General features: G+C 31.7%; 5 protein-coding genes across 7 annotated transcripts; 2 read left to right on the top strand and 3 right to left on the bottom strand.

Annotated features, from left to right (window-relative positions):
- The first annotated feature begins 2969 nt into the window (after positions 1–2969).
- Positions 2970–8219, top strand: LOC109806971 (bifunctional protein FolD 2). The gene is made up of 5 exons (XM_020369502.3): positions 2970–4223; positions 4343–4662; positions 5128–5364; positions 5435–5602; positions 7807–8219. The coding sequence occupies exons 1-5, from the start codon at positions 4052–4054 to the stop codon at positions 7984–7986; spliced, it is 1077 nt and encodes a 358-aa protein (XP_020225091.2). The 5' UTR covers positions 2970–4051; the 3' UTR covers positions 7987–8219.
- A 7917-nt stretch (positions 8220–16136) lies between these two features.
- LOC109806795 (G-type lectin S-receptor-like serine/threonine-protein kinase At4g27290) lies at positions 16137–20162 on the top strand. Of its 3 annotated transcripts, none has more exons than XM_029273317.2 (7): positions 16140–17561; positions 17977–18093; positions 18548–18714; positions 18819–19029; positions 19142–19379; positions 19456–19606; positions 19681–20162. In XM_029273317.2, the coding sequence occupies exons 1-7, from the start codon at positions 16232–16234 to the stop codon at positions 19987–19989; spliced, it is 2523 nt and encodes an 840-aa protein (XP_029129150.2). In that variant the 5' UTR covers positions 16140–16231; the 3' UTR covers positions 19990–20162. The 3 variants fall into 3 exon arrangements, with proteins under 3 accessions (XP_029129151.2, XP_029129150.2, XP_020224883.3); XM_020369294.3 differs by having other exon boundaries at positions 16143–17570; XM_029273318.2 differs by lacking the exon at positions 19456–19606 and having other exon boundaries at positions 16137–17570; positions 19681–19819.
- Positions 20163–27156: 6994 nt separating this feature from the next.
- On the bottom strand, positions 27157–30566 carry LOC109809693 (uncharacterized). The gene is made up of 2 exons (XM_020373068.3): positions 30296–30566; positions 27157–28280 (listed from the first exon to the last, which is right to left on the bottom strand). Exons 1-2 carry the CDS (start codon positions 30414–30416, stop codon positions 27289–27291), a joined length of 1113 nt encoding a protein of 370 aa, XP_020228657.2. The 5' UTR covers positions 30417–30566; the 3' UTR covers positions 27157–27288.
- Positions 30567–32428: 1862 nt separating this feature from the next.
- On the bottom strand, positions 32429–34743 carry LOC109808486 (large ribosomal subunit protein uL5). Its single transcript, XM_020371510.3, has 5 exons — positions 34603–34743; positions 34415–34522; positions 34261–34303; positions 33977–34172; positions 32429–32782 (listed from the first exon to the last, which is right to left on the bottom strand). Exons 1-5 carry the CDS (start codon positions 34603–34605, stop codon positions 32584–32586), a joined length of 549 nt encoding a protein of 182 aa, XP_020227099.1. The 5' UTR covers positions 34606–34743; the 3' UTR covers positions 32429–32583.
- Positions 34744–45009: 10266 nt separating this feature from the next.
- On the bottom strand, positions 45010–52952 carry LOC109808010 (histone acetyltransferase of the MYST family 1). The gene is made up of 9 exons (XM_029273377.2): positions 52570–52952; positions 51510–51598; positions 50969–51031; positions 49877–50086; positions 49135–49203; positions 48218–48379; positions 47697–47790; positions 45911–46053; positions 45010–45465 (listed from the first exon to the last, which is right to left on the bottom strand). Exons 1-9 carry the CDS (start codon positions 52838–52840, stop codon positions 45262–45264), a joined length of 1305 nt encoding a protein of 434 aa, XP_029129210.1. The 5' UTR covers positions 52841–52952; the 3' UTR covers positions 45010–45261.
- Positions 52953–72089: the final 19137 nt, after the last annotated feature.

Here is a 72089-nt window from a genome sequence, read left to right as displayed (position 1 = left end):
ATCCTGCAGAAAAGTGCATATTCAAGGTGGTTCTAACTGTTCTCACCGGTCTGAGGCCCCCAAGGTGCCCCCATTATAGGGACCCAATTCCTCTCGTCGTAAGCCGATGGAAAGCTCCAACGCACTGTCGGACTCGAGTTCATGGTTATCACCTTGAGTGATGCTTTCCGACAACGGTCTACGGGCACCTATAGACCCATTCGACAACCGGCCGTACTAACATCCACTCCCTATGGCTTACCACTCATGCCCCCGGGTATAGAGGGAACTGTTGTGTGCAAAGGTTTGTGTGCAATTTATATTTCAAACAATTGCAGAAACTAAACATACAACAGTTTATTAAAGCCATATAAATAAAGCATGTTATCATACAAACAAGGGGTAATAAAGTAATTTTAACTATTATTTGTTAAAAATAATCTGTCACTAAATGGGACTGACTCTCGAGGCTTCCCCAGTGGAGTCGCCATCTGTCGCCACCGGCCCGAAACGGGCTTTCGGCATTCGCGAAGGATGGTTGGACTCTTTTATTTGTTTAAAAATATGGATTGCTAGAATGACTTATTCTCAAACTGAGACCTTGTCAAACGAGCAATTTTATTAAAAGGCTCACCAATCCATGTTAATCCCAAGCGGGACCCTCCATGGATTAGCGGTTTTCATAAAAAGGAAGGGTTCATGGAGTCGCCACCAATGTTTTACTCAAAACATTGGAAAAAGAAGTTTAAGGCAATCGATTCAAAAATCGACTTCGGCCATGACAACCAGAGTCGGGTAAGGGAGTCGGTTACGCGTGGGGAAGGTGTTAGCACCCCACAGCGCCCCTTTCGGGTTCCCTATGACAGATTATTTCTAAAAATAATAGTGCGAAATTACTAAATTACCCCTATTTATTCTAAACAATTATAACTTAACTATCTACATGATGACAGTTAAATATACACACAGAAAGCAGTAAAAGGAAGGTTTTAAGAAGAAACCTTTGAAGCGTGCTTTTATATTCAAGTAAAACTGGGAAGCTTTTTGGCGTTCCCTCGCTCTACAAGCCCACTTGCTCCCTCCTAGAAAATTTTAACTATGGAAATCCGGAGGATTTCCCTTCGACTCAGTTCGAGACTCAAGCAAAAAGCTCAGAACTCGAGAACTTTTCGGATCAACTCTCCGAGTGATTTCTAGGCAGAGCACTGCTCAAAAAAACCCAGAATACTCAAGAAGAGGGTTAAAACTCAGTGTAAAAGTGTAGAATGACGTCCAAATGACGTCTTATTTATAGGGAACAGGCGCAATACGGGCCCTGGAGTCAATACGGCCCGTATTGAGTTTTTGAACTACAATACGGCCGTATTGAATTCAGTACGGCCGTATTGAAGTTCAAGAAACCTCAATACAGCCGTATTGAGTTCAGTGCGGCCGTATTGAAGTTCAAGAAACCTCAATACGGCCGTATTGAGTTCAGTGCGGCCGTATTGTAGTTCAAAATGTTCAATACGGCCGTACTGAACTTTTGGGAGGCCGTATTGGGCTTCATTCCCTCCACTTCCTTATTTTGAGCTATTACAAGACCTCTAGACCTACAGAGAATCCTCCTAGGGCCTTCCATGAGTCCTTCTGGCTGACTTTCCTTCAGTCCTCAAGAGTCTTCAAGCTTTATTTCCGACCCGGACAATTTTAGGGGTCTACACTACTACGACACACTTCACAACTCTAGGTGACTTCACCTTTAAAACCCTTTTCACCTTCCCATGCTCAAGGCTATGGGGCATGTATACTAAAAGACCATCAGGGTCACTGAAGACCATCATAAATAGGTAAACTAAGATGCGTTAACACATCCTCCAACTACTGCCACCCCAATCACTTAAGATAGGATAGCCATAAGCCTCAATTTTTGGTTATTGCCACCCTTGGCACTTAGGACAAGGATAGCGATAAGCCTCGATCATACTCTTGAAGTTGCAGTTGACAAGCATCGACCTCGACTATATGCATAACCAGTTGTTATATGTATATGCCTCAGCTTTGGGCATAGACCTCAACCATATGTGTAAGCTTCGACCAGAGCCAACAAACTTAGCCATAAGTACTAACACCTCGGCCATACTCTTCAAGTTACACTTGCGTAACCCTCGAGCTCAACTATGTGCATAATCATTAGCTAGACTATATGCAGGGGTGGATGTTTGTGGTATAATGCGAGGGCCATGGCTACCCCAGAAAAAAATGTGAATAAATTTTTTTTATATATTTTATTATTTTATTTTCTTATATTTTAAGTTAATTAAAATAAAAATGAAATAATAAAAAAGATGCTAATATAATTATAATTATGAAAACAAGCTTCCAGACATATTAAAATTATAATTACAGTTTTTAATATAAAATTCTTTTATAAATTAAATTTTTTTTATATTAATTAGCAAAAAAAAAAAAAAAACTCTTCCAATTCCATTGAATCAGAATTGCAACAGACGAACAATTATACTTTTGCAATTTGTGATTATGTCCATTGCATCTAGACTTTACTCTAAGTAAGCAAACGCTAGTGTGCTAGCCCCTTGAAAGCAAAAGTGAGGAAATTAACCACGTCTCCTTCATTTTGCAGTCGCTTATCCACGTAAGTTGTAACTACGTTTATTTTTTAATCTTACATTCTGAAATTCGGGCATTTCCACCAGGCCACCACGAGTCCATTGTCCATGATAGTCAGTCAGTCATGAATCGACAATTCAACAGTTTGCCAGTTCCGTAGCTCAACAATTCGATAGTTTTGCAGTTCAGCAGTTTCGTAGTTCAATAATTCTACACTTGAGAGATCCATTTATTTATTTTGATGAATTATTTTGCTGCTTCTTTGTGTTACTCTTAGAGTCTTAGTTGTAGACTTGTAATGGTTACTAGTCAAGCTTTTTTTAAACTTTTCTCTATTTATAAATTACTTTTTTAAAAAACTTTTTTCTATTTAATTTATATTTTAATTTTTTATTATCAATTAGCTAGTTTAAATTTATTAATTTTAAAAATATATTTACATATAACTTGGCCTCCTTATAAAAATTAAGCTAACTCCGCCCCTGACTATATGTATAAACCATAACTATATGTACACGCCTCGACTTTGGGCATAAGCCTCAACCATATGTGTAAGCTTCGGCCACAGGCAGCGACCTCGACCATAGGTACTAACACCTCGACCATACTTTTCAAGTTAAACTTGACAACCCTCGACCTCGACTACATGCATAACTCGTGGTTATATGTACATGCCTTGACTTTGGGCACATGCCTCAACCATATGTACAAGCTTCGGTCACAGGTAACAACCTTGGCCATAGGTGCTAACACCCATTTTATCCTTGGTAATAAGGGTGTGTATGTAAAATCCACCTAATTGATATTATGATCACATAACCTTGTGCAGATGAGAGGGTTACTAGATGATATAGAGTAAAAGGTACATTACCTAATTGCTAATTTGATAGACTAGGTCCATTAATCCCAAGATCCATAATGATTAGTATAAATAGTAATACATCTCAAAGTAAAAAATGCTATTCATACTTACATTTATAATTATATCATATACTTGAACATTCGAGTTTCTTGTACAAACATTCTTCCCATTCGAATTGGCGTTCGACATATAAGAAAACTGACTAAAAAAGTTAGAAAAAGTGAAAAATAAAGTGATAATCAGTATCCTACATAAGGAAGAAAAAAAAACTTTCTAAATTTAGTAGTGTAGAGGAGAATCTAGAATTTATCCCTGACAAAATTTTACATTTGATAGTTTTCAAATTTATATACTATAAATAAATTCAAAAATCATTTTGTTGTAATTAGGTGGCGTGGCAAAACACTGAACAGGTGAGGATGCGGTGAAAGAAATCCGATATCAAAATTCGGAACTATCTGTTTTCAGGGTTTTGATTTCAAAGTGAAACTATCAAAACAAAAGTTTCATCAAACAAGGTTGTAATTGTCCCACCAAAATCCACCTTCATAGAGTTAGTGTCTTCAATCTCCATTTTCACATTCACAAATCAACACAACCATGATGAGAGGCACTATTGGAGTGGTGGCATGGCATGGAACAACACTTAGAAAAACATTGCGTTCTTTTTCTGCTCCATCTTCTTCCGCTTTTCTTGGCCCCAACCTCCCTGATGTTTGGGTTGCTAGAGACCACACATCCCTTCCTAGCCATTTCCCAGAAACTCTCCAATGTAAGTTCTATGATGTTAAATTTAAGTCATATGATCCATTGGAGCCTCTACTTTGGCCCTTTAAGTTAATAGGTTTTGTTTTGTTCCTTTTTTATTGTTGTGTTTTGTGATGGTTTTAGGGGAAAATGGCCACAATGCTGTGATTCTTGATGGCAAATCAATTGCTAAACAGATAAAGCTCAAAGTAGCTGATGAGATAAGAAGGATGAAGAGTGGCATTGGGAAGTTTCCTAGACTGGCTGTGGTTTTGGTGGGTGATAGGAGGGACTCTCACACTTTCATTCAAGTTAAGTTGAAGGCTTGTGATCAAGTTGGCATTGAAACAGTGGTTGTCCAGTTGCCAAAAAAGTGTACCGAAAGTGAACTGCTTGATGTTGTTTCCAGTTATAATGATAAAACTGATGTACATGGCACTATTCTGCAACTTCCTCTTCCTCAGGTAATTTATTCACCATTTTGACTGCTTAATGATTCTTGTTTTCATAATATAAGTTTTAGGATAAGGGTATAATGTCTTCTGAGCTCATAGAGGACTTAAATTTTGGGTTTGTTCGGAGAAATTTCTTCGAAAGCACTTCTAGAAGAGAAAAATATGAAGGAAAAATAAAATGAACTTGCAACATGTCTGATGTGAGACTTTGTGTTGCTTCACTTGACCAACCCCTTGAGGTTGCTTAATAATTAATGCTTATTATTGAACATGCTTATGAACATTTTAATTGATCTAAAATCTAAGTTCATTGAGTAAGATAAATATGGTTCTCATGGATTCATTTCAGTTGAGCTATAAAAGGTTTAATCTGAAAGTCTTGGTATAAGATTTTTGGCAGTATTTGGTGATTTAGTTCTGTGAGGTGGATATTGTGATAGTAATGCCTTAGTTATTCTATAACATTTGATGCAGCATTTGGACGAGGAAAAAATTATCAATGTTGTGAGTCCTGAAAAGGATGTGGATGGCTTTCATCCCTCAAATATTGGAAATCTTGCAATAAGAGGAAGAAAACCATTCTTTGTTCCTTGTGCCCCCAAAGGTTGCATTGAGTTGTTACTTAAGCATGGTGTGGAAATCAAGGGGAAAAGAGCGGTGATAATTGGAAGAAGTAAAATTGCGGGGTTACCCACTTCCTTGCTATTGCAGGTAACATAAATGTTGTTGCTGAGCGGAATGTCTCAATTGCTAAGTGGTTGATTTATCATCTTTTGAGTAGAGGCACCACGCAACGGTCAGCATGTTACATGCATACACCAAGAACCCAGAACAAATAACTTGTGAAGTAGATATTGTGGTAGCAGATGTTGGAATTCCCAACATAGTTCGTGGCAATTGGCTAAAGAAAGGAGTTGTGGTGATTGACATGGGAGCAAATCAAGTTAAGGTAATGACTTCTTTCTTCAGTATTTTAGGTGTGCTATAATTTGAGGTGCAAGAAATTTTTATCTTGTTATTTCAAGAACTTGGATTCTTTTTACAGATGAATTCTCAAGTTTAAAAGGCACAAGATATAATATGGAATTAGACAAGAAACTAGTACGTTAGCTATTGAGAGAAAGATAGTATAAATTCAACATAGTAGAAAAACAAATCACTGATACTAAAAGCTAGCCCCATTGAAATTATCCAGCATATGCTATACCAAATGTCCATTCTAGACCCTCCAAAATTGTTTCAAGTTGGATTTTTATAACTGCATAAGTGAATATCTTTTCACAGGATCTATAAGTTGGTCCTATAATCATTTTGCCAAATGGTTGTTCACCTTTTAAAATTTCAGAACTTTATTGTGTGCTCTAATAATTAGAAAGCAAGAAGACTGCTGACATAGTTTTAAGATTTTTTGAGGTAGGATGTTCCCATGTTTGTGATATTCTTTTTATGGGATGGGTAGATTTCATTAGAATATCATTTACTCTTTTCACTTCAATTCTTTTTTGAAAGGTTAAAGGAAGGATGATTCCTATAGCAATCCCCATATTCTTTGGAATCATGGTGCTCATGTTTGAAATTGAACTAATTTCACAAAACACAGTTTCTCAGTATGTTTATGAGTTTATTTGGATCCAAATTAGAAGCACTTATGAAAGTTTTTCTAATTTAAATAAAAAGTATTTTCCAGTAGAGAAACTCTCAAAAACACTTTTAAATTTGTATCCAAATAGATTTTATGTCAAGATTTTGTTACTGGCGGTAGTGAAGAAAACTGGATACCAAGCCCTGTTGATAGTTAAAAACTTTTTATTGACAGCCTCTTTCAAAACTATCTAGAATAACATTCCGATAATTGATTAACAAAGGCCCTGCTGACTATTATAGTATGATTGTATTTTTATATCATCCTAAACAAAGAGAAATTAATTAACATTTAGGTGTTTTTATGGTCTGAAAAACTTGGTAGAAAACATAATTTATGACAATTAGAAAATAAGATATGTCCTTGTGCAAGTTGTGCTCAAAGATGCACTAGTTCTCACTTTATTGCATGTGGTAGTTGTTGCTTTGTTTAAGCTTTCAGCAGTGCTATTTTGGTGCATTGGAACAATAAGTTGATTCTGGATTCTGGGATGATAGTGGAATGAAGTGATAGGATTTATAAGCAAAAGAGAAAAGCCTAGGAACAGAATCAGGTTAAAATTAAAAATGTTTTAAGAAGCATCCCAAAGTTATTTTTGCCAAATGAAGTGTTCAAAGAGAAATTATCAGGGGCATTTAAAGAAACCCATTAGGTTAACAGGCATTATACATGACATGCATAAACATGATAAGCTATGATGCCATAGTATGATGTGTGGCAGAATATTTCAAACTACTCATCCATAGCTTCATTAACATAAAAATCTATATTTCTTCACTTGATTTAACGATTGAACATTTAACTGACCTTTTAAACTAAACCAATACTTTGATTCAAATTCATTGCCAAATTGATTCATAACAAGTGGTATACACTGGTGTTTCGTTGATATTAGTTCCCTTCTAATATCTGTTGTTGATTGTTATAGGGCCTATTTGGATACAAATTTAGAATTTTTTTTGAGAACATCTCTATATAAAATAAAGTATTTTTTCCGGTAGAAAAATTCTCAAAAAAAACTTTTAAAGTTGTATCCTAGCAGCTTTATAGTTAGATACCCATCTCCCTTATCATGCTTGGCAATGCTTGAGTTTAAAGAAAGTGAATGTATGTAGGTAAAACAAAATGTTACAGTATTACTGAAAAGATACTTTAGTGTTTGTATCTCCTACCCATAGAAATAGAAGCTTTTCTATGAAAACAAAGACATAAAGAGGCACTCAACTGGTGCCAGGAGGAACCTCATTTCATATGCACTTAGTTTCAAAACACAATAAAAGAAAAAGGAAACAAGAAGCTGAAAGTGTATGTTAGCAAGTAAGACAGAAGGGGTTGCTCCTTTCAACAGCTAAGAACTTGTTATCTCAATACATTTAGAGTCTCTTTGGATACAAACTTAAAAATACTTCTGAGAGTTTCTAAACGTGAAAATACTTTTTATTTTCAGTAGAGAAACTTTTTAAAAACACTTTTAATTTGTATATAAACAAACTCTTAAATACAATTTGCAGGATCCCAGTGGCCATGGCTTTTGTGTCTCAGGAGATGTTTGCTTTGAAGAGGCAGTTAAGGTGGCATCAGCCATTACCCCAGTTCCTGGGGGCATGGGACCGGTTACAATATCAATGCTCCTCTCCAACACCCTTGATTCTGCTAAACGAGCATTTGGAATGATTAGAAATTTTGAATAGATGATTTTTTTTTCTCCAAAGTTGTATATTGGATCTTCCATCTATATGTGCATATGAAACAGGTTTGCAATTTGTCATTATATTAAAGTGAAAATGAATCAATATCATCCCAATGCTTTTCTGGAACATCCACATTTTCTTTTCTAGGGTTACTTTCTATATGTGTAAAGTAGACAAATAAAAGGAATTCTGCCTTATGTTTATTGAATGAAAATATCAGAAATATATACAAGAGAGGGTATCCATAATTACGTTATCTTATCCCTATAATTATTTATCCCTATAATTATGCTATTCTGTTTTTATAATGATGCAAAGCTATCCCTGTAAATCAGCTATTCTAATATGGATAATTCTAGTAATATTTTCTCTCAATAATCTCGGGATATGATTTATTTTCTAACACTCCCCCTCAAGTTGGAGAGTGAATATCAAGAACTCCCAACTTGCGCTTCATGGTAGAGAAAGCTTCTTTTCCCAGTGGTTTGGTGAACACATCCGCAAGTTGTTCAGTTGAAGGTACATATTTAGTTGTGACTGAACCATCTTGAATCTTATCACGAATAAAGTGGCAATCCATCTCTATGTGTCTAGTTCTTTCATGAAATACCGGGTTGGCTGCAATGTGTAAGGCTGCTTTATTGTCACAATACAACAATGCCGGTTCAGGATGCAATATCCGTAAATCCTTCAACAGTGATCGTAACCAAGTCAACTCACAACAAGTACCAGCTAATGCTCTATATTCAGCTTCTGCTGAGGATAGAGAAACCGTCTTCTGCCTCTTTGTTCGCCAAGAGATGAGAGAAGATCCCAAAAAAACACAATAACCCGTAGTTGACTTTCGGGATACTGGGCAACCTCCCCAATCTGAATCACAAAAAGCACGCAAAGACAAATCATTTTGTGAAGGGAAAAATAGACCTTGACCTGGGTTATTCTTTAAGTATCGTAGCACACGCATTGCAGCTTTCAAATGAGACTTACATGGAGCGTGCATGAATCTGCTTAGTACGTGTACTGCATAGGTAATATCTGGACGGGTAATTGTCAAATAAATTAAGCGACCAACAAATCGTCTATATATTGACGGGTCCTTTAATAATTCCCCTTCATCAGAAAGCTTTATATTTTGTTCCATGGGAAAATCCACGGGCTTAGCTCCAAGATACCCACCATCTTTGACAATTTCCAAAGTGTATTTCCTTTGTGATATGAAAATACCTTTCTTAGAACGAGAGACCTCAATACCCAGAAAAAATTTAAGATCACCCAAATCTTTTATCCGAAAACGATTGTGCAGGAATTGTTTAAGACTGGATATTGCAATAGGGTCATTACCAGTTATGAGAATATCATCGACATAGATCAACAAAGCTGTAAATGACTTGCCTTTCATACATGTAAACAGTGAGTAATCAGCCTTTGATTGAATAAAGCTAGCAGCTTGAATAGCTGCAGAGAATTTGGCAAACCATTGACGATAGGCTTGTTTTAATCCATATAAGGACTTGTTGAGGCGACACACAAGATTCTCCCCTTGTCGCTGAAGACCAAGAGGAAGGGACATATAGATTTCTTCGGAAAGATCACCATGAAGAAAAGCATTATGGATATCAAGCTGATGAAGAGACCAATGTTGAGCAGCAGCCAAAGTTAATAAACAGCGTACTGTAACCATTTTAGCAGTAGGTGAAAAAGTGTCATGATAATCAATACCTTCCAGTTGTGTATATCCCTTAGCAACGAGACGCGCCTTATATCGTTCAAGAGAACCATCAGATTTGCGCTTGATTTTATATACCCAACGACAACCAATAGCCTGCTTACCAGGAGGAAGAGTTGTGATAGACCAAGTATTATTGGCCTCCAAGGCAGCCAACTCAAATTTCATTGCCTCTTGCCAATGAGTGTGAGAAACAGCTTGATCATAACATGTAGGTTCAATATAATTAGTAATAGTGGCAATAAAAGAACGATGTTGAGGTGTGTAACGATCATAAGAGATAAAATTGGAGAGAGGATATCGTGTACCTTTATTTGGAAAAGATGATGAGGATGACAATGGGTCGGGAGACACTACCTGATTGCAAATATAATCTCGCAAAGCTACAAGAGGAGCATGAGATCGTTGAGAACGACGTAAGAGAACCATGGGTGGAGAAGTAATGGGAGGCACAAATATGTTTTCTGTAGGTGCTGGTTGAGTGGATGAAGGAGTCTCAGAAGAAGGATTATCTTGGACAACATTAGGTATGACAGGGTGTATGGTGGTTGGGAAAGTGTCAATGGATTCATACGGAAAAATATCCTCATGGAAGACAACATCACGACTAGTGAAGACTTGGTGAGTGTCAAGATCATATAACTTGAAAGCTTTTTGACCAAGAGGATAACCAAGAAAAACACATCTTTGGGCACGGGGAGCAAACTTATGAGAAACATGAACATTTGTAGCATAAGCAAGACATCCAAAAACTCTAATGTGTGAATAAGAAGGAATTTTACTATATAGGCGCTCAAAAGGTGTCTGGCGTGAAAGAAGAGGTGTGGGAAACCTGTTAATTATATGGACAGCAGTGGAGACACATTCTGCCCAAAACTGTAAGGGAAGATGAGCTTGAAAATGAAGAGCTCGTGCTGACGCAAGAATATGTATATGTTTGCGCTCGACAACCCCGTTTTGTTGTGGTGTGTAAGTGCATGAATGTTGATAAGTGGTACCTTGTGTAAAAAAATCTCGCATAGAAAAAAATTCCCTTCCATTGTCAACCCGAATATTGGCTATATTGGTATTAAATTGGGTTTTGAAGAAAGAGAAAAAATTGGTAAGAAGGTGTTGGGTTTCACTTTTATGATGCATGAAAAAAATCCAAGTAAAGCGAGAAAAGTCATCCACAACAGTCAAAAAGTATCTAGCACCAGAAAGAGAAGGAATTTTATATGGTCCCCAAATATCACAATGAAGTAATTCAAAGGGCTTAATTGAAGAAATTGAACTAGATGGAAAAGGAAGTCGTGTTTGTTTTGCAAGAGCACAAACATCACAAGTTTTATTTGACTCTAAAGAGAAATTTAATAAAGTTTTAGCCATGAAATCTAATCTAGATGGAGATAGATGTCCTAGTCGTCGATGCCACAAGGTAGTAGAGTTGTTGGAAGAAGGAGATGACTTGGTGACATGGGCTGCTATTGATTGAATAGGAGTTTGTGACTTATTTGATGTCATTGCAACCAAGTAATAGAGTCCACCTCGTTGTTTACCCAAACCAATTGTCATCCTCGTCATCAAATCCTGCAAAATACACCCAGAAGGAAAGAAAGTTACTGAACAGTTTAAATCTCTTGTGACTCGACTTACTGACATCAAATCTACTTTGCAAGATGGCACTCCAAGTACGTTTTTTAAATAAACAATTGGACTTAAAGGTAAAGTCCCAGTAGAGATAATTGGGGCCTGGTCGCCATTCGGCATAATAACTGGTGGTAAAGAAGTGTTTTCTTTACTGTTGACAAGCAAGGTTGGTGAAGAAATAATGTGATCGGTGGCCCCACTATCAATTATAAGTTTGGGTGGTGACAAACCTGAAGAAACATTGGCGGTGTTGGCCTTAGAATTAGCTGACTGAGATGATTCATTACCCTGTATAATAGACAGCATTTGTTGAAGTTGTAATTCAGTTAATCCAGTCATTGCAGACTGCAGCTGTTGCATCATTGGAGTCGCTGTGACATTATTAGTTGAAGGTTGACTACTCCCATTGTGATTAGAATAAGTATTCTTGGTTGCTCCATGCTTTGGGTGTTCAGGAGGATAACCATGTAACTTCCAGCATGTTTCTTTTGTATGATGATCTCTGTCACAATGAGAACAATGCAACGGCTTCCGATTAGATGGACGAGAAAAAGGGCCTTGTTTGCGTCGAACAGCAAGGGCTATTGATTCATTTTTTTGAACAACCATGGCTGAAGCTTCTATTGTGTCACGTGTGGTGCCCAAATGTCGTTGTTTTTCTTCTTGAATGATGGAAGAATAAGCTTGTGTAACATCAGGTAATGGATTCATTAAAAGGAGTTGGCCACGAATAGCACTATAAGAGTCGTTCAACCCCATAAGAAACTGCATCAATTTGTGCCTTTTATTATCTGCTCCACAAGTGCAGATTGCATTACTATAGGAGCCTAACTCATCCCATAATTTTTTTAACTTCGTGTAATAGGCTGCGACTGTCATTTGATCTTGAGCCAAGCAAGCAATGTCTCTCTCAATCTGAAAAATTCGTGGTGCATGACTTTAAGAGAAACGATTTTGAAGATCTTCCCAAACTTCATGAGCAGTGTCATAGAAAATAACACTGTCTACAATATCGGGTGTTAAAGAATTGAAGATCCAAGATAACACCATGTCGTTGCATTTTTTCCATGCAGTAATTATAAAGTTGAAATTCACTCTATATTTTTTCTTCTTCTAATTCCTTTAATTGTTTGAAATACATCATTAATACCCTTTAATTGTCAGTGGAATTTGCCTTTTATTTAATTGTTGCTTGTTTTATTTATGTGATATTTGGGCATGAATTGATGCAATTAGATGCTTCAGAACATGGCACTGACACATATATAGAATTTCATTTATTCTTCAGTTTAGCTGTCAGCATTATTCCTCGGCAAGGGGTGAAAATGAAAATAAAATAATTTTTATTTCTATTGATTAGATGTAAGGTCTATATCTTAAGAATTTACTCATGAATTTAACATTAGTATATAATAATTTTAAAAAATATATAAATGAAATGATATATTATTATTATTATAAGATTTATATATTTAATTATTTTATAATGTTAATAAACATAACTAATTAAAAAAATTAAAAAAAATTCGGACTATGTTATTTTTAATAAACAGATGATTTGAAAAATATAGCAATTTAATTTTTCAAATTTATGTTAGTGCCATTAATTAGTGCAATGAATTTAATGACCATGGTTTGGCAAAAACCGGATGGCCGGTCAACTCGGTCATTATCAAGGTCGGTTGAATCGAAAAATCATTTTGTGATGAATTGATAAAAATCGGTAGAATCAATCTTATTAAAAAAATAATTTTTATATCTTTATTTTTATAATTTATATTATATTAATTTGATATATTTTATTAAAATTAAAACTTAAATAACATATTATCTTGTATTTAGTTTAGAATTTTACATATACATTAAATATTAAGAATTTGATTTTTTAATGTTATAAAATTATGATAATATATTTATTTGATTTTTTTATTAATATTATATTAATATCAATTTGATTATAATTTAATTACGATTAAACTATCAAATCATGAATCAAAATATGATGGGTCTAATTTTAAAAATATTTACAAACTCTTTATTAAAAAAAACCCGTAGATACTCTATTTGTTTTTTAGGTTATTATATAAAATTTGTAATTGAAAATGACTAAACTAATTATTTTTTAATTTCATATAATTGTGATATTAAATTGTGACTTTTATTCTAGAAAGACTTGTAAATTAAAAATGGAACTTAATTGAAGTCCGTATTTTAGTTTGATGCTGAATTCCAAACGAGAGAGACATATCATTTGTTTAAGAAAATGTTTAGTAAACACGAAAGCGCGGCAAATGTCCACATCATAAGATAACAATATGTCAAATGTAATGAAATTTCAACTCGACCAACACCCAAGACTTTAATAAATACATTATCAATTAATTAGGTATCATTCTAATAATAACTTATTTATTTTTTTATTATAAAATTTAATAATTATCATGAACAATCATTTGTGATTAAATTATATTGTAAAATTTAAATCTTGGGGCCAGCTATCCCACCCTTTGAGGTGCCTCCAACGTAGCCAGGAGATTAGTCACTGCTATCGGCGGTAGATACTCCAGGAACGAACAAAAAAAAAATTATATTGTAAAATTATTTTATAATATTATTAATGTATTACTCATCTTTTCATCTACAAAACTAAATATAAGTAAATTAAGTTACTTTTGTCTCATTTTTCTTTTTGAGACAAATAATTAACGAATGATGTTATACCGTATAGATCGCGATGCCGCGATGTTCGGATAAGAATTGAAGAAAGTGCCTATGTGACCAAGTCAAGTCAATATGGAAATAACGATTATAGTGTTAAATTGTAATTTTAGTCACTTTATAATATTAAAAAATTATAGTTTTGTCCTTTTATTTTTAATTCTATAATATTAATTTTTTAATTTTATAAAATTCATAATTTTGATATTTTATTTGAATTTACATTAATTAAGATTTGACATCAGTAAATAATATGATAATTAATATTTAAATTAAATTACACCTTTAATTCTCATTTTAATCTTATAAAATTATAAAATAAGATGAAAAAAATGATAATTAAAAATATAAATTAATCTAAATATTATTAAATGTTAATCATCTTGTTATATATCTAATATTAAGTTACGTCTAACGTTATAATTTTAGCAAAGCTTAAATATGTTTTTAGTCCCTCAAATTTAAAATAAATTTGATTTTGATCCCTCAAATTTAAAATTGTTATTTTTAATTCCTGTAATTTTAAAAAATCTTGTTTTAGTCTTTATATTTAAATTTTGTTAAAATTTATTAAATATTATTGCATAAAATCTACTTATTGATATTTTTATTAGTAAAAATATTACGTTAAATCTAGTTGATATTGTATAACTGTCTTAATTTGTTACTTTCAAATATGTTATTGGTGATTTAAGAGATTAAAATAAATTTTTTTTTTAAATTATAAAGACTAAAAATAACAATTTTAAATTTAAGGAAGTAAAGATAAACTTATCTTAAATTTAAGTGACTAAAAACATATTTAAGCCTTTTAGTAACCAAGTGAATATTGAATGAAAAAACTAAAATACTTGAGTTTATAAAGTTGAGAGACTAAGATATTATACAATTAAAAATTGAGAAATCAAAACTACAAATTTAATATCATAAGAAGACCAAAAACTACATTTAAGTCTATATATACTTAAATAATATAAAAATACATAAATACTTGCATTCAAATTTTTCTTATATAAAATCATAATAAAATACATGTTAAATTGACTAATAGTACATGTCCCTGTAAAGGAATTAATTTGGACAGCAAAGTGAAAACGAATGCACCACAACTCAAAGGTAATTATAAAACAACAGACCAATTGAATATCAACATATCAACAAAGATGACTTGAAATTTGTTCTTAAGTCTTAACTGACAAATAAATAACTAGAAAATGTGCTGTACGTGGGACCGCTATTGAAAGAGACTTATCAAGACCAAAAACATATAATTCCTTTACAATTTCTTATTTTTAATGAAGAACTATAATACCTTTAGGCGTGAAACAATAAATATAGACTTTTATATATATATATATATATATATATATATATATATATATATATATATATTAATGAAGTATACAAATATTTATTAGTTTTCACGATTAGTCAAAAACTTGGTTAATTATTCAAATATTTTGTTTAAGACAAAATATGATCTCTTATGTATATATAAAACATTTTAAAATACAAACATTTACTATATTAAAATAAACATATTTTATTACATTAAAAAATAACATGATGTTAATAAATTAAAAAAGATATACTATATTTTTATTCAATTTACTTATATATTATTTATTATAAAATGTTATATAAATAACTTTGAGAATTGTTCATCCTAAACTAGAAAGACCAAAACTACAACCAAATTTAAAAAAAAAATTATTTAGAAATCAAAAACATATTTTATTCTTTTTAAGAATATAATATATATAAAAAATTAATAATAAAAATAATAAAAATTTATAATCATATTAAAATTATATATATATATATATATATGAGAATTTTATTTTATTTTTTTAAAAAAAATCATCTCATAACTATATAATTTATTAATTTTTGGGCTTCTCTTAGTCATCAATTCGATGTCAATGCATCTTTGAATGACGCCTAAAATCAACTATGATATTTTCTATCAAATTAATTATTGTTGGAACAAAATGATATATTTAATTATGATTCTATGTTGAAACTAAGAATCGAACCTCAATTCTTAATTAAAGCATGCAAACAAAATATTTTTTTAACTTAATTTTTGATAACTTTGTTCTGATTCATTTACATTACCTACATATATATTGTGTGGTTATATTATATGCATGCAGTAGCAATTAACACAAAATGGGCACTCATCCTTTCATGCTTGCTATCACTATTTCCAACCTACTAATGTTGTTCTCTCAACTTTCTACAGCAACAACTGATAGCATCACCCAGTCACAGCCACTTCACGATGATGGCACCACCTTGGTTTCCAACGATGGAACCTTCGAGTTAGGGTTCTTCAGCCCCGGTAGTTCCACAAACCGCTACATAGGAGTTTGGTACAAAATCATCTCCGTTAAAACCATTGTTTGGGTTGCCAACCGTGACAACCCTGTCAAAGACAACAACAACACCATGCTAACCATAACCAAAGAGGGAAACCTCGTACTTCTCAACAACAGCAACAACCAAACTCTTTGGTCAACAAACATCACATTTTTCACCTCTCAGCCTTTGTTGAGTCCCATGGTTCAACTCTTGGACAATGGAAACTTGGTACTTAAAGAAGGAAACAACAACAACAACAACAAAGAAGAAGAAGAAGAAAGTTTTTTGTGGCAAAGCTTTGATCACCCTTGTGACACACTCTTGCCAGGAATGAAGCTAGGATGGGACTTGAAAACAGGTAATAACCGGAAACTAACTGCATGGAAGAGTTGGGATGACCCTTCTTCAGGAAACTTCACTTGGGGTATGCTCCTTAGTAGCAACCCTGAATTGGTACTGTGGAAAGGTTCAATAGAGTACCACAGAAGTGGGCCTTGGAATGGGCCTGGGTTTAGTGGCCAGCCTGTGTTGAGACTCACTCCAATTGTTGACATCAAATTTGTCAATGATTCAAACGAGGTCTATTACTCTTACACCCTTAGGAACAAGTCCGTGATATCAATAACTTACTTGAACCAAACCCTTTCTCATCGCGAACGCATCACGTGGATTCCAGAGAACAAAACTTGGAGGGTTTACGAGTCTGTTCCTAGAGATGATTGTGATCCTTATAACCCTTGTGGCCCAAATGGAAATTGTATGGTGAATGAGACACCGATTTGCCAGTGTTTAGAAGGGTTCCAACCAAAAATTCACCAGAATTGGAACACGTTTGATTGGACAGAAGGATGTGTGCGAAGTGAACCTTGGAGTTGTGGGGTGGAGAATCAAGATGGTTTTCGTAGATTTGCTTCGATGAAAGTGCCTGATACTAGAAACTCTTGGGTCTATGAAAATATGACACTTGAGGATTGTAAGGCCAAATGCTTGGAAAATTGTTCTTGCATGGCTTATTCAAACTTGGACATAAGGGAAGGTGGCAGTGGTTGTTCCATTTGGTTTGGTAATCTTATTGATTTGAAATTGGTTCAAGCAAGCCAACAAGATCTATATATTCGAATGGCTGTTCCAGAGACAAGTAATTCAAGTATATGCCTTCTTTTCTTCTATGTTCTAATTAACTTTATTTAAGATTTATTTGAATATACTTTTTTTTTAAGTACTATTTTAAGAGAGAGAAAAAACATAGAAAGGAAAATGAAAATGGACTTTTTCTTTAAATTAAAACTGATTTATGTATAAGTTATAAATAAAATTTTGAAAAAAGTTAACATGAGAAGATTTCTACAAATCAATTATATATATAAACTAATTTTATCAATTATATATATAAACTAATTTTATCTTATGAAAAACTTTATTCCTTTTTATGTTTCTACTGAAAATGTTTTTGGGTAGTTTCAAAAACTCGCTCTTAATTATATTTTTTTTGTTGAGGGTGTCCCTACTCACTTCCTTCTACTTTACTAATGTATGAAATTTGACAAGTGCAGCTTCAAAGGGAAACACAAAAAAGAAGGCTTTAGTAATCACCATCCCACTTGTATCTGTCGCTATTATGCTATTTGTTGTCTTCCTTTGTATTTACAAAAGCAGAAGAAAGCATAAAGGTAAGTTTCTCAACCAAACATGCATGTTTTTTTTTAATGCTACAATTTTCCTAAAATTTGTTTCATGAACAACCTAGCTACATGCCACATGAAACACAAATGTAAAGCTAAACTTTTCGAGCCAAGTTAATTTTTATAATATCATTATTTGGCGTCATGGAAGGGAATTAAGTGTATAATGTTGTTTCTTTTAAATGGATGTGCATAAGTTAATTCTAGAAATTATCTTTTTTAGCTATTCATGAGTGGATGTTCATGAGTTTATTTTAAGTTATGAGAGAATTTTTATTAATTTTACCTCATTTATTTATATTTTTTTAATTTAATTTTTTTTTTATGAAACTAGCTTGTTGAAAAATTAATATGGACTGACTTTATGAATATAATTCTTTAAATCAAAGTTTTGATTTCTCTATATGTTAATGATATTTATCTTTTTTGTATACATATATAGGAATGCAAGATGAAACAGAGAATATCATACCAACCGAAAAGAAAGATGAAGATGAAAATCAAGATTTTGAGCTTCCTTTCTTTGATTTTACTACAATATTTAATGCTACCAATGGTTTCTCAATGGACAACAAGCTTGGAGAAGGTGGTTTTGGACCTGTATATAAGGTATATACATGAAATGATTGTGTTAGTAAGACAAATTAAACTAACAAATTAAGCTAATGCATAAACTTTATTATTTAATAAATTATCTTGGCTATAAAATTTAGGGTATGCTACTAGATGGACGAGAGATTGCCATCAAAAGGCTTTCAAAGAGTTCTAGACAAGGGATGACAGAATTTAAGAATGAAGTTATATTGTGTGCCAAACTTCAACATCGAAATCTTGTTAAGGTCCTTGGTTGTTGCGTTCAAGAGGAGGAGAAAATGTTATTGTATGAATACATGCCCAACAAAAGTCTTGACTCATTTATTTTTGGTGGGTATCTCTACAAAAGTTTTTGTTTTTTAATTATATAGTAAAAGTTTGATTTTCTTTATATTTTATTTTTGGAAAAAATACTAATCAATAAAATGAATATCGTTAACAGATTCAACTCAAAGTAAACTTTTGGATTGGTCTAAGCGCTTCCACATTATATGTGCAATTGCTCGTGGACTTCTTTATCTACATCAAGATTCAAGATTGAGGATCATACATAGAGATCTCAAAGCAAGTAACATTTTGTTAGACAATGATATGAATCCAAAAATTTCTGATTTTGGCTTGGCAAGACTTTGTGGAGATGATCAAATCGAAGGAAATACAAGTAAAGTAGTTGGGACATAGTAAGTATACTTTACTTCATCAAAGTTATTATGAAAAAAATGAACTTCAAATTAACATTTTTGTGGTTATTTTCAGTGGTTACATGGCTCCGGAATATGCCATTGATGGGTTATTCTCCGTAAAATCTGATGTATTTAGCTTTGGAATATTATTACTAGAGATTGTAAGCGGAAAAAAAAATAGAGGGCTTACATACACAAAAGATACTTATAATCTTATTGGGCATGTGAGTAACAAAAATAATTTCATATATACTCTTTTAATGAAATATATATAACAATATGTTTTTAATTATCACAGGCATGGAGATTATGGAAAGAAGGCAATCCAATAGAATTGATTGATGATTGTTTGGGAGACTCGTATGTTATACCAGAAGCCTTACGTTGCATACAAATTAGTCTTTTATGTCTACAATATCATCCAAATGATAGACCTAACATGGCATCTGTGATCGTTATGTTGACCAATGAAACAGATTTAGCTCAACCAAAGGAGCCTGGTTTCTTAATAGAAAGATTGGTCCCTGGTGAAGTAGAATCGTCTATTACAAAGCAAATCTCTTCTTCAGTTAATGAAGTATCTATTTCTCTATTGGATGCTAGATAATTTTTATTTTATTTCTTATGCTTTATATGAATCTAATATAAATACATTTTTTAATCTTTATCCTAGTGATGTACATTGTTGTTATAAGTTTGATATTGAGTATAATAGGATGTTCATTGTGGTATTTAAGTCATTAGATTCCTTGTATAATGGACTAACTTTTTTTGTTGATTTTTTCTCCGTGTTAATTCATACATTTAGCGTTGTTGTCCAACAAAATCATTAATTAATAAGGAAGATATAGTCCATTAGAATATTTATATATGTGAATAACAAATTTGCAATAACTTTTAGATGCTCTAAATTTTAAGCTCAAACCATCACCCCACCATCACAAATTTTATTACAAAAGTTTTTGAGAAGATAAAAACGTGAATGCCTTAACACTATTAACATCCTTTGTAAGCCAATTATCTTAAATGCAAAGATTTTGAATTCATAGCCGCTCCCTCAATAAAATGTGACCGGTAGTTGCAACCACATTTTTAATTAAAAAGTTGCTTTATATTTTTTTTTGAAAAGTCAAAAGAAATATTATAAGAATTTGGTGGAGAAAAGATAAACATTAAAAGGGGTTGAATAGTGTGTATAAAAAACTTGCACTTTTTACATAGTGAAATAGTAATGCTAGTCAAATGGGTGTAGAGAGAAGTTAGACAAAATACTAGGTATTTTTATACTGATTTGTTTCAACTACCGAGATTATGCTCAATTCTTAATTTAACCAGATTGAATTCTACTATCTTTTAACAAAGATATAAGTATTCTTTCATCAAGCCACTTTTGGTTCAACCCTAAGTATTATTTGACTTGCCTCTTTGAGCAACTACCTAAGTATTCTTTTCACAACAAGCTCCTCCAAACTTAACAACCAAGTATCCTTTTTAACCAATTAGTCTCTCCAACCTCAACCAAGTATTATGTTTCATAAATGCCTTTTTGGACTCAATCTTATAACAATGGTTATGAAGTTTACAAGAATTTTGTGTTCGTCTCACCTATAGACAATATACAACTAGTACAGAACACTAAGTTTTTTACAAAAAAATGAAGTTTATACAAAAGTATGATTTACAAAGTGTGTTTCTATACAGGCTGATTGACCAATTTAGGGAACTTTCCCAAACTATTTACGTAAATGGGGCTGTTTTCAAACTATGTACACTTTTGGGGCATTTTTTAACGATGTCGCTATGGGCCATAGCGACACCAGTGACACGTGAATTTTTTTAACTCCAAATAAGCTATGAAAGCCATATTTACAATGTCGCTACAGCCTATGACGACACAAAACGGCTTCAATGAAGTCGCTATAGCCTACAGCGCCACATTTTTAATATAAAATAAAAAATTTTAAAAAAATATATGTAAATAGTTTAAAAAAAACGAAAAAAGAGGTCGTTATAGCCTATAGCGACACAATGGCGCTATAGGCCATAACGCCACTTATTTAAATATTAAAATACTTAAAATTAAAAAATAAAAAATAAAAATATATATATATATATATATATATATAAAATAAAGAAATTACATAGAAGATAAATATAAAAATATAAATTTATATTAAATTCATAATATAAATTAAAATTTGAAAAAAAATAAATTAAGTTAATAATTAAAAAAACATTCAAATGAAAAAAAATATTTAAATACATAAAAAGGAAGAAAAAAAATGTATAAAATAAAGAAATTACTGAAAAGATAAGTTTATAAATATAAATTTAAATGAAATTCATAATAAAAATTAAAATTTGAAAAAAAGAAATTAAGTTAATAATTTAAATAAAAAAATGTAAAAAATAGTGGCGCTATGGCCTATAGCGACACAATGTCGCTATAGGGCATAGCACCACTTTTATAAATATTTAAATAGATAAAAAGGAAAAAAAATATATGTATAAAATAAAGAAGTTACAGAAATAATAAATTTATAAATATAAATTTATATGAAACTGATAATATAAATTAAAATTTGAAAAAAAGAAATTAAGTTAATAATTTAAAAAAATAATTTACCGAAATTAAATAAATTTTTGTAAAACAATTTACTGGAATGTTGAGTATATAATAATTTTTAACAGATATATTTTATTTAAAAATTGTGTATAGTGTATAATAAAAAATGAAAAAAAAATAAATTTTTTCTAGGGATAGAATTTATTTATATAAATAAAAATAATAAAAAAAACATAAAAAAATGAATTAAAAAATAATTTTAAAAAAACTAGTACAATAAATCTGGAAAAAAGAAAAGAAAAGAAAACAAAAAAAAGGCTGATGTCGCTATGGGCCATAGCGACATTGTGTCGATATGGCCATAGCGACATCAGCCTTTTTTTTTTTAGTTTTTCGTTTTTTTTTTACCTAAAGTCGTTATGAACTATAGCGACAAAAAGACGATATGGCCCATAGCAACATCAGCCTTTTTTTTTTGTTTTTTGTTTTTTTCTTTTTTTGTGTTTTTCTACTTTTTTTCCCTTCACTTTTTTGTGTGTGTGTTTTTTATTTATATTTCTTTCCTCGGTTTTATTTTTTCATGTGCTTTTTTTAAATAATTATTTTTGTGAGTTTTTTTATTTTTTCTCCTTCAGTTAATTAAAATACATTTGTAAAAGGAAAAAATAAAAGAAAAAATGTCAAATATCAAATTAACTGAACGAACAAAATAAAAAAAATGCATAAAAAATAACAATAAAATATAATTTTTCAAAATAATATATAAAATAAATCTGGAAAAATTTTAAAAAAATAAAAATAAAAAAAAGGAAGTCATTATGGCCCATTGCGACTTTGTGTCGCTGTGGGCCATAGCGCCTCCAGCAAATATATAAATTTTATTTTAAAAATCTTCTTTTGCTGTACAAAAATTATGAATATATTTTTAAAAATCAAATTTTAAATGAATTATATTTTAAATAATATTTTATTTCTATTAAAAATTATTTTTTATTATAAAATTTAGCCATTTAAAATGGTTTTGTAGTCTGTAAAGACACTAGTTAAGTCGCTATAGGCTGTAGCAACTTTTACGTGACTAAGTTTAAGCCGTTCTCAATTTAAAAAAAAAAACTGCCACTTGGCAAGGATGTCGCTATAGCCCATAGCCACATTGTACAAAATAGCCCCCAAAGGTGTAAATAGTTTCAAAACAGCTTCATTTACGTAAATAGTTTTAGAAACTACCCTACAATGGTCAATCAGCCTTCTATACATGTTCCTTTCATCTTTCTTGAACATCGAATCTTTTTATTTAGTATCTTGGAGAAGATGATTGTTGCAAAATTTTGAGTCCAACTCACAAGTTTGCTTCATCTGTCTTCAATACATCTCCTTGTGATGGGAGGTGATTGTTGACTCATTTAATGCAAGCATTAAATGCATTTCACCAAATGATACCTCTTATCTAATCAAGGAAGTTGCTTATCATCTTTCTATACCAAACAAAGCTTGGAAAAGCAATGCCAGCACAGAGCAACAATAGTAGCGACTTTATCTACCTTTTTTTCGTGATTTTAGGAATCTTCATCCATGGTTCTAACGGGATGCATAATTTTGTTCTCTTTAACAAATTTGTGAGTTCCAAGATGATTTTCTAATTCAATTTTTTAAGGATCAAGCATTCAAATTGAAGTTTGACATTAGCCTCAATAAATAATGAACATTTAATGGATTGATTCAAGTGGATTGATTTTTACAAGTACATTCTTTTAAAGACATGTATTTTCTCGCATTCACTTAGTTCTATCATCATTCGATATAACATTTGAAACAAATTAAAAGATCACAATAGAGCAACAAAAATGATATTCAATTTTAATTCTTAGAACATGTCAAACTAAGTGTGCATACAGATAATGTGTGTTATAGTTACATTTCAAAGATTTTAAAGCTAAATCAAAGCATACAAAAGTATTTTATATATGGCATAAAATGCTTGTTTTATCTCTTTCTTTTTTATCACTCATATCAAAGCACGCACACGCACACACACACACACACACACATATATATATATATATATATAAGTTAATCACCAATACACTGCCAGTGTAAAGTTTTTTTACACTGGCAACCAATCATATCTTTTAATAGTGACATATCAATTGCTTATTTAATGAAATAATAATAAAATAAGCAACATTAAAATATATGATTGGTTGTCAGTGTAAAAAACTTTACACTGATAGTGTAGGGATTATTAACTCTCTCTCTCTCTCTCTCTCTCTCTCTCTCTCTATATATATATATATATATATATATATATATATATATACCTCAAGTTCTATATGTAGTGTATAGAGGACTCCCTTAAAAACATGTATGATTTGAAGAATATAACTTGCATCAAACTTTGCCATTAGAGCAAAACATGCATAATATATAATATAAAACTTGTTCAAAGCAAAGATTTGCTTAGAATTAGAGTGAAAATTGTAAAATTTTTCTAAATTTTAAAAAACTTTGATCAAAGTAAAGAAAACAAAAACTTTAATCATTCTCCTCATTTTGGCACCAACAAAAGCTAGTCTAAGTCATCCTTCTCATCAAAGCTCATGTCGATATTGAGGTGAGACAACAACCTTTTGAATTTGCTTTCATATCGTGCTTGCCTCCTCAAAGTGTATGATAAAGCTCGATAGAGGCCAACAATCACCTTTTTGCGATCCTCTTCAATGGCGAGTAGAGGAAGAGGTGGAGTTGTTGGTGGTGAAAAAGAAAGTGAAGTAAAAGGGTCCAGTTGCTCTGATGCTAGCAACTTGAACACTCTCTTATATAGAAAAATTATATTCCCAAACAAAAAGATATGAAAAGTAATATCACATGAGGAATAATAGTGATACAGACTATGTCTAACAGATAAAATGTTGAAGTTTATTAGCTTAGTCCTAGAAGGGAGACGATAGACTACAAAACATTTTCCTTTGGCTAGTGGAAACCGATTTAGTTTGATACCTGCAAGAGAAATGTCCTGTGAGGTATGATGACGTGCATAACGCTCATGGCGTTTGTCAAGCTCATATTGAGGTAGTTTCTCCTTGCCCTTGTAGATGGAGCAAATTGTTCCTTGGGGACTATGTCTTGGGTGTAGAATTTCATCTAGGGTTGAATTATCCATGGTATGTATAGCTCCCCAAGCACAAAGGGAAGGTTGTGAAAAGTGCCTTTTTGTGTTTCACTCAATAGAAACTCTTGAAGTTAGTGGATTATGCATTTCATTCCATTACTGCTTGACAATGTGCATGGTTTAACCATCCAACCAAGGAGGATTGAGTCAGAAGTGATTTATTGAAAGAATACTTGTATCTTTGTTGAAAGATAGTGAAACTCAATTTAGTTGGATTGAGAACTAGATGTAGTCTTGGTGGTTAAGACAAACCAATATAAAAATACCTAGTGTTCCATTTTACTTCTCTTTACACTCCATTTGACTAGCGTTATTACTTCACTACCAAAAACGTGTGTTTTTTATACACACTATTCAACTTCCCTTTCTAGTGTTTATCATTTCTCCACACACACATACTATATATATATATATATATATATATATATATATATATATATATATATATATAATATGTTGACAGTTGATATCCTCAAGGCTTAAGAATAAAATGTTTCTATAATAACCAAGGATAGTTAGTCGAAAGATATGTTAAAGTAGAGACATGTTTTTGCTTGTCATAAGAGAGAGAATACCGTTTTGGTACATATTGTGTTGCATATGTGAGACTCTCTTCCATCAAAAGTTACATGAAGATCCTCCCATACATTTGATGTAAATTCAAACGAGAATAATGTTTTCTCTAAATGGATCCTTTAAGACATGCTTATCTAATGAAGACTTGGAGAAGATCAAACAAGATTTAGACAAATATTTTATATGATTTCAATATAATCGAACTTTTCATGAAAGTCTTTATCGAAGAATCTTTGTGGATGCACACTTGTAAGCTTTTGCTTATATTAATTTGTGTCCTTAACCAAGTGTTGCATCTTTGCTAAAAACATTATAAGTTGACGTTAATGAGTTTTTCTTTATATACTACTTGCAAGTAATCTTAGGTCAAGATGACAAGTGTAGAGCTTGAAGAGACTGTGAAAAATACTTTGGTTAAGTGATTCTTGGGATAAGATTACATAATTGTAGTATGAAAAAACAATAAATAATTGATTTTAATAGGTTATGTTATAAAGGAAATATTTCATGTTGAAGGGACTAGACATAGCTCTTATTGAAGAGTGAACAAATATAAATTATTGTGTACAAAGCTTTTCTTCCTTATCCTCAACATGATCTCTTGTGAAAACATTGTTCTAGACAATACATATAAAAGTGTTTTTTGCAAGAGAAAAAAAATAATATCTCACCCATAATTCAATCCCTTGTTTGTCTTTATTAACTTTGGAATAGTTTACATATTGGTCCCACTAATGCAACAACGAGAAATGTTAACAACACATCTAAGACACAATTTTAAACACACTCTATTTGATTGGTTGAGATTTATTGAAATTCACAAAATTTGATGGGTCTTACATCCTATTTTATGACTTGTTCTTTTGATTTTGTTGTTTTCAATTAATTTTAACAAAGAGAAAATGTTGAGAATAAATTTGTTAGAGAGTGAATTACACTAACACTCCTAAGGTTTTGTGAAATTGCCCACCCACTTCTTTTTTTTTAAACATTTACAGTAACCTCCCTAATTAACAAGAGTCATGATGTAACATTTTTTAAACAATTAAGGAAGTTAATGTAATATTTAAGGGGTTTCAATATGATGTTTTTTCAAATTAAAAGGGTTAATGTAGGGTAGAAAAAAATAAGAAATATGTATGTAATTCATAAAATTATAAGCAGTATCTATGTAATTTATTCAAAATGCTTATACATAAATATTGAATTTATGAAAATTTTATGACTATGACTTGATAATAAGTCATTAATTCATATTTAATAACTAACTATTATACTTTATTGAGGATATTTTTGTATATCACGTCAAATATAATGATCCATTTATTAAAATGGCCTTTACTGGTCTTAAAAAAATTCAAACCTTTTTAGACATTTTAAGATAAAAAGAATTACATTTTATCAATAGTCAATTTTGTCAATGTTGAATGTAATTGTGGTTAATTTTTTTTAAAACAAATAAATTAAAGGTGTCAAATCAAACATCACTAATGCATGAATGCTCATACACATACACCTTGCATAACTCCAAGTACACTTTTCAAGATTCTAAAGAAAACATTCCAAAGGACTTGATCATTTGAGCATAGCTAATTTCATGCTCTGCTAGAAGAGGTAAACTTATGGGTAACATAAGCTCCTAATGCCACAATCACAAGAATTGCAACACCCATGTTTGCAACTAAAGGCTTTTCTTCATCATTCAATTTTCCTTCTCCAATTTTTGTGACAACCTCCGAAGCCGAAGCAACTACTTCTTTGATTCCCTTTCCTATTGTGTAGCTTTCATCTTCTTTACTCTTTCCTTTGTCAACGGTTTTGGTCTCTTTTTCCTTCTCTAGAGCTTTGGGGGCATTGGACCCTACTTTCTTTGGCCTTGTCTCGATTTCTTTTCCTTGAAAAGCCTCATTTTGATCAATGTATTTCTTACCTGAATTTCTTGTCTCATGTGGCTTCCCATCTTTTTTATCTTCCTTTGGCGTGACATTTTCATTCAATCTCTTTTTGACTTTTTCTATATATGTTGTGATGTCATTTTGCTTAATTTCCTCTCCATGCTTATCTTCTATTTGTTTGGTTGGGCCCATTGTTGATGTGGGTTTTGGCTCAAATTTCTCTTGAGCATTTTGAGGTTTACCTATTTTTCTCCTTGGGGTTAAAGCAATTGTGGGTTTCAACATGGTTTCCTCTTGAACATTTTGTAGTCCTTTCTTGTCTCTATTAGATTTCTCTCCTTGTTCCAATCTAGTTGTTGGAGATTTTGGAGGCATGACTTCCTTGGCCATTTCTTGAGGCTTTGGTTCATGTCTAGGTTCTTTTGAAGGAATAATTGGAGATGGGTCTTTTCTTTGGCTTGTTTTCACTTGTGCTTGAGGTGAAACTTGTGAAATGGGCTTCTTTGGCATTGTAATAGTGAGAATTCCCAACTCATACTTGCCCTGAAGTTTCTCCACCTCAATATTTTCTGGAACAGGATATGTTTGCTCAAAAATGTTTATTTTGTTGCCTCCTAATGGTCGTTCTCCTGAAACCCTCATTACTCGAGAAGACCTCACAAAATTGATCTTTAACTTTTCCTTTATGAAACCTGTATAACACAAGATAATGATGCATTAATTTCCATTAGAACGACTAAAAATGCATGCATGTCACATTTTATCTTTTGCACAGGTTTTAGTGTTTGAAAAACAGAATAGTTAGAAAAAGAAATGTAAATTATATAAAACACTTTTGGTAGGATATGATTACATATCATATCATTTTTCGGCAGAATCTTCCAAGTTTAAAATTGGTAATCAATATATATTAAGTTGTGTCAATTAGGAAGAGAAACATGAAAGGAGAAGAGATTACACTTTAAAAATTGCTTTGAATTTATTTTTATGAAAAGATAAGGTAAAGGGAAACCTTTTTTCTTCTTTTTTCACTAAGATTTCAAAGTTTTGAATAAAAGTAAAATGGAATCATTCCTTCTTCTCATTCCTTTGCAAATAAATGATGAGAAAAGGATAAAAATACTTTGATCCTATTGATCAAGGGTGTATCACTGATACACGGGAAGACCAAAAGAGATTCAATTTAGAGAATAATTGTAAGTTCAAACTACAATTTGTTCACTCATAATTACCCAAATAGTCTTTAATACCAAGGAATGTCCTTATTAGAGAGAAATGTTCATCACACATGATTATAGTTTATTTCAAGGGAATTCTTATCATTCCTTGATTAGTAATTAACATATACATGATACTAGAAAAGAATATAGGTAATCTACACACTCTCAAATTACAAACACACTAATATTTTAGTATGTAATACATAAAAAAAATAATTATTTTATATAATTAAAATTTGTAATAAATAAATATTTTAAATTACATAGATTATATTATAATTAAAAATTATTATAAATAAATATATTTGAACTGATGAATTATATTTTAAGATTATGATAAGTAATTTATTTTATGATATGAGGTTACTTTTAATATTGATAATTTTTTTAAAAAAATTATTAAAAAATAAAGATAAAAATGATGGACCGAGAGAGATAAAAAGTGGGGGAAAAAACTCTTGTTGAATTGTAATAACTTTTCAAAATACTTTTTCATTTATAGTTATTATGAGTTAGATTGAGATCAAATATGTCCCGGGACTATCATTGTGTAAAATTGAATAAATTCTTTAGTTTGGCTTTAATGCATTTTTAATCTTTAAAGTATTGTGATTTTAATTCTATAAATTTTAATTAAATAAATTTGGATGTATTATAAATGTGTGATTATGGTCCTCAATTTTTAATCGAGTAATTTTAATTTCTCAAGTTTCATAATTATATTATTTTAGTCTTTTCTATTAAAAATGTAATAACTTTTTTTATTCTATATTAACAAGTTACATGATGTATCATTATATCTAATTAATTTTTTTCTAATATATTTTTATTAAATAAAATATAGAGGTACGAAATGTCTCGACCTCAGTAATATGTAATATTATAAATAGATGAACATTTATATAATTTTAAAATTAATATTTTTTTAATAAGAAGGATTGAAGTTATAAAATTATGATATTTAAGAAACTAAAATTGATCAATTAAAATTTAGTGGACTAAAACCCAACAACTGCAATATTTGAAGAACTAAAATTACTCGATTAAAATTTTAGAAACTAAAATTATACAATTATAATACTTAAAATATCAAAATCCTAATTACACCTTTTATTTTACAACAAAACGCAAAGAAAGTTAAAACATTTACATAATTTATCTCGTTTTAAATATTCTCCCAAGCAACATTTCATTTTGATTATTGTACAAGTTGACGTCGCAAAGCCATTTTGCAAGTTACTTTTCGTCTAACTATTTCATATATATGCTTTATTATTTGATTTAATAAATAGTAAATGTTAAATTAATTAGCATAGATAGTTTTATTTAAAGAAAAAAAATATATGAAAGTACTTGGTAGAGATTTATTGATCAAAACTGTTCAAGTATAATGAATGTAATTTAAAGTATTTACAATATAATAAAAATGAATAGATGAAGTATAATAATATTTTAGTAAGAAAAGACGTGGCATGCAAAGTACGCACCAGAAAGGTAAATATGAAGAAAATATGCTTCCTCTGTTTCCTTCAACTCTGAGTAGGGCACGAAAGTTTCATACACAGGACGAATGTTAGTTGTTCTACTTGTTCTTTGCCCCGAAGCCATGGCCCCTGCACGTGTCTTTTTTATTATCTCACAAATTAACAAGAATTCTCTTTATTAATTTGGATAGGTTTAGGGGTTGGAAATGTGTTTATATATATATGTATACATGTAACCCTAGCACGCTTTTCTTGTTCAAGAGACTATTCCTTTTTGTGTAGTTTGGTTTGTTAATGTAATTGGGTTACATTTTTCCATTCCCTAGGTGACTTGAGCTTTCTATAACTTCTTTCCCAAATAAAGCAATTGTTCTTTGTTTTTCCTCTACACTTGCAAATATCTAGCACAATGTGAAACACGATACAACTAGTTTGCTTGTCATTTCAGTTCTTTTTTTTTCTTCTTCTAATTCTGCCAAAAACACTTTTGATTTTGTCTTACTATTTTCTATATCTTTTGTAGAATTCATGCTATACTCTCTCTGAAATCTGATATTCTTATTTCAATGTTTTTAAAACTCGAATAAATGATAGATTTGGTGACATCATTAGGGTGAATCATATGAACTAATATAAACCATTATAACATAATGCACGGTGACAAAACTTAATTTTGAAGAAGCCTTCAGGAATAGGATCTATTCTTCTTCCTCTTTTTTTTTTTTTTTTATTTAAAGGATAACTAGGATGGATTGTTGAAGGAGGCAAAATTTGCATTTTCTTTGTGTGTCTTGGGCTTGGGGAAGTATTGCATCTTGGGCTTTAAGTCTATAACTCTGGATTATGGTTTTAGTTCAATCATGAAATGCAATTAAACCGGTACAAATTGGGTTGAACTTATGCCTAATAGTCTCTTTGCTCGATGGCGAGTTGCATTTTGGATTTGGTTCAAGGCAGATTTGATGAGGGTGATTTATAGTTTATTACCATACTTGAATGCTAAACAAACCAACTATGGATAAAATAAAAATAACTAGCTGCAAATGGATAAAATTATTTACTATTTTATACAAATTAAAATAAAATGCCTCGCTACACAATTTCTGATTACGCGCATGAAGATTACAGCTTTTATATTATAATGTGATATTATTGGCAAATAACTTTGAATCTTAAATGTGACAAGAGTTCGATATCTGACATGTTTATAAGAAAACATTTGTGGAGAAATCAACTTTTTAAATTGATCCCAATATTTAAAATACTAGTGGTTAGCTTTTGATGAGGGCACCCTAAGATTTTAAAATAAAAATAAAATTGCAGCTTCTATGTGGGAAATCATGCACCATAAAATTCGTAATGCTGAAAATATTTGATTTATGCATCTGTGATGTGAGACTCTACTTCTATCACTGTTTCTTTTCTGCCTTTATTCGACTTGGCAACATAAGGGATGCGGGAGGCCTAGTCTTGTGATTGAGACGCTGATGAGTTCTGATAATGTTTTGGGTAATAATTTGAATATTTATTTATTCTCTCTCCTCACTACCCACCTTTTTTTTGAATCGGAATTTCAAATTTATATGCGGAAGAATAATCATGCAAGTCAAGCTTTTTAGACTGGATTATTCAGGTCCTCCATTGCACACTTTTTATTAGTTTTCATAAATAACATCAAACTTTGAAAGTTGTAAACTTGATCAACGAAATGGTTTCAGTTTAATATCATCATCGTCCAAATAGTTAAGGCTATTGGGTTTGATGTTATATACTAAACAATAGGAGGAAAAAGAAAGTTAACCTATAATTAGCGAGGGCATTGCTTATATGATGCACAGCTAACTCTACAGCACACGTTAGACACATCCATTATTATAAATAAATAAAATATTAAATAATCAGTAATAAAAAGTTATAAAAAAATAAAAATAAAAAAGTGGCATTTTTCAAAAATCCCTGCTAAACACGCACACTAAAATAGCAGTTATTAATTTTTGCATTTAAATTTTCTCCTACAAAATCTCGAAAATCAACCATCTTACTGACATGTTGATCAAACAAAGCAAAACATTGAACTATTATCCATGTAATTCAAATTCACGCTAGTAGTGAGTAGATAAATGCTAAAAATACATGTAGAGCATTCGCCAAAATTTAATAATATTAAAAAAAAAATTGTCAAAAACAGCTCAATTGACCTGTAAGAGTAATATCCGTACTAATTCAAGAAAATAAACATGAAACTATAATGAACAACATAAATCGGGAATTGCACTTACGAATGGCCTGATTTAACCGACAATTGCCTGGGACTTGTTTAGGATCACACCTTCGTATTTAACTTGGAACCACTTCATTGCATCCTCCTTAGTGACACGATGTTGGATTCCAACACGAGCCTTGCAACGACGACGACGTCCCACGCGATAGCCAGGGCGCTCAAGAACAACAAAGAAATCCATTCCATAAATACCAGTCGAAGGATCATACCTGAAGCACAAAAATGTTAAAACAACATAAATAATACAACATCTGTTTCTACAGATAAAGAAAGATATTTTGAGGTCCACAAAAAGAACATGAAATGGGGCGTAATGATTTCTTCTTTTTTCAAATAGTTAAATATTTATAGCAAAAAAAATTAAAACGATAAGAGCATGAGTAATTAGTCTTTGCACAATACACTAACACTATCATCCCATCATAAACGACCATTAATGAGTTTACAATGCATAGAAATTTAAATTAAAATCAATAAATAATAGGTTGAAAAAATACAACTTAATTTTCATGTAGTATAGAATCAAATATCATCTGAAGGATAATTTTAAAATAGTAACTATAAAAACCAACAAACTTGTCACACTTAGCAATCTTTGATGGATTTAATGCGTATGCCTTAGCGGTGTAAGTCAACCAATTAGAAACCATCTTTAATTAGGCCATCTCCAATGGCGGTTCTTCACAGAGCTCTTAAATATAAGAACCGATTCTTATAAATTTTACCATTGGAGTAGGATGATGTAGATGTTACGAATAAGAACATTTCTTATCTAAGAGCATCTCCAATAATAGAACCTATTTTAGGTTCTTAATCTATTTTTTGTGGGTCCCTCAATGCCACTCAGGATGTAAGAACTTTCTATTTTAACTCGCAATGGAAGAATGTGACTAGAGTCTTAATTCATTTTCTAGACCAATTTTTATTTATTTATATTTAAGTGAGAATTATAAAATATAACAAGTCATCCATGTCAGCATGCTCCAATGGTAAAAATGATAAGAATCAATTCTTATATTTAAGAACCTAGTTATTAGTCAAGAACCCTCACTAGAGATGGCCTAAGATCTTTGAAGAACCCATTCTTAAACATAAAAAAAATTATTTTTTTAACTATAATTGTAGAACTTACATAAAAGCCAAGTAGTCATGTTCTTCTATTGGAGCAAAAATTAAGAAACATAAAATAGGTTCTACCCCAGGAAATGCTCTAAGATTTTTAAAATAGTTATTATCAAATTGAACAAATTTATAATCTACAGAGATTTGTGATTAAATGAGTAGAAAACAATATTGATTATTTGATTAGTAAGAGAATTAATAATTCCAATACAATAAATAGATATAATAAAAATTGAGGGAGAAGCAAAGAGTTATAGTGCATAATAAGGAATTGAAATTACTTGATTCCCAAATCAATGTGCTCCTGAATGCCGAAGCCGAAGCAGCCAGTGTCGCTGAAGTTCCTCCTCAGCAGCTCGTACTCCTTCACCTTCAAACCACTCTCCAGAAGCTGCATCGCCTTGTCACCCCTCACCGTCACATAGCAAGCGATCTTCTCGTTTCTTCTGATCCCAAACGAACGCACAGTGTACCTAGCTGCCATTGCCATATCCATTCAACCAATCAATACTCATTCAACAATTGCAAAAAAAATATTAAAAAAAATCACAATAACAAACAATACCTTTGGAGAAAACAGGGGTTTGGCCACTGAGTTGTTCCAAAACCTAAGAATGTGAGAGAAGATACACAAAATACAAAAAAATTAAAATAAAAATAAAATAAAATAAATTGATAATAGTGTCATTATAAATTACAAAATAAATATTCAACCGTGCCTTGGCTGCGCGAGTGAGACGATCACCGCTCTCGCCGACGGAGATGTTGAGGACGAGTTTCTGGACCTTGATTTCTCGCATGGGATTGGAGAGTTTCTTTTCGGAAGCCTGAAAACGACGTCGTTCGTTACGGTTTCACAAACAAACAAAGGCACAAGAAGAGAAGAGAAAGAGGGTTAGGGTTTTACCATTGTGGAATCGGTGGCAGAGACTGGGACACGAGTTTCTTGCCGCGGCTCTGTTGTTGTGGGAATGAAAGGGAGGGAACTAGGGTTTTGCTTTCACGGGGTTCTTTTTTATTTTTGGTGAAACCCAGATTTCATCCATAGGCCCAAAGGCCCACAAGTGATGCGGGCTGTGACACAATAAAGCCCATAAAATCGGAAAATACTACTGCAAGAAGGACGTTCGAATAAAACTATGAATTCTAATTGCATTTAATTGTGTATTAAATTAAATTAGCATTTTAAAATATTTTAAATATTTTTTTAAAATTTTTGTGATATTAAATTAAGACTTTGGACTTATCTATAAAGATAGATAAATATTTTTTAACTTTTTTTAAACATGTTTACCTTTTAATAATTACAATTCTCTTTTATTTGTTAATTATCTTTATTTGTCATTTATACATCCTCTTTTCGAATAATCGCAATTGTAACGTAAGTTGAGTTTACTCTCTTTTTATGTATATGTTGCAATACGTCGAATTTATTTTTTTTAATATATTTTACTTTTTATTTAAATATATATATTTAAAGTAGCTAAAACATGTGTGAATTTTTTTTGAACAAATATGTTTTTCTGGTATTCCAACAACTAAATTTTTTTAAAAACTATATCAAATTTTGATATAGTTGAGACATTTTTTCACTTACAAAAGGTCTTATAATATTTGAAGAAGAAAAAAATACAAACTTTAATGAATTGTTCTGTGAGAAGAATTTTGTAAAATTTTTCAATAAAATTTATGTATTATATTCATCTAATAATCTCATTCAAACCCTTGAAATTTTGAGTGATTTTTATTTTTGTGTTTATCTTCTCTTTCTTTTCTCGTGTCCTCTTCTCTTAGACCTTCCTTGTTTCTTTCTCTTTTTATTCTTTCTTATATTATCACCTCACTTCTTTATTCTTTCACTTTCATCACAATATTTTCTCTCTTTTTCTTTTATTTATTCTCTCTCATATACTTCTTTTCTCTCTTAATCTTTTAAAATATTTGTAAAAGATTTATTTGTAATATTGACATATGAGAACAACAACGAGGCGGTTACAGTAGTTGCAATGGAGGTGGTGGTGATGTGGTAGAGGTGTGGTGACGATGGAGGAGACGGAGATAGTGACAAATGATAGAAAAACTACACTAATAGTGGTATATGATATCTTTATTTGTATTTTTTTATCTAAACAATTTATTTTAATCTAAGGATTATTATTAGTTGTTCTCATATTTTTTATATTAGCAAGTATATCTATACCATTTATTTGAAACACACTATTCAGTTGTTTGGTTTTCATAAAGTCATTGTCTCTTTGATTATACACAGGGTCACTACTTCTAGTATTTCTCTTTTATGGAATGGTAGTAAAATGAAAGGATTTACTATGATGTAGCCTCTGCTAGAGTGACTTTCTCTCCCCTTACTTGTTTGTCATATGCATAGAGTGATTAGGGTTTATGATTCAAGAGGTGGTTTAGGAAGGTCTTTGGAAGCTAGTTCACATCTCAAACAAGGGGCCATTAATTTCTCATTTGTTTTTTTTAATGATGTGCTTCTTTTTGTCAAGTTTGAAGTCTCCCAAGCTAACCTAGTTACGAAAGTGGTCAGGATTTTTCTGTTATCTCCGACATGAAGGTGAGTCACTATCTTCAGCATAAAGGTGAACATGGGCAAATCTCATTTTATTGCTTCTAAAGAGGTCACTCTTAGACTTAAGCAAGAAATTTCTCATGTCACTCACATACAACCCACAAATAGGTTGGATAAATACTTGGGATTTAAAATTTCCAAGGGTGGGTCACTCGTGCAAACTTTTTTGTTCTAACTACGTGTGTGTATGTTAAGCTCACAAGTTGGAAAAGCAACATGCTTATATAAGGTAGGGTGCATTATGTTGACAAAAGTGATCCTTACTACCCTTTTCTCATATGGAACAGGTTCTCTAGTATCCCCACTACATGTGTGATTACATTGATCGCACTATGCGACGCTTTATTTGGAGAAGGGACACTAATATTGGTCTTCATATGGTCAACTAGAAGAAAATGACGAATGTAAATAAGTTTGGGGGTCTTAGGTTGCGTAAGGTTAGGACTCAAAACACGGCGTTGTTAGGTAAACTAGTGTGAGAGTTATTGCACCCGTCCAACTAGCTATAGACTCATGTCATAAGGGATCGATACTTCAGGCATGGTAACTTGTTGTCTTGTTGGGGAAGCAAGGGACCATGGTCTAGAAATCTCTAGTGAAAGCCTTGGTGACTCTAGAAGACGATTTTTGTTTGAAGTTAGGGGATGGGAGTTGAGATTTTTGGCAAGAACCTTGGGTTTTTAAAGATCCACTAGCCAACATGGTTCCTTGGGTGGATATTCATGATATGGATTTACAAGTCCGTGTGTTTCTTGGCACCTAGATAATTTGTTTGCCTCCCTTTCTAGTGAGGTTTTGACTTCTATTGATTCTCTTTGCCCTTATTTTGTTGATGGCATGCCTAATTCATGGATTTGGGGCCATAATATTCAGGGTTTGTATATAGGAAAATCAGCTTATCATTGGTTGGATAGGCGTGATCACTTGCAATGTGTCTCTCATTCAAATTGGGTATGGCAACTTAATCCTCCTACGAACGTGTAAACTGGGAGTTAGAAAGCAAGATGAAGGAAGCGTATCAGAGTTGTTCAAGATAGGTAAACTTTGAGGACAAGTTTCTTTTTAGGAGAGAAAGTTGTAAAATCTCAATTTTTAAAATAAAATAAAACATGTTTTAATAAAAAAAAATATTATAGGCTTAATTAATTGAGATTAAATATAAAATAAATATTTTATTTAAATAACAAAAATAGGTTGTAAGTGGGGGAAAAGTATTAGGTTGGACATTAAGCCCAACCTAAAATATTTTAAAAAATAAAAAATAAGAGTAAGGTTTTCCTTATTTGTCTTTCTAAACCTTAAAAGCCCTTATAGAGGAGAAATTAAAGGAAGTAACTAAAAAGAGTACGGAGTAGGGACTGAGGCTGTAAAGAATGCACTTATGCTATAGAATTGTCACTCGAGGTAAGTAGGAGTGAAAATGTCAAATTTGTGGGCGTATATGAAGGTTATAGGTAGTAAGGTGACCCTTTAGCCTCCTAGCTTTCTATTTGAATTTCTATGAGTGTCTACTATTGTTACAAGTGTTATGTTATCTTAGTAAATTCACACATATATTGTGATTGAGTTATTTTGATAATGAATTGCCTTATGTTTTGACCATTAGGGTTATATGCATAATTTGGGGATTTTGAGTTTATTAGATGACTTTGAACAAATAGATGATTTTGCATTATTATGAATGGATTATTAGATTGTTTGATTGTTTAGATTTAGAAAAAAGACACTTGGAGATGTGTAGATGGGTTTGGATGACACTAGATCGTGTTGCTCACAATTTTGTGACATGTAGAATATGTGGTAGCATCAAGCACACCTTCAATGCATAGGGCATGTCAAACCCAACTTGGGGAGAGCCACGCTAATTGTGGAGATGCTAGAAAAGTCTCTAACTTCTCTACATTGGGCAAGAGGTGTCTTGCTTGGAATCATGTAACATCATTTTGGAGAAAGCTTTGATGTCAAACTTGACCTAGATCACACTAAGTAACCACGCTTGGCACAAATCGGGTAGAGAACTCCTTGACCTCCACACACCAAGCACAAACACCACCACATTGAACGTGAATTTGAGAGAGATCCCATATCTCTTCGTATTGGGCACATGTTCGACCTCATTGGGTTCCATGTCATTATTTAAATTAATTGATGTTTATGAGATAAATAAGTAATAAAAGAGCTTGTGAGGAGTAGCTACGTTGAATTAAGTGAAAGGAACAAACAAGTTAGTAATCATGTTAAATAACTAATATATAAGGAAGAACTATAAGTGCATGAGACTTAATGTATACCTTGATGTAATGTGAATAAATGAATAGTAGAAATGTTATGATAAGGATGTAGAAATGGGGAATGTATTAATTTGTGAAGAATGAATGGTGTTGATGTATGAAGATAATATCATAATAATGATGTATGTGGATGAGATATGGTGATGAGATGTGATGTTGTTAAGTATGTAAGTTCAAATTGTGACTAACAATGACGAGATCCAAGTAGTTCTGAGATGACTTACCACATGACACAATTGCAATTCTCATCCAATAGTCTTATTACTACCTATGTTTTTTAGTAACTAATGTAACAAAACCCTAACTTGCATGTAACAAAAAAATTATATAACCAAATATTGATTTGTCTATATTGTAATATGACTTACAACCACCAACCTTTATTCCAACTATTAAATGCATCAAAAAGAGAAAATGAGAACATTGTACAAAAAGTTGCAAATGTAGATTGTCATAAAGCAATATATTAAAAATAACATATAAGGTCCATTTGTATAAACTTTAAAAAAAATGTTGCTAAATGAATGCGTTAAAAAAACTTATTTAAAAATGCAAATAGAAGTTGCTTCTTAAAAAAAGAGAAAGTTACTTATTTTAAAAAAAATAGACAAACACATAAAAATATAAAAAGTTCTTATATAGAAACGTTTTTATTGGAAAAAAAAGTTTAAACAAGCAAGATATTAATAACTTAATCACTACTATATAGATTATATAGTATACACCTATGAAGGATGAAAACTATGGGGTTTTGATATTAACGACTCTAGTGTCTCAAATTTGAATCATTTGAAAGTCAAAGATCAACCAAGGATGAAGAAGGTCTCTATCTATTCTAATGATGAAGAGACAAAATAGAATTGAAAGGATAAGGAAGAGAAGAAGAAAGAGGAAGAAAAAGAAGAAAGAAGCAACACTAGTCAGGGTTGCTCCCTTTTTCAATCTCCCCAATAGAGGAAGAAGAATCAAATTAGGGTTGGAAAAAACCCTACTCATGTGAAGAAGAGACATGGCACATGTCTTCAAAAAGGTTAGGAGAACACCATTCTAAGGTTCCTCATAATGAGTTAAAAGTGTTAAATGATTTCCCTAACATGTTCCAAGATTTGGAAAATCATTTTGAAGCCAACAGCAAGTTTGAGGAGAAGACTTTTGGGTGTGTAAAGGATGAATAGGTAGGTTTAAAAAAGTGGGTTAATCTTCCTTATATAGAAGCTTGGTTTAAAGGTTCTCCTAAAAATAACCTATACACAAATTGTTGTTTAAGCACTCATTCAACTAAAGTTTAGAGATGCTTGTTCTAAAAGGAAGAATATTGAGAAACCTGAAACCTAGGTTGCCCCTTAGTGAAAAACATGTTTTCATTATTGTTGCTGAAGAAGAAGAAGTAGCTCCACAAGTTCATATTCATACTCCTCCTCCACTTGTTATTGTATCATTTGAGATTGTTGATCAGAAACTCACAATTATCAAGGGATAGGTCAAAAGAATGTATTCTAACCTAAAGTTGTTATCCAATGATTTCTTCCATGGAATAATTTTTTTAAAGGAATAGATAGGTGGGGATGTTGCCCTGTCTTATTTACTAAAGTTCCACAACCTCGACATATGTCTCCCCTGTAACGACACGATAGGTCACCACATTGGCACAATAAACAAGCATAAAAAAACATAAATCTTATTCATTAGGATGTTCTTGCAATAATTTCTAGACATCCATGCAACATTGTATATGTTAAGCCAAAAGACGATCTTGGATCCCTCAAGCTTCCAACTTTTAATGATAACAAATAGAATATTTTTCTTAGAGAAAATGTTTTGTTGAAATGCTCACATGAAACATAAGTCACAATTCATTAGCGAGATAATGTATCATTAAACGAAATATACAGTCTGTCTTTATAAAGTTTTATATGCTTATTATTTAGAATGAATAACAATTACTTTTTGCATGTCTAAGTGATTCCTTAACAGATCAAACTAAGAAAACTCTTTGGAACTCACAAATCTGTTAAAGAGAATGAAGACATACTTTGGGCCAAAACTAAGGACAAATGGATCATGAAATCATGAAGAAACTCAGCAAAAATTGATGCAGAAAATGCTCCTTTCCGACACACGTTATACAAAAACACCATTCATGATTCCAACTCAAATTGCCACCAATGGGCTTAACATCACATATTACAACATAAACAACTTGGATTAATCAAACAACAAGTTTGTCTTACCTCAATTTGCTTCCAAGAAGCAAGAAAACGAAGAAAACAAAATGAACCTTAAAACCCTCTAAGGTTGACTTCTCTTTAACGAGTCGAGCTCCTCAAGCTTGATTCTCAACTTCTATCACTTCAACTCAACCTCAAGGAAAGATCTAGGTGCTCTTGGTGAAGTAAAAAAAAAAGAATCAATCAAGTAGACCTTAGTTTAAAAACAAGTTAGATTCACACTAGCCAATAAGAATTATACAAGTGGCATGGTGTAGAAGATGTGGTGGGGGTATGGTAGGAAGAAAGGGGTGTAAAAGTAAACATGCAAAAGGTGTGACTAAGCACGAAGCGTGTGACTAGGTGGGGATTGTGTGGAGTCAATGGGAAAATGTGGAGGGCTAACTAGACATCCACTTCTAACATAAAATGTTCTCTTCCCTCTCTTGACCCAAACAAGTCCAAATAACTCATTTATCATTTACTAGTTGCACCTCTTAGAATACTAGGTACACCCCTAAATGAAAAAAAATTACAAGAATAAATTTCTATTTTATTTGACCGAAAATACAAAGTCAAAATAAAATAAATGCAAAAAAAAATATTTACAAAGTAGAAGATATGGACTACAAAAAGTAATCCAAAGTTCAAAATGAGCTTGAGCCTTCCTCCTTTATGGCTAGCCCACTCTTCTTAGTTCTTTTTGGACTTGACCCTTAAGCATGATCTCATCACATACACACTCACGTGAAAAGGCATAACATGGAATCACTTATTAGAACTCAAATGGACAACTATAATATGTGTTATGTTCCATAGTTTGGTTAAAGGGGATGTAAGTCAAGACAATTAAGTCTCTATATTTCCTCACTTGGAAGTTCATATACACAAGATATAGGATTCAAACCTAAAAGACGTCTTGTATTGAAATTATAACATCTCATGCTCCATTAATTTTTTTTTTAATTTTTCCATGTATTTTAATATTATATTATTTTGTTTATTTAACTTTTAAATTGGTGAGACAATGTTAGAAAAAATAATATATTTATTATTTATAATATGTAAAATCAGCCTTTTTATTCGGCTTTTGTTTAATATTTATTTATTCATTCGTTCAATGGATTTAACCAAGTCTTGGTTTTATTAATTGATCTTTATGTTATCTTGCTTTTTTCTTTACATGAGCATTAATTTTATTCTCTCTCTACATTTATTTTTTTTCAATACCATAACCACACTTGGATCTATATATTTCAACTTTGCAAACTAATAAACTACAATGAAGAAATCATCTCTCCCTCATTACAAATTTTTTTTTTGTTTTTCTAAAAGTATTTTGGAGCATGCTCTTTGATCTGTAGTACAAAATTTCTCTCCACGAACAATATTTTGATTGCTTCAATCCAGGTAACTTTATACTCAATTTGGTGATTTTAATTTACTTTGTGTGTTTGGTTATATGGTATTCATTGTTTATTTGATTATATATATATATAATATTTGAAGGAAGGAGGGGTGAGAGGAAGAGTACTAAAAAATGAAGTAACATGGGAAGAGTATCGGATAAGGAACAAATGTTTATCTCCCTTTTATATATTTGAGATATACAAAATAATCAAGTACCCTAAAATGGAAAAAGACAATCACATAACACAAGAGAAAGGAAATAATACCGAGATTCTGCCATAGGGATTGATGATTGAAATCTTGTTAAAGTTACTAGTCAAGTCTCTAAGTCATTCCAAATGTATGTGTAAGTCATGGTGTTCACTTATCTCTATTTCGCACTTCACAAAATCTCATTTCGAACTAGCTACTCCACACACAGAGAGGCTTGTGTTCTTTGTTCCTCATGCTTGAGAAGCCTGATCCAGAGACTTCAGCCAATCCTTTGCAATGATTTTGCTTCAATTGCATTAAAGCTTGAATTTTTTCCCCTAAAACCTTATGATGTTCAAATTCGTGGTTCCTGTCATGGGTTTGTGCTTTTGGACAATTGTCAAAGGTTTGTGCTTTTGGACAATTGTCAAAGGTTTGTGCTTTTGGACAATTGTCAAGGGTTTGTACTTTTGGATAATTTTCAAAGTCTATGGGTATGAAATCCATCCACAAGTGCCTGCAAAAAAGTATCTTTTTCACCTATTGTCTTAATGGGTATGTTTTTCATATTCCTTTTTGGTTTTGGGTACAACCCATCAACTGATGATTACACTATGGTTCAAGCCTCTTGCAACATTTATGGTATAATCTAGAGCTAATGCATGGAAAGAAATGAAGGGTATCGATTTGTCCAAAATTAACAACTTAAATGATAGAAGAAACGAGTCCCTATTAAACGATGTTAATGTTATTCATTGGTTGACTTATCTTTATGATGTATCATAACATTTTATTCTTATTTTTCATTTGATGGAAAGGAATTTTTTTGAGATATCTCTCCAAATTGGTTTTAAGGAGGACTATGACTTTAATTTTTGTGATTTGGGAGTTCTTGGAGAACTTCTCAATCTATGTGTTGTTGGGTATCATTGTCCTACAAAAATATGGGTGATGAAAAAATATAAAGTGCAATCATCTTGGACTAAGATTATTGTTGTATCTGTTGATTAGATCCCTACTCGATACTTCACTCTAATTTTGTCTACAAAAGGTGGTGATATTGTTGGGAAACTTGGCAGTACTACATTGGTGAAATGTATTGGCCAAGAACAATTACTAGAGCATCAATGCTATTATGATTAGGCATGGCAACGGAGCGGGGCGGGGGCGGGTTTTACGTTCCCTGCCCCCGTCCCCGCAAATTTAAACCGCCCCTGCCCTCGATACCCACCGGAGATAAAATCTGGGTCCCCATCCTCGCCCCGCCCCCGCCCCTACCCCTGTTCCTATTTTTTTTTCTTCTTTTTTTTCTTTTAAATAAATATGAACAATTTAAAAAAAATAAAAGAAAAGTAAAATAATATAAATTTTTACATATAAATATTTATAATTTTGGTTTATATATATATAAAAAAAATTTAATTATATTATTAAGCGGGGCGGGTATGGGGGCGGGGGCGGGGTGGGTATTAACATTCCCGCCCCCGCTCCCGATTTTATCAATCGGGAAAAACCCGAACCCGAACCCAATAAATACGGGTTTTCCCTATTCAAATCGGGGCAGGTTCGGGCAGGTACTCACAGGGACGGGTTAGATTGTCATGCCTAATTATGATTGTCCAAATGGATTTTCGATGGCTATATATATATATATATATATATATATATATATATATATATATATATATATATATACACTCTCTACTTTCACTCCCATTTGATAGTGAACAAGTCGAAGAGGATGAGTATCAATAGCAAATGCGAAGAGTTGGATTAAAACAATTTTTTTGATGCCTTTACTATTTTTTGGATACCATTTTTTTGTTACGATATATGAATTCCTATGGTATAATAAAGCATGAAAATGTAATAGGTAGAACTATATAACTATTGTTTCATATTTGTGTTATGTTTTATTCTTACATCAAGATGTTATTTCTAGGAAATGGATCCCCTACTAAATTACATGAGGTGCAATGGTCACACGCCCAAGCGTGACTATTAACCATAGAAAAATACAAATGATGGATATTAACAAAAATAAAATTGACAAAATAATTAAATAAAATCGCACACCTAACAACTTGTTTTCATAGTGAACGTGTTGGTGCCGTTGGGATTGTGCTGTTCATTTTTTGTGTGTTTTGCTTGATGCTACTTGGCAGGATGGTTTCTGTGAGGAGTTTTAAGGGTAGGTGGCGTTAATTGGTCATTTGGTGTTGGGATAATGGACCAATGGTTCATGACACGTAGATGGCATTTAGGTGAGTTTTGTTGGAGCTAGTTCCCGGTACCATGGATTCACGCTCTCTTCTCCCACTCATTTATTTAATTTTCAGAAGATTTAAAGCCTCATCAAGATGTAGAAAACGCAAACAGAATTTAGGTCTTCTTTCTTTCTTTTCAAAATCTACCCACGGGTGTCAATGTGATGTCAGTGTTTCAGAGAAAATAAAGATTTTTTTTTATTCATCAGAATTATAATTATAATGAATCATATTAATACTATTCCAACTCCACTAAAAATAAAGGTTTGAGTGACACTTAGAGAGACCTTTTAAGGAGGAGTGTGCAATTTTCCCTGTTTATATTTTAATTTTATAATATGCCAGGCACCAAAATGCATAAAATAAAAACTATTTTCCTCTGGCATTCATCCTTAGAAACTAAGATACAGACTAATACATGTACCTACGGCTACGGTTCAGAGCATAAAACAATCAGTTACGTACCTATTCTCATCTAAAATGTATAATCTTATTTGTTAATACTAATACTAATACATCAAGAGGGTTTTCTAAGAAACCTAGTCTATATACTCTATACACAAAAGCACAAGTTTCACCACAGTATTCTTTTGATGAATACGACCATCAACTTTGTTCTTTATAAGGAGTCCAGATCAATTTGCTAACATCAACCTCCAGCCCCCCCCTGCCAGCAGCTTTAAGATGGCGATCCAACACTTTTGGATCTGCACAAATAACATGCTGACCTTTCCGGTATTGAATCAATTCTAGGCTCTGAAGAGTGGTTAATATATCTTCAGCTTTAATGGCAGTCATATCACTCAGTTCCTGGAAAAAGAGAAGCTTTTTCAACAGCATAGCCTTGATGAGGTAATATTTTCGCCCAAGATCAGAAATCCTTTATGGGTCATAAAAAGCAGTTATAAATGCTTAAATTTTTTTTGTCAAAAATAAATAAATCTTATGCTAGTTTGGTATCACGGAAGAAATAAAAAGCAAAAGGAATGTGATTTAGAAGAGGAAGAAGAAGAAAGCGAACGAGTTATCATTAATTACTATTGTCTGTTATCATCCCACGGAGAAGAGAAGCATTTATTTAATTTGGGTTCATTTAGGAAAAGAATGGAAATGTATGTAAATAGATGTTACTTTATTACCCTTAAATAGATATTACTTTATTACACAGACTAAACAATCAAATGAACTTTATTCATAAACAGAAAAGTTGAATTCTTCAAAGCCTTAGACACATTACTGGAAAAGAGCAAGGTACCTTGATAGAAATGTTTCCCTTATGCTTCTTCAGAATGTCCAAGAGAACCCTGGTCCAGTATCCTCTATAGCTTAGCAGTCCAAGGTCTGAAAGGGGTCTTTCAGGTGTGCCAACTTTGCCCTCTTTCTTGGACAGTTCATATGCTGTTCAAAGTTTGAAATTTCAATGAACTTCACTCATACTTTATCACATGTAACTCTAGGGCATGCAAGCTTAAATTTTGAGCTTAGGACCTAACTTAACCCCACACAATTAACTTCTACGTTAATCCTTATTTCTAGTTGATGTGAGATCTAAACCCCCAAGAGTCGGCATCCCAACAGACTGCACATTACAATGCTTCACTCAACACTCAACCTTATAGGCCCCCTCATAGGTAGTAGCCCTTTCCTAGACATGACAAACAACTCTAGAAGGCCACAATTAAGGGCGCTAGGAATGACCACAATTCCAATACACCCCTCATGCCCAAGGCTATGGGCCTGGAGCGTGACAATGCAGGTAACCCAACAATTGATATTGGGGGTGTTCCCAGTATGGGTGCCCATGAACCAAAACAAACCCAACCCAAACAGTTTGGATCGGTTTTTAGAGTGTACAATCTTAACTCTTAAGTGATATTCACAAGCTTTTTATAGTATCATGTAAACACACGATGCTTCTATTTTTTTTTTTTTCTTCTAGATTCTTAAAATAAACGTTATATATCTATCATAAATGATTATTAAGAACCAAAAATAATGATTTCAAATTTTAGAACAATGAAAATCAAATAATTTTCTTATTCGTAAATTCAAAAATAAAAAACACAGTGAGACACCAATGTGCACATACTTACATTTGTTGTTTAGGCTTCACCGCTGGTAATCAATCTCATTACCTTACTAATTCATTTGGACTTTATATTTGTCTCTAATGTATGAATGTTAATAATTAAGTCTATTTTGCTGAGATATGTTTCATTACGTTTTTGTGAAGCATTGATACAAATGAAATTCCAATTCATAAACATAGGAGTCTATAACAAGTCTATTTCATATGGTGAAAAGTTTTAACGCAAAAAATCTTACTTCTATGTTATTTTTTATATATTTATTTTAGTTTTCTAACATGGGCAAGATGATCAAAGGAATAATAACTCACTTGTTCTTCACTTTCATTTATACATTTATAAATAGTATTAATTCAATGATTCCTCATTTTTATTTATAAATTAATAATTAGATGGCTATGGATTTTCCACATTTATTTGAATGTTAATATTTATGTTAAAAGTTTTTTTTTTTAATTTTTTCGTACACAATGACCCAACCCAACCTGTTATTGATCAGATTTGGTTCGGATTTGATAAAAAAAAAATTGCACAAATCCCACCCAAACCAAACTATTTTGATCAAGTCGGATAACAGATTAGATGAAACCCAGCCAAAATTGACCCATGAACACTCTTATTCAACATCTTCAAATTTTGGGCTTAGGGCCTAATTTAACCCCACACAGCATGTTTGTATAGCAAGAATTGCCAAAGCTTTATAAGTACTACTAAGTCTTATCTTTAGTCGATGTGGGACCTTAAGTTCAAAGAATTGATGTCCCGATACCTGCACACTACAATGCTTCACTCAACCTTTGTTGTCATCCTAGGTAGCCCTTTCTAAGACATCTATGATAGACCACAATTAAGGCGGGCTAGAAGTACAGCAATTAAGGCAGGCTAGCAATCACCACAATTAAGGTAGTTTGCCAACATTCAAATAGGCCCATTTTAGAGAGAGAGAGAGCTTACAGAAAGCAATAAGAAATTTGCCATAGCCTTTCCTTTGGTAAGGTGGAAGGGTAAGGATACATGCCAAATTGTAAGATTCCTCAGAGTGTTTTTCCTTTATAAATAAAAAAAAGTAAACAAAATAAGATTATCCATAACGGAAAGAAAATAATGAATAAATAAGTATAATAAATAAAGTTAGAAGATTAAATAAATTTAAATTAGAACAAAGTTCACTTTTCATAATACAACTAGAATAAAGGTCTATAAATGAACATCACAAACTGGTGTATCCAGTAGGTACGGATGATGAGCTCAACGACTGACCAGATGCAATACTGGTAAGGCTCCCCCAAAATAGAACATAATTATATTATGAAATAATAGAAACTGCATGATAAATGGTCCTGCTGATTCATAGGCAGTTTAGGTAGGCATTTTAGATTAGAGACAAGAATTAAACGGGTATATTGGCAGTAAAATATAAAAATCTGAAATATCTTATGTCAAAGCAAAATAATGACAACACTGTAATATTTTACCTTGGAGAAATAGCCAACCATGTGACACCCTCGATCATCACATTCACACAAAACATAGAACAGAAACAGGTCTACATCATAATATAGGGTCTTGTGATCAAGAAATAACTTGGCCAAATAACAAAGATTCTGCCCATAGACCTTGTTCTTTTTGCCATCTACCTGTTTCCAGATATAATAATTAAATGTAATCACAAAACTCAAAACATGATAATAATCAATAATTAATAACTAATAACAAAACTATGTACATATAACTATTGCAACTTGAAACTGCCAGCCAGATAACATAACGTTCTCAAAATTCAGCCATTATCTAAATAGAAATGTTTTCCAATATTTGAGATTTGTAGCTAAGCTTACCCTTAACTTCATTTGGCTATTAAATATACAAATTTGTCTAAATTTTTTTAGAAAAGGTAAATGCCTTTAAAAATGAACCCTATTAGAATCAAAGGATGGTAATAAATCCTCCAGAACAGAAAGAAAGAAGCACAAAAGACAAAAAATACAGAAAAACAACAGAATATCTGTACATGTCAGAAAGAGAAACATCCTTCAAGCACCGATTAATACCATGAGTAGCAAGGTTTAAAATTGTGATTGCAGGTGTATCATTTGCTGAGATGTGGATTGCAGTCACTGTAATTTGAACTTTCACAAGTTGACATATTATATTGAAATCATCTATATTATTTTTCAAGATATTATACCAATTTAATTTTTTTTTAACAAATAGAAGATATTTATAAGCAACAGTTTTACAATCATTCATCACGAAATGATTGAAAGATAACTGACAAATATTCAAAATTCATTTTCAACTAAAAAAATCGAACATAATGGATTGGGGTTACAGATAACAAAGAAAAAAGGAAGACCTTGTGATAATGAGAACATTAGTGTTAAAAATGTACCTCAAACATCGACAGTGTACCACTTCTGTATATCTCATCACCAGGGGGATGCTTAAGATCACATTTCCTCTGCATTAAAAGGAAACCAATGTTGGTACAAGGTGCTAAAAATGGTGCCCAAGTGATTTTCATTGGATACATAAAACTGACATCTTTTTTCAACTTCTTTTGGGCCCTAGGTAGAGAAAAAGAATAAATACCAACACAGGTATTGGATAGACCATTTCAAATAATACCCTTTCATCAATCTCCAAGTGTTCAAGCAAATAAATGAATTTACTTCAATCAAAAAACTTAATTTTCAGATAAAATTAAAAGCAACAATAAATTTTAAATTATTATAAAAACACAATCTTGAGTAAAATTTAATTGGCAAACAATACAAAACCACAGGATGAAGTTAGATTGTTCGAAATCCAATAGAATGCTGCAACAAATAGACTTGTATGAGGTATAAACACAATAGATGCAGATTATGATCGATAAAAAGTAAGCTGCATTGGTTCAATAAGGAGGACAAATGCAGTAAAATTGATAGCTGTAAAATTTATGGAGAAAAACAAACTTTCTTCACAGATAAGTTAAGCAACTTAGTTTTTTTAAAAATAAATAAAAGATTAATAAAACCTAAAATCTAAACAACTCATAGCCAAATCAGGGGTCACCTTATTAAAAAAGAAAAGACAATGTATACAAAAAGAGAAAAATAAAGTGTAAAAGGATTTTTTCAGACACAGCTCACCATATGCCTCTGAAGCTGTTCTTTGCGCTTCATGAAATTGAGGCAAAACTCACAAAAGTACAGCTTCAAACAGTCATTGTATTCTGGTGGGAATGGGGAGAAGTACCATGTCTCAATCTCATATCTTCCAAGCTCAATGGTAGCTATATTTTTCACTTTTGTAAATTCCTCATGTTCTCGCAAACTGGCAGCATCAAGCTCCTCATGTCCCTATAATTTAACAATACATATATAAATTAGAAAATTTAAGGAACAAAATGAAAGTTGAAGCCGTAGAGTACACTGGTTCCAAGTTTCGGGCTTAAAAAGCAATGATCAGCATGAAGCTCCAACAAAAATACAATATAATATCACAATAACATGTTTTATGCAACTTCAACATTTAGTGTTTTGGAAGCTTCAAAGCAGAAGGTGTCTTGGAGTATGTTTGGGAGCACTAAATTTTTTTGAGGGAAAGCTTTTTTCATGAGATAATCTGTTAGAATTAGAACCATTATCCGTATATGTTTCACAATTGTTTTAATTATTTTTCATTTCAGGAAAAATAAACAGTTTTGGAGCTTATGATTAAAAGCTACCTGCTTATTTTCTAGGCAGCTAGCTTTTGTTTTCCCAACTTTACTCCAACAATTGATTATTACTACAAATAACTTTGTCCCTCATTTGTAATTTTACTATAGAAAAGACAATTCTTCTATACAATCCAAACAAAGTTGACTATTTTAAAATCACTTTTCACCTCAAATATCGACATAAAACTTATTTCATATGATCAATAATTAATAATTGTTATAACAATAATTGATAATTGATTATATACAATAATATATTTTTTACAGCTAATCTGAACACACTTGAATGCATCATTTTGAAGTAGCACTCAAATACTGATAAGTTGTTCAATCAGAACAGTGTGAACAAAGTGTTGTGCCACTGCAAATATTAACAACTTATAGCATTTAATTTATTGTTTGCAAAAATAGCACCTATTCACCAGTGAAGCACATGCACAAAGAGACTATAAGGTTTGAAGTACAGTATGCATTTTGTTGACAGTATGTGTAAGTTATAACTGAATAGTAACAACTCTACCTCTACATGTGTTTCATCAATCTTCCTCTTTTGGTGGCGTGTCATCTTCAAACCTGTCGCACCCTAGAAAACAATATGTGCAATTTTCTAAATGAGATCAGTCGCAAAGGGAGTCCATATTTTGAAAAAAGAAATATGCATAACAGAGAAAGTAAACCCGATTCAAGATATTAAGATGAAGAACAGCCAGTACAAGCAACTAAACTACATATATTTAATTCCAGTCACCAAAATGAACATCACTACAAGTCATTAGGATACCAGAGAAGGTTAAAAAAAAAACAAACTATTTAGACTTTAGAATGATAACCAAATATTCTAAAAAAATGGTTTTAAACATAACATAATGGCATTATTTTATCCACATAACCAACCCCACCTAGTGGGATAAGACTTCGTGGTGTTTGTAAAACAATAACCAGATGTCTGGACTACATTATCACTTTTTTTCTCAGGAAACCTCTATCCATCTTCCAAAAAATTAATATATGAAGTCCAAAACAAATGCTGCATGCAATTTGAAGAATATTACAATAATTACCTTCTCTTCCACTTTCTCATCAACGACAGCTTCCACTGAATCAAGATCCAGCTGTTCAAGCTTCACCCACTCATCAAGCCTCCTATTGACTGAAAAATAAAAACAAGCAAAAACAAGACTAAGCGTGTGTTTGTTTTATCATTTAAACCTTCATTGCACACATTCCTAGAAACAAAATGTGACTGGAGAACGTTCAGCCGAGATTCAACATGTATTCAAACACACCCTAAGCAGTTAGCAATTTATCATCCCAGCCTACTGTAAACAGAGATCAACATGACAAAAATAGTTGCCAACACTAGTGTCAACACATTGATACCTAAACAAAATCGTGATTTCTTGTTCATTCAAACAAAAAATTACTTACCAAAGATGTGAAATTCTAAGAAACTAGACAGCCACATAAACTATGATGTTTACATTTTTATTCTTTAACTCAGCCTATGGTTCATAGCCAGAACCAAGTCTGGATAAAGAAGAAGGGTTATGTTAGGCTCTCAACAATCAGCATAAAACTTCTCAATATACCAAACACGGATCACTCAAGACAGATTTTGTGTAAACAAGGTTTTTTATTTAATTTCCATGAAAACAGTTATGGCCGCCCAAACCTGATTGAGAATACTATTTTCCTATGCAGCCATATAGACCAAACTGGGCAGACCATACTACCCACCAAGTCATAGTTATGTCGCTAAAAATGATTCCTTTCTCTGTCACTCGCAACTTTTCAATCTCTAAAACAAAACCCCAAATTATATCCACACGTCACTTATAAATTCATAAACAAAAACTCACAACAATCCAAGTTCTTGCGAAACTTGACTAGTATCGCCAGAACACTTGCCACAAAAATATTCACAGTGAACCCTAATCGGGATAAGACAGTATTCACCGTCAGCCCTAAACAAAACATCACAGGAAATCGACTGCATCCCAACAAACCCTAAATAAACACACAGCCCAAGCGAGCAACACTTGTAACCACGCGAATCCAAAACCCTAACCGTTCACTCGTTCGTTCAAATTGAGGAAGCGAAGAAAGATGGAAGGGTCGTACACTCGGTGTAGTGGACGTAATACTCGTAATCGTTGGGGATGGCGTTGGGAACCTTGCGGCGTTCGATGACTTTGACGGGATGGTACTTGTTGTCCCTCCACCGACACATGACGCGCGTGCCGACCTCCAAGGGGAGCACCGAGGATCTCCGGCGCTTGGACACGTCGGGCTCCGGCGGCGCCTCGACGGCGGTGATGGAGGGGGACTTTCCGTTGCCGGCGGGGTGGGCGGAGCCGTTTTCCGCGGCGGTGGGAGTCTCGAGCGAACCCATGAGATGAGAGAGAGGATCGAGTGGAACGCTAGTGAACCGGAACGAAGGAGAAGGTGGGTGGGTTCAGTTTGGATTAGATGTGACGAGTGAACCGAGTGAGATGAGCGTGCTTGTCAAGAGAGATAAAACTGAAGAAATCGAATTGAATCGTCATTTGACTTTTTAATTACGATGATAATCATGAAATTACCGTTAGGCGTTAAGTAATTGATTTATTAATCCTTCTTATATTGTTAAAAACAAATTTTTAATTTGTGTGTGAGTATTTTTAGGATTTATTTTATTTTTTTATAATTGTTTATTAATTCAGTATTACTATTTTAAAATAAATTATAGATAAATAAAATAATTTTTTATGATTAATCTAAAATATAATTTATATGTTTAAAAATATTTATGAATAATAATTTTAAATATAATCTATATATTTAAAGATAATATTTATATATAATTTATTATAAATTTTAATAAACATGCATTTATATTATATAGACTAAAATATTAGTTTATAAAAATTTTAAAAATTAGGTGATACTTCATTTAATTCATTTAATTTGATAGGTAATTATTAAATTACTCCAAAATTAATTATTACTTTACTTAATAATTTATTGTGCATATTAAATTAAATTTCAAGAATTCAACCGTTAAATTAAAAGTTCATGAAAGTTTACAAAATTTTAAAAATTATTTGATATTTCATTTCATTAATTTAAATTAATGGATAATCATAAAAATATTTTATACATTGATTTGAATCATATAACAAAATATCATATAATTTTTAAATTTTTAAAAATTTGTATATTTAATTTGGAGTTAGTGAATTCATCTATATATATATATATATATATATATATATATATATATATATATATATATGGTGACCATTTAATCTAAGAATAAGTTCAAATCAACATATAAAATATTTTTATAATTATCTATCAATTTGAATATCATATAGTTTTCAAATTTTTAAAAAATTTATAGACTTAATTTATACATTGAGTACTTTTAATTTAACGATTGTTGAAATTTAATGTTGAAAATGAGTTATTGAATACAACTTACTCTTAGAGAAAATAAATCTCTCTTCACACAACACACACATATATATATATACATATATGAGAGAGGGTTATAATAACACCGGTGTAACTTTTACTAAGTATTACACTGCTCAATAATTTTATACATGTGAATTTTGTAAATTCAACCGTTAGATTGAAAGTTGATATCTCCTTATATGTGTATATCAAATTTTGTTAAAATTGAACAACAACTTGAAGGTAATCAAAATGTTCATATTTTAGTATATTTTGAAATGAATATATTACGTCAATTTTGTTTTATAAGAATGAAGTATCAAATCATCTTGGATTAATATAAAATTGTGTATATATGATCTAAGAGATATGAATAACCTACGTCCACTGCCTCACTAGATGGTATTTTCTATTTCATAATTAGGTTTACAATTACATGAGTATTTATAAAAAAAAAATTTAAAAAGCAAATGGGTCAAGCCCAATAAACCCTTCAAACTCCACATACTCAACACACATTACTTACTACCTTTAGTTCTCAAATTCTTGCATTTGATAACATTAAGGAATTGTATGAACAATATCTAGACTTCCAACCCACCTATGCTCAATTCCCTAAGAAAACTTTTGGTGGATTCTATCTTTTCAAAATGGGAAAAGTGTGCATACTTAAAGGATCCATTACAAAGCTTCTAATTAAAAAGAGTCATGAAGGAGGTCACATGGGTCATTTTCAAGTTGATAAAACTCTAAGTTATATAAAAGAAAGATTTTATTGGTCACATATGAGAGTAAATGTCTAAAAGTATTGCTCTAAATGTATAGCTTGTTTACAAGCTAATATAAAGTTATGCCTCATGGACTTCACACACCTTTTCCAATAGCTAACATCCCCTAGATTGACATTAGTATGGATTTTGTGCTTGGTCTCTCAAGAACCCAAAGGAGATATGATTATATCTTTGTGGTAGTAAATGACTCACTTTATATCATGCTACAAAGTAGACGATGCTAGGCATATCTCAAGACTTTACTTTAAAGAAGTTGTTAGGTTGCATGAAATCCCTAAAATAATAGTTTCATATAGGAATGTTGAGTTCCTTAGTCACTTTTGGAAAATACTTTGGGTAAAACTAGGAACTAAACTTCTATTTTTTACTACTTATCACCCACAAACTGATGGGCAAATAGAAGTAGTTAATAGGTCCCTCTATCCATATATGAAGACGAAGTTATTGGCGCATATTAGAGAAAATCTTATGTAACACCCCAGTTTTCAAAAAGGTTATTATTATTATTATTATATAGTATTTGGTCATATAATTATTTTAATAATTATAGAGGAATATTATTTTGTACGTTTTAAATAATTATTATTTTAGACAATTATTTTGTACGTATTAAATAAGTATTTTTATTAGCGTTTTTAAATAAATATTTATATGTTTTAAGAGGAGGTTGATTTTATATGATATTGTTATTGAAATTATATTATTATATTTTGGGTCAGAAATATATTATTATTATAAAGGAAAAATATTTTATAATATACATGTATTTATTTTATTTAATTATTTTGAGGAAAAAGAGAAGTGGGTTAGAAGAGAAGGAAAATGGGTTGGGTTGACCCAGTCCAATGGATTAATTTTAAGAAAGGAGTCAGGTAGCGTTAACCCTATCTGCCTCATTTGCGTTCTGAAGGGTTAAGGGAAAAAAAGAGAAGAAATAAAGAGCTCTAAGGAATAGTACTCAGGAACAATCTTAGATCACACCAAGACCATTCGTCTTCTGCTCATCCAAGTAAGGGGGGAGTGAGAAACCTTACTCTGGGTGTGGGAATGTATGTTGGGTAGTGGGATTGGCCTCCAATCCTGTGTTTGTTGTATGCTCATGTATGAGGGGTTTTTCCCAATTATATCTGTTTCATCTATTGTTTCTCTTGTATGTAATTAATTGTATAAATTGCTTGAATGAATGATTAATTTTAGTTTTAAAATTGTAATTGTATGATTTGAGATTTCTGTGAGTTCCTACGGGAAACCCTATGAGAAAACGGACACAAAAGGAATGTTTTCTGTTTTGCTTTCTGATTCTTTCATTGTGTTCCTTATTGGGTGTGATGTATGAATATGTATTTGATTTTAAAATTAGATAAGTTTTAATATGAATTAGAATGTTCTGTGGGTTCTTGAGAGAACCTTGTGAAAAACAAGCAAAATATGAACGTTTTCTGTTTTGATTCATGATTCTTCTGTTGTATTCCTTGTTGAATAAGATGTATAAATATGTGATTAATTTTGAAAACAGATAAGTTTTGATATAAATTAGAGTGCTCTGTAGGTTCTTTTGGGAAATCCTATGAGGTAAAATTAGGAATATGATATATGGATGATTTGAGGCATTATATGTAATGTTGATGATAGCTTCATGTTTTAGATAAGTTCTTGGTATGATTTATGTATTATTTTGATGTATATGATGACGAGAAGTTTCTTCATGAGACTATGGGAATACGATGTGAGAATGTGAAAGGTGAACATATGATCTGTGATATGACATTGTGACATAATGTGACATGAGATATGATGAGATATGAATTGTGAAGTGAAATGTGAAATGTTGAGTCAATGTAATTGTGAATGTAAGACATGCATCATATGCATATATGACTTATTCCAGGTGTGTCGCTTAGGCCGCATACTAGTGATGTAATAACGCATACTAGTGATGTAATAAGCTATGTGATAAAATGACTTATGTCAGGTGTGCTGCTTAGGCCGCATACCAGTGATGTAATAAGCAATGTGATGAAATGACTTATGCCAGGTGTGTTGCTTAGGTCGCATACTAGTGATGTAATAGGCAATGTGATGAAATAACTTATGTCAGGTGTGTTGCTTAGGCCGCATACCAGTGATGTAAAAGGCAATGTAATGAAATGACTTATGCCAAGTGTGCTGCTTAGGCCGCATACTAGTGATGTAACAGGCAATATGATGAAATGACTTATGTCAGGTGTGCTGCTTAGGCCGCATACCAGTGATGTAACAAGCAATGTGATGAAATGACTTATGCCAGGTGTGCTGCTTAGGCCGCATACCAGTGATGTAACAAGCAATGTGATTAAATGACTTATTCTATATGTGCCGCTTAGGCCGCATACCAGTGATGTAACAAGCTATTCTAGGTGTACCTTGGGTCACCAGTGATGAAAAATGTGAAACTTCTGTATGGTGCCACATGCATGCATTTATGAGTCGAGTCCATGACATCAATACATGATAAATGAGTGTGCAAGTGATGTTGATTGTGTATGCGTATTGTTTACATGTGAGTTGTACTTGTGACTTATGTTTGTTGTGTGTGTGTGTGCTATCTAACCTTTATTTCTGCACTTGAACTTGAGTGAGATGTTTCTCACTCCCTTGTTGTTCTTTGTATGTGTTTAAATTGTGTTGCAAGTGATCATCAGCATGAGGATGTTGGTGATGAGGCTTAGGCTTCAATTGGGCATGCTCTGATAGGATATGTGACATTAGGGCTTAGCTTGGTTTAGCATAGGAGTTTCATTATTGTTATTGTGTTTTGGAAAGATTGATGTTTTTATTTCTGCATTGGACTACGATTTGCGAAATATGAATGTGAACTCTCTATTTATGTGTTTTGAAACCTTATTTTTAAGAAAATTTTATTTACTCAGGAATGTACTTTATATTTACTAGAGGGGCCGAGGCACTTCGTGCCTCTAATAATTATACATAGACAAATATTAAAATTTTTAGAAGATATAAGATTTTTTTTTACATTCAAGTTATAATAGTAATAAGTAATGTAAAATTATTTATACGATTGTATTATTTATCTAGTAGAAAAAAGGCACTACGTGCCTGCATTGTATTAAAAGAAAAAATAAAAAAATGAAAAGTTACTCATAAAAAAATAATTATTAAAAAATGAATAAAAGATAAAATGATCCATATAAAAATAAAAATAAAAAATAGTTATTGACAATGATATCCCCTTTATATATTAGTATAGATTTATTAGTTTAAAGTTTTCAAATTTGATTAAAAATATTTTTTCTAATTTTTTAAAATAAATGGGTATAATGGTTAGAAAAAGTGAAGACTAAGGTAGTTACCGAAAAGGGTATCCCTTTTATATATTAGTATAGATTTATTTGTGTATTATGTATGTGGGGTAGAGAGTGTCACATCTTATATTGATGGGTGTGTCCACACAACCTTCACAAGCCCATCCTCCAACTCTAAAGATTTCCACTTCAACTAGACTTGTCAGCACAAATTATAGTTGGTGGCTATAGGTAAGATGCACACCTTGAGGTCAACCATCCACCACTAAATAATTTTAGAAGATATGGTATGGTGGAAGATGTCGACATTAGAGAGCACGATGCTCAAGTCTCTATGTCCACTATAAAGGTTCAAACAATAGGGAAATCCTTTGGTACCTTTATTATATGGTCGGATAAGCTAATTAGGGCTCACGTAGCTAAGGCAATCATTACTAGAATTTAATTGCTTTAAAATCAGTGTTATCAAAACTGGATTAGCTAATGACTTGGCCATAATATTGGGTTAGTGAATCACTAGTGAACTAGCAAGTCAATTATTAAACAACATGAATCATGTTTATTTAAAATATTAAATTTTATATAGGAAATTGCATATATAAGTTAAATATCTTGTGTAATTAAAAAAAAAATGCTTTGTTGGCGTAATGGTTCTAATATTTATAATTGAACAAAGGATTAGGGATTAAACCCAAGTAAAGACATTTTTTTTTTCCAATTTTTCTTTAGTTTATGGCCAAAAAAGTGTGGGTAGCTAAGAGACCAACAAAGCGTGTGCATCAGGTGCATTAAAATTGGACCAGGTGTATGCAATATGTGCTCATAGTCTTATGATATGTTATGCAAAATTAAGAAAAAATGTGCATGAAAACTCAAAAATGATGAATGACAAACCAATCTGAGTCATCAAGTTACCCGAGTCAAAGATCGAGTTGATAGCGTAATCATATTTTAAAATTATTTATGGTTCAACCCACCAAACCAATTAAGAAAAAAAAAGGTGTGTGAAAACTCAAAAGTGATGACTGACAAACCAGTCTAAGTTGCCAAGTTACCCGAGTCAGTGATCGAGTTGATGGTATAATCATGTTTTGAAAGCATTTCTGATTCAACTATGTGCTTAGACTGGCTATTTACTGGGTCTTAGTCCAACTAGTTTGATTTATCAATATGGTTTGATTATGATTAAAACTATTTAAAATGTTGTAGTTGTGTTTTATTAACTTATTAATTTGTTTTCATTGATGTTTATGTTGATTTGGGAAAGGGAAAAGAGGTTGATGCTTGATAATGCATTTGATACACATATTTCAATGCATTAATTTGAAATGATTTTACATTTAATAGTGTGATTTGTATTAATGAGTTTAGTTAGTGATGATTGTATATTCTTATTAATTTTCGTAATTTGAACCACTTTTACACTCTGTTCTTGTGTAGGCCATATTTAGGACTCCCAACATTAGATTTGGATGTTCTTAGTGTCCCTGGAAAGATAAGAGAGAGTTATACAATTTCGCTATTGGAAGCAAAAGCCAATTCAAATGTTAAGTGACCCAAAAATGCATTGCAAAGTTATAGCCCTACATAGTGTTTTCTTTTTAATTTTTAGAATGTAATATTAAGATTTGTTTAGTGATGTAATTAGTTGATTTAGTGGGTTGAACCTTTAATTACTCTGATTAGGACCATCAATGTAGTCTATAAATAAATGTAACACGTGTATACTTAATATTATATATCTCATTTTTCAAAAATTAAGTTTCTTATCTTAAAAGTCTCTCAAAATTCTCTCTGCCTCTCTGTCTCTCTCACAATTTTTTTCTCTTGATTAAACAAATTAGATTGCTACAACATGATTAAGATGCATGGCTAGTTTGTTAATCGAATTTTGATTTCAAGAACTACGGTAAAATTTGAGTTCCTGATCTATTTATCGAATGAATTCTATATTTCTCTTCTACTCTATTTTAGGTTTAATTTGCATTCTTCATGATTGTGAATTTCGTTTTGGATATAGAATAAAGATTGAAGATTAATTTTAGGCCGAATTTTATATTTAGATTTAAACTTAAAATAATCTAAATTGTCTTATTCAATCGTTCACTATTCTTGAATTTTATCAATATTATAAGATCGTGATTACATTTTATGTTTTTATGAAATTCATAGATCTAAATTTAGATCTACATTTTGATTAAGTTTATATTAAATTGGGTTGATTGAGAGTTCATGTTTGTTTTGAACTACAAAAATTTTATAGTACGGATTGAAACCTTGAATCAATACTTCTTCGATTGAATTTCTAATTCTTAATTCTCTATTCTATTGATTAGATATTGTTTTGAAATATTATATCCCCTTTCTAATTTTGTGTGATAAAATAAGAATTAAATGTGTTTGTGTCTTCATGAAGAATGACCTAGTTTGTTCCCTGTATTGTAAATTTTTAGGGGAAATCTAGTTTAGTTTTGATAGTGACTTAGCAACGCTATCATTACTAGAGATGTAGAACCTCCTAAGCTTTCTCCTCTCCAACATTTAGGTGTGGCAGCATTAAGTATCGAAAGATATGAAATATAAATAAACATGTCTCTTGAAGTCGTTAGCAGGGATGAACATAACCCTTTCTATTTATGCACAATGATGTCATGTACATCATTTCTAGTGACAACCTTTTATCAGTGATACAACTATGGAGGTTATAAGTATTAATTGTAATAGTTTTTATTCTAATATAGTGAATTATTTTCCTAAGACTAGTTTATTTTCATAATTTAAAGTACCTTCATCACATCCTCATCGAGTTGCAAAATGCATATTATTATGAACTTATTGACCTTGTTGCCAACCAATGTGTTAGGAATAAAAATATTGATGTGAAAGTTTTTAAAAGACTAGTTTTGACTAGAAGACAAAGAGGTCTACTTAGCATCTTACTTGAACTTGTAAGTACAAATTAGGATTTTATTTTAAATTTTAATTAAGTTAGTTGTTACCATACTATTTCAAATTGTAGGAGTCACTAGTAATTGCTCGTTATTGTTTCAAGACAATTTCATTTGGATCTCTTGTATTTAATGCACAAGAAAATTAGTGAATTACCCGTTAGGCACCTTATTGACATGTAAATATCAAATTTGAATACATATTCTTTTTTAATATATTTTCATTATGATAATTTCACTCATTAATCATCTTTTAGATTATCATTCATTGTCATTGATCTTTAGATGCTAGCTTGAGATTGTGGAGACTTTCTCAAGTAGCTTAAAAGAAGCTTCAATATATTTTCCTAAAAGTAAGTCAAATATGAACTAAATATTTCATTACAAATTCAAATATATTCTAATTGTATATATTTAAATTGTAGTGCCCAAATCATTTGAGGAATCATGAGTGCGATTATTACGCAATGAAATACATGTTCACCATTATCTCTAGGAACATTAGTGACTCATGGAGAGGAGTAATAATACACATAAATTAATTTACTTACTTTAATTAGTTTTTATTGTTTAATTATTTACTATTGTTTAATTTATCTCTATCTTTAATTTGTTGATTATGGAGAAAATATAAACACTAAAATGGAGGGTTGGATAGTGTATATCAAAAACTCCCATGTTTTTCAAATTTGTAAAGTAGTATCTGCAACAGATGAAGGGTTAGAAAGAGTAATCAATGAATACAAAAAGTTTTTATACTGGTTCACCTCAACTACTGAGGCTATGTCCAATTTTCAATCCAACCAGATTAAGTTCTACTAACTTTCAACGAAGTTGCAAGTATTCTTTTATCAAGTCATTTCTAGCTTAAACAAGTGTTCTTTGATTGGTCTTTTCAAGCCATTACCTAAATATTCTTTTTACAACTAAGTCTCTCCAGGTTTAACCCCAAGTATTCTTTTACAGTCAAGTTTCCTCAAGCTTTACCCTATAATAGTGGTTATGAAGGTATTACAAGGTTGCAATTGTCATCTTTTCTAGACGTGATTACAACAAATGTTTAAGTACAAGAAAAACTCTTGAAGAAGATTTTCTATGACAAATTTTTTTATGTATGGCTTCTTCTTCTTCTCTTAAGTTCTAGAGCTTCTTATATAATAGCTTTGAAAGACATGATTGTTGCAACTTCTCGAGTCTAATTCATAGAAATGTTTTGTCTTACTCATTCATCTGATCTAGAGAGAGGAAGTACTCATTGGTGCATTAAATGCTTTAATTAATGCCTTTCACCTAAACATACTCCATATCTTTGATAGATCAAGCTACTTATCAAAGCAAAGTAGAAAAATGGGAACACAGGAAGCAAAGTCAGCGTGGAGCGAAGATACTATCCTTTTCTAGTACCTTTTCTGTGAAATCCAAAATCTTTGTCCTTTGTTCTCATACTCTATATGCTTTTATACACTTTTAACAAAATGTGAGTTCTAAGATAATGACTTTCAATCTGTTAAGGTATAAATTATTCATTTGAAAATTTAAAAACATTAGTCATAATAAATAATTGACGTTAAGAACAATTGTATGTTTCATCTTACAAACGTTACTTCGTCTTATAGAGTCTAAAATAGTGACTTTTCAAAAGCATTTTCTTGACGAAAGACATAGTATTTGTCATGATTAAAACTTTTGAAAAGGGAGGAATCTAAGATCATCTTTTAACTTAACATAAATATTTTAAAATCCAACTCCATTCACCTATGAAGAGTTGGGAGAAATTCACACTAAATGGGTAGCCTACTATTTAGAATTAATATGAACTCCTTAGTTTAACTATTTAGTCATATTCTTTATTTTAGTTTGATTTATAATTATTTTACATTATTAATATTGTATGAATTTTAAAATTTTTATGACAATGTTATAAAAATCAAACTAGACATCGAACCAATCTAGACAATAATTTGATGGTTTAATGGTCAAATTAGCAGGCCACTTATTAAAATGGTAAAACTAATTTATATTAAAATATTAAAAAATAATATATTAAATGCAATTTAAGATAAAAAATATAAAAAAAAATTATATATGTATAATATAATTGTGACATATAACAAACTATAGGTGCCTAGTCTAGTGGTAATTGGACTCTATAGCAAAATGACAGATTTTCAAACCTCAAAATCTTGGGTTTAAATATTAGATTTATAAAGATAATTAATTTTTGGTCAAAAATATAGATTTTAATTTAAAAATAAGTTTGTGACCCGAATTAATTTTCCGACTGGATCGGGTTTTCGTAAATATGGTTTATGATATTCATTCACCATTATTAACATAGTTTATTTAGTTGTTACTTTAGTTTGCCATAAATTGTAGATGTAATTTAAGATTATATTATATAGGTGTATATACTATTTTCTGTTTACAGGTTGGAGAAAAATTAAAAAATGAATATAATTATATAAATATTCAAAATTTATGACGAACGTGACTTTACTCATTATATAAACTTTTGTGGTAGGTAAAGTCACAACTATCATAAAATGTGACATTTTTTTATGTTGGTGAGGTTACACCAGTCATAGAAAGGGTACTTTCTTTACGGGTGTAACCACACCAATCACAACTATGATGGGTGTTGACACATCACACATAGAAAGTGCAATATTTCTATTGTGATACCCTCTACCCCAACATTAATACATAATAAATGTAAATAATATTTTTTTTTCTTTTTGAGTAAATAAAATCTTTTATAGTTGATAACATCTTTCATGGATAAAAAAAATGTCTCAAATATCATAAAATAGAAGGTTCACATTCGTAACTCATAAACCATAAAAAGTCAACATGTAAGTATCAAAACTCAAGAAATCATAAAAAAATAATAAAGGAAATATATATTAATTCTAATAAAGGTGGCGGTGCCTCCAAGTTAGGAATTAATTTATAACTTTCAAATCATGTAATAAAAATATAACAAAGATGCACACTTTGACCTTTCATCAAAAACATTCAAAATTACAATTCTCAACATACACTTTCCTTGGATTCAATCGCTGAAACTCTAGACTTCATCTACGGTATACATTCGCTAGAAATTACAAAAGAAAAGAAACTAAGGTTTTTAAAACAATAATATCCTAAACTAAGCCTAATTATGTCCCGATGTCACATCCTATCAGAGCATGTCCAACTGAAACCTTAAGCCTCATCACCAACATCCTCATGATGATGATCACCTGTAACATAATTTAAACATGTACAAGAATAACAAGGAAGTAAAAAATATCTCACTCTAATTCAGATGTAGAAATAAATGTTAAGCAATGCACACACAATCATAACAAATACCACACAAGTTACACATCACCAATCATAACTCTTAAGTTATAAATACATTAGAATGCATATACATTCACTTATCATGCAATAATGCCATGGACTCGATGTTGGATCCTTAATCCAACATTTGTCTTATATGTGAATAATTATATATTAAAGACACATAATGCCAAATTAAAGTGATCTAATGACGTATAAATTATTTCGGCAGTTATGTATCTGAAAGATTATGGGACCTTTAATGTGTGGTAACTAAAGGGTAATTCTATTTTGTGATGGGTTAAAATAGAAATACCAAAAGACCTTATGACTGTCTACAAATAGGTTAGGTCCCCAGATCACACTACGTTCTTTTCTTTTCTGACATCCTATTATCAAAGAGAGACAAAGAGATAATTAAAGGGTTCTCTCAAGAGAGTACGTGTTAATCTAGAAGGCCAAACCGCACCGCTCTCTTATCATCATGAATTCAGGTATGCTTCCGCTTATTATTTCTAGTGATTAACATGATAGATTTTATTTTTATATAGATGATGCTTTTCATCAAAAGTTTAAATTTGGTTCTAAAAATTGGTATCAGAGCCATTTATCATGTTTTATCATTAGGAATATTTTGGACATGTTTCTTCATTATAGTATTATATAAATTCACCATGCATTTACAGTTGAAAGAAAATCCAATATATGTATCTTCTGAATATTATAGTAAGGAGAAAATGTTTTTAATTATTGGATGATTTAGTTTTTTTTTTTTTTGAAATTCTTTTATGTAATTTGGAACATGTGTTTTGTCTTGCAGTATCACGGTTTCCTTTTTTCAGTATCTTGATAGCATGTGTTTCATATACATAATAGTTAATTAAATTAAATTCAATTGCTCGAATATTTTTATCTTGTAATTAACTTATGATTCTGGCATATTCTTGGTATATTGTAATTTAATTTCGGTTATTATAATTGGTCAGATACAGTATTATGAAAATACTATACAGTTGTTCATTTTTGAGATTTTTTTAATGATAATTGATTTCGATTTCAATTATGTATTTAATTCATTTTTAATTAATATGTTTCATATTATAATTGATTTTGGTTTCAGTTACGTATTTAATTCGCTTTTAAATTGATATACGACATATTGTAATTAATTTTAGTTTTAATTATGAATTTAATTCGTTTTTAAATTATGAATTCATTTGATTTTAAACTGATATATTAATTACATATTGTGTCAAAAGTTTAATATATATATATATATATATATATATATATATATATATATTAATTTCAGTTTGAGTTATGAATTTTATATATACACACACGGTAATTTTTTTTTTATTGTAATGATACGTTGATTTGTATGTATATATAAATGAAAAGGAATAACTATTTTAAGATTAATTAAATTCAAATACTAAAATAGTAAAAATAAAGGTTCATATATATATTTTAATTTAAGATTAATTAATTGAAACAACATGTCACCATAGTGACCTCTCTTGTGAAAATTAATTTATTTTAAAATATAAAAGGTTGTGATCTTGTAACTTATGTGTGTATTAGTCGGTCCAAAGGAAGGTTAATATTTTACATAATTACATGTGTACTTGTGGTGATAAATGCGTAATAATTCTTTGGTTTCTTTTTACGTGTAAATATTAAATCAACCCAAAGGAAGGTTTATTATTTGACATGTTCTTATTATTAGCATTTTATTATCGCATCAAGGTATCATTGAATAGTTAAAATTTTATCCAAAGATAAAATATTAATGTATTACCGATATCTTGAAATGAGATTTATTTGTATTTGAATTTAATTTTTATTTTTTGAGACTTATATGAGGGTATTTTGTTTGTTGTTCTCAATTCAGTTATGAATGATCCTGCCAATATTACTGCTAATGTCAACTCTATTCCTGTATTAAATGGCTCAAACTTCAAGTCCTGGAAAGACAATGTCTTAATAATTCTTGGAGTAATGGATCTTGACCTTGCGTTAAGGATAGACTCACCCCCACCTCTTACGGATACAAGTACCTCTAAAAATAAAAGGGAAATGGAAATGTGGGAGAAGTTAAATCGCATGAGTCTAATGATCATGAAGAAAGCCATTCCAGAAGCATTCCGAGGCACAATATCTAAAAATATAAATACAGCTAAGGAGTTCCTTGCAGAAATTGAAAAGAGGTTTGTTAAGAATGAAAAGTCTGAGATAGGTACACTCTTGGCAAACCTAATTTCAAAGAAGTATATGGGTAAAGGCAACATTAGGGAGTACATCATGGAGATGTCTCATATTGCTTCAAAACTAAAAGCACTTAAGTTAGAACTCTCTGAGGACTTGTTGGTGCATTTAGTTCTGATTTCTCTTCCAACACAATTTGGTCAGTTTAAGGTGAGCTATAATTGTCAGAAAGAGACTTGGTCTCTAAATGAGCTCATCTCACAATGTGTTCAGGAAGAAGAAAGATTGAAGCAAGATAAGACAAAAAGTGCTCATATTGCCTCTACCTTAAAGTATAAGGGCAAGGGATTGAAAAGGAAAAAGGATAAGGAAGTTGCAGTTACAGCACCTCAAAGGAAACAACAAAAGAAATCAAATGAGTCTGAAGGCAATGGTTGTTTCTTTTGTGGAGTTGTAGGGCATGTGAAGAAGCATTGCACTAATTATCACGCATGGCGTGCTAAGAAAGGTATGCTTCTCAACTTGGTTTATTCTGAGGTTAATTTAACTTCTGTACCTAGACACACATGGTGGATAGATTCTAGTGCAACAACTCACATCAGTGTGTCTATGCAGGGTTGCCTGAGTTGCCGAAAACCAAATGATGGTGAAAGATACATCTATGTGGGTGATGGCAAGACGGTTCAAGTTGAAGCAATTGGAAAATTTAGATTATTGTTAAAAACTGGTTTTTATTTGGATCTTGATGAAACATTTATTGTACCGTCTTTTAGACGAAATTTAATTTCTATTTCTGTTTTGGACAAATTTGGTTATTCTTGTTCATTTGGGAGTGGAAAATTTAGTTTGTTTCATGATTCAAAATTGGTTGGTTCTGGTTTTTTTATCATGTTATGATAATCTTTATTTCATTGATACGATTGCTTCATTTAATGAATCTTTACAATTAAGTACTCGAGGCATAAAGAGAAAATTAACCGATGAGAATTCAGCTGCATTATGGCACAGACGATTAGGTCACATCTCTAAACGGAGAATAGAAAAACTTGTGTCAAACGAAATTCTAAACCCTTTAGATTTTACAGATTTTGATATTTGTATCAATTGTATAAAGGGGAAACAAATCAACAAAAGGAGATTTGAGGCCAATAGGACTTTGGATGTCTTAGAACTTATACATACAGATATTTGTGGACCATTTCCTATAGTAGCATGGAATGGTTAGCAATACTTTATAACGTTCATAGACGATTTTTCAAGATATGGCTACATTTATCTCATTCATGAAAAGGCAAAGTCATTGGATGTGTTCAAAGATTATAAGGCTGAAGTTGAGAACTAACTCAACAAAAGAATTAAATGCGTCAGATCTGACCGTGGTGGTGAATACTATGGTAGATATGACGGTTTAGGTGAGCAACGTCCAGGACCATTTGCTAAATTCCTAGAGGAATGTGGTATCGTCCCACAGTACACTATGCCGGGTTCGCCCACTATGAATGGTGTTGCTGAAAGACGAAATAGAATGCTTAAAGATATGATAAGGAGTATGATTAGTCATTCTACTTTACCAACGTCACTCTAGGGAGAAGCCCTTAAAACTGCAGCATATATCCTTAATAGAGTTCCAACAAAATCAACTGGAAAAACCCCTTATGAACTTTGGATAGGCAAAAAGCCTAGTTTAAAACACTTACATGTTTGGGGTTGTCCAGTTGAAGCAAGGCCTTATAGGCCAAATGAAAAGAAACTGGACTCAAGAACTATATGTTGTTATTTTGTTGGATACTCTGAAAGATCAAGGGGGTATAAATTTTATGATCCCACAACTAAGTCAATTTTTGAATCAGGAAATGCTCAGTTCTTTGAGGATGTAGATTTTGCAAGGGGAGATACAATTAAGGACTTTGTATTTGAAGAGGAATATATTGATATTCCCACAGGTGTTATTGACATTGTTCAGGATCCTCTTCTTGACTTTTTTCAAGACACAACAAATCAAGACAATGTCAAATCTCCTATGCAAGAAGTTGTTCTAGAAGAACAAACTCTTCCTCCTCAAGAACCTATGCCATTAAGGAAATCCACTAGAGAAAGAAGAAGTGCAATACCAGATGACTATATTGTGTTTCTCCAAGAACATGAGGTTGGAATTGGATTGATGGAAAATGATCCAATTAACTTTCATCAAGCCATGGAAAGTTCTAATTCTCAAAAGTGGATTGATGCCATAAATGAAGAGATTAAGTCCATGAGGGACAATGACGTTTGGGATCCTGTTCCATTACCAGAAGGTGCGAAACCCATTGGTTGCAAATGGATATTTAAGACCAAGAGGGATTCGAAAGGTGATGTGGAGAGGTTCAAGGCTCGTCTTGTCGCAAAGGGATTTACTCAGAAAGAAGGTATTGACTATAAAGAAACTTTTTCTCCGGTTTCTTCTAAAGACTCTTTTAGGACTATAATGGCATTAGTGGCGCATTTCGATCTTGAGTTACATCAGATGGATGTAAAGACAACTTTTCTCAATGGTAACATTGATGAGCCAATTTATATGATGCAACTAGAAAACTTTATTTTGAAAGATTCAAAGAATTTGGTTTGCAAACTTAAGAAATCCATCTATGGGCTCAAGCAAGCATCTCGACAACGGTATTTCAAGTTTCATCATGTGATTACCTCGTGTGGTTTTGAAGTGAATTTAGTTGATGATTGTATATACCACAAGTTTTGTGGGAGCAAGTATATTTTTCTGGTTTTGTATGTTGATGATATTTTACTTGCCAGCAACGATATAAATTTATTGCATGAAACCAAGAAATTTCTATCTAAGAACTTTGAGATGAAAGATGTTGGTAATGCATCCTTTGTATTGGGCATACAGATACATTGAGATCGTTCTCGAGGTACTCTTGGGTTGTCTCAAAAAGGTTATATCGAAAAGGTTCTCAAGAGATATGGCATGCAAGATTGCAACCAGGTAATACCCCTGTGGCTAAGGGAGACAAGTTTAGTCTCACTCAATGCCCTAAGAATGACTTTGAAGAAAAGGAGATGCAAAAGATTCCTTATGCATCAGCAGTAGGAAGTCTTATGTACGCTCAAGTCTGTACGCGTCCAGATATTGCGTATGTTATAGGGATGTTAGGCAGATATTTGAGTAATTCTGGATTGGATCATTGGAAAGCAGTTAAGCGAGTCATGCAGTACTTAAAGAGAACAAAAGATTATATGCTCATATATCGGAGGTTGGATCAGCTTGAGATCATTGGGTATACTGACTTCGATTTCGCTGGATGCCAAGACAGTATGAAATCTACATCAAACTATATATACATGCTAGCTGGAGGTGTTATTTCATGGAAGAGTGTTAAACAATCTCTTATCGCCTCTTCTACTATGGCAGCTGAATTCATAGCGTGTTATGAGGCATCTAATCATGGAATTTGGCTGCGAAACTTTGTCACAGGCTTGCATATAGTAGATGGTATAGAAAGACCACTTAAGTTATTTTGTGATAATAAATCAACAGTTTTATTTTCCAACAACAACAAAAGCTCAACAAAGTCTAAACACATAGACATCAAGTTCCTAGTTGTTAAAGAAAGAGTTCAAAGTAAACAATTGTCTATAGAACATATTGGCACAAACTCCAGGGTTGCAGATCCGCTTACTAAAGGATTACCACCCAAAATGTTTCTTGAGCACACTGCTCATATGGGTGTTATGTCTTTAAGTGATGTTCAGTTTTAGTGGGAGTTTGTAATTTTATGAATGCTTCTATGACATAGACATATTTTTCAATATATGTATGGTTCAAGTATATTTTCTGCAGAAATAAAGTTTTGGTATATTGAAACTTTGATTTTGTCATGGTTTGATCTCACTAAGGTTTAAGGAGGACCTATTGGAATTAGGCATGTCAAGATCACATTACATGAAAATTCCATACTACACATCCATATCATGATTCATGTTATTCATTTGTATCAATATATGTGACCATTGATGGGTTTAGTTACGACAAATTAAATGTAACAAAGACTGCTTTGATCCTATGTTGGTATGATTGATGAACCGAATTGGTAAAAGATGCATTTTATAATTATATAATTATAAGGTTACACATATAGTCCAAGTGGGAGATTGTTGGATCCTTAATCCAACATTGGTCTTATATGTGAATAATTATATATTAAAGACACATAATGCCAAATTAAAGTGATCTAATGACGTATAAATTATTTCGGCAGTTATGTATCTGAAAGATTATGGGACCTTTAATGTGTGGTAAATAAAGGGTAATTCTATTTTGTGATGAGTTAAAATAGAAATACCAAAAGACCTTATGACTGTCTACAAATAGGTTAGGTCCCCAGATCACACTACGTTCTTTTCTTTTCTGACATCCCATTATCAGAGAGAGACAGAGAGATAATTAAAGGGTTCTCTCAAGAGAGTACGTGTTGATCTGGAAGGCCAAACTGCACCGCTCTCTTATCATCATGAATTCAGGTATGCTTCCGCTTATTGTTTCTAGTGATTAACATGATAGATTTTATTTTTATATAGATGATGGTTTTCATCAAAAGGTTAAATTTGGTTCTAACACTCGACTCATAAATGCATGCATGTGGTGCCATATGGAAGTCACATTTCTCATCACTGGTATGCGGCCTAAGCGGCACACCTGGAATAAATCATTTCATCACATAGCATGTTACATCACTGGTGACCCTAAGGTACACCTTGTTAGCTGGTTACATCACTCGTATGCGGCATGAACGGCACACCTGGAGTTATATATATATATATGATGCATGTCATACATTCACTATTTCATTGACTCAACATTTCACTTATTACGAAATTTTAGTTATTACCTCATGTCATCATTTTTCATATTCTCATAGTCATAGCTTATCTCAATAACCCATTATCATATCTCATGTCATTTGTTCATATTTCACATAGTCATGTCATAATTGTTCCTCATAGGGTTCGTTTAGGAATCCACATAGCATTTTAGTTCATATTAAAATTTATCTATTTTCAAAATAACCACATATTCATTCATCATCTCCAACAAGGAATACAGTAGAGTAATCAGAAAGTAAAACAGAACACATTCATGTTCTTAAAAACATACATCAGGCAAGGGATTGAGGGTCAATCCGACTACCCAACAATTATTCCCACATCCCCGAGCGAGGTTTCTCACTCCCCCCGTTACCTCGATAAGCAGGAGCTGAAACTAGAACAGAACCTTGCTAATCTCCTCCTCTGAATTCCCCTTGGTCTTTAGAAGGTTTAGAAGAAGAAGAAGTCAGAAGTGAATAGTATGATTTGAAATTAAGCCCGAGCTTCCTATTTATAGGCATCAGGGATGGCCGGAATGACCCGTTCTCAAAACTAGAATGGCTCGTTCTGGACCCATCCGTTATATGCAAAATTTACAACTAGAATAGCCCGTTCTCAAAACCAGAACGGTCTGTTCTCAAAATCAGAACGGCCCGTTCTAGGGTTGATTTTAACACATATTGACCATAATAGGAATGGGCCGTTTCTAACTTAGGATTTTAGGCCATTTTATTATTCTGGAACGGCCCGTTCCACTTTTTGGAATGCCC

The sequence above is a fragment of the Cajanus cajan genome, chromosome 10, assembly GCF_000230855.2.
Source record: "Cajanus cajan strain Asha chromosome 10, NIPB_CcT2T_4, whole genome shotgun sequence".
In the NCBI taxonomy this organism is placed as follows: domain Eukaryota; kingdom Viridiplantae; phylum Streptophyta; class Magnoliopsida; order Fabales; family Fabaceae; genus Cajanus; species Cajanus cajan.
The sequence above is the reverse complement of the archived record's forward strand: the minus strand, read 5'-3'. Positions and strand labels throughout refer to the sequence as shown.

What these genes read in the sequence shown, in the direction of transcription:
- LOC109806971 (XM_020369502.3), top strand. Translation starts at nt 4,052, where the DNA reads ATGATGAGAGGCACTATTGGAGTGGTGGCATGGCATGGAACAACACTT. An exon ending in TTTCCCAGAAACTCTCCAAT is followed by an intron (nt 4,224 to 4,342) that starts GTAAGTTCTATG and finishes TGATGGTTTTAG; the next exon opens with GGGAAAATGGCCACAATGCT. An exon ending in CCACTTCCTTGCTATTGCAG is followed by an intron (nt 5,365 to 5,434) that starts GTAACATAAATG and finishes TCTTTTGAGTAG; the next exon opens with AGGCACCACGCAACGGTCAG.
- LOC109806795 (XM_020369294.3), top strand. Translation starts at nt 16,232, where the DNA reads ATGGGCACTCATCCTTTCATGCTTGCTATCACTATTTCCAACCTACTA. An exon ending in TCCAGAGACAAGTAATTCAA is followed by an intron (nt 17,571 to 17,976) that starts GTATATGCCTTC and finishes TGACAAGTGCAG; the next exon opens with CTTCAAAGGGAAACACAAAA. An exon ending in GTTTTGGACCTGTATATAAG is followed by an intron (nt 18,715 to 18,818) that starts GTATATACATGA and finishes TATAAAATTTAG; the next exon opens with GGTATGCTACTAGATGGACG.
- LOC109808486 (XM_020371510.3), bottom strand. An exon ending in GTCTCACTCGCGCAGCCAAG is followed by an intron (nt 34,304 to 34,414) that starts GCACGGTTGAAT and finishes TCACATTCTTAG; the next exon opens with GTTTTGGAACAACTCAGTGG. An exon ending in AACCCCTGTTTTCTCCAAAG is followed by an intron (nt 34,173 to 34,260) that starts GTATTGTTTGTT and finishes TGGCAATGGCAG; the next exon opens with CTAGGTACACTGTGCGTTCG.
- LOC109809693 (XM_020373068.3), bottom strand. Translation starts at nt 30,416, where the DNA reads ATGGCTTCGGGGCAAAGAACAAGTAGAACAACTAACATTCGTCCTGTG. An exon ending in TCTTCATATTTACCTTTCTG is followed by an intron (nt 28,281 to 30,295) that starts GTGCGTACTTTG and finishes TGTGTTATACAG; the next exon opens with GTTTCATAAAGGAAAAGTTA.
- LOC109808010 (XM_029273377.2), bottom strand. Translation starts at nt 52,840, where the DNA reads ATGGGTTCGCTCGAGACTCCCACCGCCGCGGAAAACGGCTCCGCCCAC. An exon ending in TTACGTCCACTACACCGAGT is followed by an intron (nt 51,599 to 52,569) that starts GTACGACCCTTC and finishes TTTATTTTTCAG; the next exon opens with TCAATAGGAGGCTTGATGAG. An exon ending in AACAGCTTCAGAGGCATATG is followed by an intron (nt 49,204 to 49,876) that starts GTGAGCTGTGTC and finishes CTTTTAATGCAG; the next exon opens with AGGAAATGTGATCTTAAGCA.